Below are 72089 nucleotides of genomic sequence, written 5' to 3' on the forward strand. Positions count from 1 at the left end.
CTTCTACCCCCCAACCTCCACCCAATATAACTACACACAGAATCAAATGCATTCATACACACTCGGAGGATAGATTTATAAATACACACACTCACAAGCCCCCAGATACACACAGGCATACAAAACCTCTTCCATTAGATACCCTTCCATTAGCTTCTTCTGTACTTGGTAATTTTCAGTCCCTCCCTCCCTGGGGGCTCTCTTTCTTCCTAGCCAGCTTTAACCACCAAGCCTCCCTGCCTCCTGGTGGTCCCTGTGTCTGACAGACATTTTGATTAAATATTTCATGTGGTTTCCAACCCTAGCTGAGGTGAGGTAGTTATCAGAGCCAAAAGCACAGGATCAGAGGAGGCTTTCTCCTCCTGCCCATGGACCCAATACAGGGAGGAAAGGCTGTGAAAAGGAAAAGTGCTGAGGAAGTTGTGAAGTGACAACTCCCATTCATTCTTTGGGCAATACTTTCAATCAACCCCTACTGTCCTCTTCACCATATTCATTGCTCTCTCCATCCTAGTTGCTCGGTTGGGGTTGCCCCCAATGCAGCCCCATCTTTTGGGGATAAGGCTCCTCTATTCATAATAACAACAGTAACAATATTTTAAAAACATATTTCCATATGAATCCTATTGAAAGAGAAAAATCAGAACAAAAGGGAAATACCATGAGAGAAAAAAATAGAAGGAAAAAAAAGATGAAAATAGTATTTGCTGATCTACATTCAGCCTCCATAGTTCTCTCTCTGGCTCTGGATGCATTTTCCATCCAAATTTTATTGGGAATGCTTTGGATCACTGAACCGCTGAGAAGAACCAAGACTATCATAGTAGATCATCACACAACCCTGCTGTTGCTATGTACAATGATCTCCTGGTTCTGCTCCCTTCACTCAGCATCAGTTAATGAATGTCTCTTTAGACTTTTCTGAAAAGTTTCTTATAGAACAATAATATTCTATAACATTCATATGCCATAACTTGTTCAACCATTCTCCAGTTGATGGGCATCCACTCAGTTTCTAGTTCCTTGCCACTATATAAAGGACTGCTACAAACATTTTTGCACATGTAGCTCCTTTCCCCTTTTTTATGATCTATTTGGGATACAAACCCAGTAGACAGTGCTAAATCAAGAGTTTTATAGCAGTGATAAAATTGATGATAATATGATATTTTATGTCATAATTAATATATAATATTATAATATGTAATTAATCAAATAACAATATTATTCTAATACCTAGCTTTTATATAGCACTATAAGATTTGTGAAGGACTTTACATATGTTAACTCATAGGTAGCGAGGTCTTGCAATATATAGAGGCAAGGCTTGAAGCCAAGAAGACCTCCAGGTCTTCTTTATTGATTTCAATCAATTCTTTCCTCAGACATTTACAAACTGCATAATCCTGGGCAAGTCATTTGACCTCTGACTGCCTCAGATTTCTCATCTAGAAAATGGGGATATTAACAGCATTTACCTCCCAAGGGTGCTGTGAGAATAAAAGGAGTTAATATTTTAAAAGTGTTTGCTTTAGGAATCTCCAATCTGAAGGAGACCTTAGAGGTCTTATTTTAGAGGGTCTGAGAATTTAAATGACTTGCTCAGGGTCACACAGGTAGTAAGCAATACCAGGACTCAAACTAAAGACTCCAAAACCAACATTCTTTCTATTACACTACTGATCTTATCAATTAACTTACTGCCAATGTGTTAAGGGCTAATAATGGCTTCTTTAGCCTCCCAGGTCACAGCATCATAGATTTATATTCTTTCCAACCTGAAAGGATGCTCAGAGACTATCTAGTCTAAGCTATCTTATTTTACAGATAAGGAAAGTGAGTCCCAGAAGCTTAAATGATTCGTACAGGTAGTAAGAATCAAAGACAAGACTTGAAACCATTGGACTGCTAGGTGACATCACAGTGCATAGAGTGCCAGGCCTGGAATCTGAGTTCAAATCTGACCTCAGACACATGCTAACTGTGTGATACTGGTCAGAGCAATTAACCCCATTTGCTTCAGTTCCTCATCTATAAAAATGGATTGGAGAAGAAATGGCAAAATTACACTAGTATCTTTGCCAAGAAAACCCCAAACGGGGTCACAGAGTCGGACACAATTGAAAAAGGACTGAATAACATCTGACTCCAGAGCTCGCGATCTTTCCACTGTATTATAGAGATGATGCTAATTTAACAGTCCTTTTGTGCCTGGATATTTCAGGGCAATGAATGCATCAGTAATTGGTACCTAGAAATGCAAAAAAAACTTACCGGAAGGCCTCCAGGGAGTAGAGTAGGCCCTCTATGGAAGGTTTATGAAAAAATATATATAGCATTAGAGGAAAAAGATGGGTGTATGGATTGTGGCTAGAGAGAGTACCCACATGAGTGAGACCACAGACCCCTTGAAGTTGTATGCAGTGTTCAATGCCTTAATCCAATGAATGGCCTCTAACGGTACGATATCATCTTCTCTAGCCAGAGTTCAGGGAGGGACAGAAGTTGGGGCTTCCAGATAAAACTGGCATTTTAACAGAGGGCTGGGGGCAAGTCTTTCCATCCCTACCACTTGGGTGATCACTTTCTTAGCCTCTGATATAGCCTGTTGTGAAGTCTGCTTTTTCTTTCTTTGATCAAAGACTGATTCTGGAGGTCCAAAAGGCTCAGTTCTTTCCCTCTGGGCTCAACAATAATAAGTAATATTTGTATAATGCCATAAGACTTGCAAAGTACTTTATAAATATTATTTCACTTTATTCTCACAACAATCCTAGAGGTAGATACTATTATTATCTCCTCTTTTTACAGATGAGGGAATTAAATGATTTGCTCATAATCACATAACTAGTAAGTGTCTGAGTTTAGTTTTGAATTCAGGACTTTCTGACTTATTTCTATCTAGCTGTCTCTAATTGATTTCTGCACTGATTATTTGCTATTTGTTCAAGTTTGTGCTAGGGGGTGTGGGCTAATACAAAGAAAGATAATGGCCCTAACTTTAAGGAGCTGAAAGTTTTGTTTGTGGGCAGTGAGGGTAGTTTGGAAAGGCCTTCTTGAAGAGTTAGCCTTTGAAAAACAACACCTATATCGGTAAGCTAGGGGAATGTCATGAGCAAAGGCACAAAATCATATCTGGGGAACAAATGAAGAGGCTGTCCTGGATGCTAAATCACATTTCTTTCCTCTTTGCAATGTTTTCTACATAATAACCCTGTGAAGAAAACAGTAAAATTATTGTCCCCATTTTATGGATGAGGAGACTGTGGTTCAGAAAGGCTAATTAATTTGCCAGAAGCCACACAGTTGGAAGAGGCAACAACCAAACCACATCTCTATGGACCCTGGCTGGGTCCAGCCGTCTTTGCATTATGCTGTGATATATGGACAGAATAGGACCAGATTATGGAGGATATTGAGCGCCAAGCAGTGCACAGTGATGAGACAATCCAATGCCATAGGACAATTTAATGCTATTGTTTCAGTTTCTCCCACTAAGCCCATGCCCAAGCTTCTCCATATCCCTACTGTGAGTCCTTCCTCATCCCCACCACCAAAGAGAGGCTGTCCACAGTGGGGCCGTTTCTAGCTCTTTCTGGATTCTCACCCTGACATTTGTCCCTTGCCCGCAGGTTTGGAAGTAGGACCATTTCTATTGTCAGGACTTCACCTGGCCACTGGAAGCACAGATCCTCCCTTTCCCCGACTCACTCAGGAAAAACTATCTTTTTCTTTATATCAACATGAAATAAAGTATTTTGGGGGGTGGGAAGAAATTTTTACTAGGAATGAATGGACAACATGGACCACACATACACAAAATCAAAGAAAATCAGGAAGTAAATGTTCCAAAAGTCCTAATTCTCACTTCAATATTCAATGAATGGTTGGCTCAAAATCTACCACCCAGGTTCTTTTGCTCTCTTCAACCTCACCAAGGTTGGATACTAAAGAAGGTTTCTCAAATTTTTAGTCAAATTCATATTTAGATTGGTAATGCTTCCAACACTTCCAAGCTTGGGGTAACTTTGGGTCCCTCCCAAAACCTGTTTCCTACCCAGATCTCCAAGATATTGTTGGTCTTAGATTGCACTGGATATTCACTGAAACTCTAGCCCTTCTGAGGCTCTCTCCTAGTTCCAGTATAAGAAAAGTACTTCCCTATGAAGGCCCTAAAAATCTTCTCCTGGACTTCTGGCTGTCCATCACAGGTTTGGCTCTCTGCTCTCAGTACCATCTTGCATCTTGGTCTAATCTATCCAGGGGCTGCAGGGTCTCACTGTCTGGTGCCATCTTTCTGGGATCCAAGCTCTACCTCCTCAGTTCTTTCAAGAACAAGACCCCAACTCCCTATCTGCTCTCATCTCACAACCACTCTTTTTGGGTCATTTGCTAAGATCTTTCTTCATCTATGAAAGATGCCTCCGGTTCTTGATTTGCTCTGCAGAGATGTCTGATGGGTCCTGATTTCAAGGAAAGGACTCCAACACTCCAAAACTGCAAGGAGTTATGTACCTGGATGTGGAGGTCATGGAATGATGATTTATTATCAGTAAATGTTTGATTTGTATACTTATTTCACATACCTATATATGCAGGGTCATATAACAATTTAATGGGTCACAAGTGGAAATGTTTAAGAAGCCCTGCTCTAGGCTCAGGTTGCTTTACTAGTTCTACTCATTTGTCCAGCTTTTCTTTGCTGAATCATCATTCCCCCATACTCTGCTGCTCTCTCCCACCCAAGCAAACTGTCTTCTAGAATGACACTCAAAATAAATGGTTTTAACATAAAATAGTGAAATTTCCAGCAAAATATATGGAGGGGAGATCATCTTTCCTCTACTCGCATTGAGTTAAGGGCTCTGATAGCTCCATTAGATATCAACAAAACCAGAGGGTACGCTGAGACAGAGTGGGTGGTTCTCTACTAATATGATTTTAGGCATGTTGCGTTTGTACTGCCTGCCCCCAAACTTCCTTCCCCAACATCCTGTGACAGTACCAGGAATTTCCCCATTAATCACTTCTTTGGTTTAAGGCATTGAAGGCCACTGTTAAAATATTAATTTATCACCTAGGACAGATAACAAATTAATCTGTCATCCACTAGTAATCAACTCCACGGCACGAATGAGCAGATGGTTTGCTGGAGGAAACTCTGCAAAGGGGTGGGGAAGGTATGCTGTGGAAAGCTGAATTTGAAGTCAGATGACGTGGGTCCAAATCCCAGCTCTATGAGTTTAGGTAAATCACTAGAATTTCCCGGGCTTCCATTTCTTCAGCTATAAAATGAAGGGCCCTTCTGGCCTTTAACCTAGGATTTCATGAACCTAGGAATTAAAATACCTGGGATTTAAGCCCTAGGTTTGCCATTGACTAATTCTATTACAGTGGGGAAGCGACTTCAGCCCCAACATTCTCTCAATCTCTGATCAGATTAACTGCATAGGAGAGGAGGGACTGGGGAGCTAAGGGAAGCGGGAAAGGGGCTGGCTGGGACTCAGCACCAAGTCAGGAGAGGCCCCGAAAGGTGCAGAATATGGGGACCTGAGAGGACCAGATATCGTGTCAGGAGATTTTAGAGTCCAATTTGCCTTTGCAATTTTATCAATTCAAGGAGCATTGTGGGGCATGCGTTTGGAGTGCGAGGCTAGGCCACTGGAAAGCCTGAAATTGAAGCTTGAGGGGTCTGGGGCAGTTTGGGTGGGAAGTGTGAACCTGAAGCCTGAGGGACAGACAAGTCGGACGCAGATTCAGAAACTGGGTCCCTTCAGTTCCGAGCTCCGGCCTCCCAGCTTTGCCTTCCCCTGCCCAAGAGGCCGCTCGGCCCAGAACCTCTGGAAAGCCCCCGTGAGGTTTCAGCCCTCCCTCCCTCCCTCCCTCCCTGTTTTTCTTGGCTCTGGAAGGCCAGGAAGCCCATCCCCTCAGCTGGCGAGGCGGCCCCGGGCTCTGAGGGCTGCTCCCGGGGCCTCTGCTCTTTGCAGGAAGAGGAAAGGGGCGGCCGGGGCCTCGTGTGCGAGTTCCTGTGGTGAGTGGGGCCTCAGCTGATGCTCCCCGCGCCTGCTATCTGTCAGCTGCAGTCCTTGTAACACACTCATTTCCCCTTCCCCCTCAGCAGCAGGAGGGCCTGGGGGTGGGCCGGAGGGGGCTGGGGCAGGACAGGGTCACAGTTTCATCATGACATTGTAGTTATCCTTATAAGGGAACATTCCCTCCTGCGCCTTGCAGCTCTGAGCTGCCCTAAACTGCAGAGCTGGCTGGGGTGAGGGGAGACTCTGGGTCCTCAGAGGAAAGGAGGGGGTGGGGTGGAGAGGAACAGGCCGGCTCTGGCTCCTCCCAGCCCAGCGACTGAGAGAGCTTCAGCCATGCGAGGTGCTCCTCCGCGGTATGGTTTCAGGGAGTAGGAGGGGAGCATCCCTGCCTTCACCCTCGCCCCCTTGCTCCTGGTACCTCCTGGAGCTCAGGAGAAGGGGGACCCCAAGCCCATCCTGAAGAACCCATCCCTCCCCCCCAACTCACTACGCTGCTCCCCAGCCCGTGGAGCTTTCTCCCTCAGTTTCCCCTTGGTACCGTCAAAAACCTCACCCTCTGCAAACATCCGGGACTTAAAACCGCTGAGAAATAATCTTTTAGTGTTTTTTAATGGAAAATTATTTATTTCCTCTGAATGTAGTAGGCTTCTATTGGCCTAAAAATACCTGCCACTGGCTCCCCTATCCCAACCCTAACTGCTATGAGGTTCAAAAGAATCGAGAGTTCCCTTCCTGCCCTATAATACACCCACTGACTCGGGGGAGCTGAGCCACCCATTTCCCAGCTCCTCAGGGCCCTTGCAAGGTCTCTCCTCCTCCAGCCACCAGGCTTCATAGACTGGGGCCCTGAACGACACACATGGGCCACGGGCTCCGGAAGGCAGTGCCCAGTGCGAGAGCCGGCTTCCACAAGCCTGAGCTTTCTGGTTCAGTGAAGGGAGGTCGTCCTGACTAGTGGATGTTGCCTCACTCCTGCAGGTCACGTTCCCACCACGGTCCTGCCTGACCTGGGGCCTGGAGTCTCAGGGAAGATGTAAATGGGGGGTGGGCGACCATAAAGCCCATGAGCCATTCCTCGCTGCTGTACTGATGGCTGGGAGGAGGGGAGATCCCCAGGGCTGTCACTTGCTGCGGTCACCAGCTCCGGTACAGGAATGAATTCCCCTTCATGGGTTCAGAACGATAACAGCAGCACAAACTCAGGGGGAAATTGGAAGGAGGAGCCTGGCTTTAGTCCAGAAGGAAGACTCGAGAAAAGGCAAAGCACTTGCAGGCGAGCTGAGAAAGAAGGGCTAATGAATCTCTCCAAGCACGGGCTCTCAGGACCCGAACTGGCAAAGGAGGAGAAGGACCCTTCTGTTCCAGAGACATTACCAAGCAAAGGTCAGCACTCAAGCCCTGGTGTCCCCTAGGGCTCTGACTTTGGTCCTAAGTCCTCTGGTCACCCCTTCTCCCCAGCTGACAGTCTTGTCCCCAACAAACAGTTTCAGGGCAGAGACATACTTAAAAAGGGGTTTTATTGCCAACTCTCAAAAATTAAGTTGTGCTCTAGAAGCAAAAGTCGTTGGATGCTAGTTCTCCTCCTCCTCCCCATCATTCACATTTGTTATCGCCTCACCCCTTTCCAGGACCTCTTTCATTAAGAAAGGAGAGCACTATATGTGGAGCTGATACCCAACAGATCAATGGAGACCAATGATTCTGTTTTTAGAAGCATAGCCCCCCTAGAGAGGCAGAGGTCGGGAAGGACGTCTCCATGGGGAAAAAGAAGACGGTGGGAATCCTTTGTATAATGTACACATTGGCTCTTAATTACAAAAAACATAGGCCTGTGCCTCCCCCAGGAACCCACCTCCTGGAGACCCCCATCCTTTTCTCTCTGAGCCCCACTTACTGTCACTTCCCAGTGACTGGAGGCCCTACAGTGACTTCCAGGAATAGGAGATCCATCCCCTCTCCCATTCCCACTCAGCCCTGAGTGTTACAAAGACCTGAGGTCTGCACCTCAAATTTAGAGGGAACTAACAACTGTCGGCAAACAGGTTCCCACATTCCTCTCGGAAGCAGAATTCTATGAATGAGTCCAATTAAACCCCATAACTCCAGCACCACTTTGGAGAAAAGCCAACTTACTCATGGCCATATCTTGCATTACAAGATAAAATTTCAGTAAATAAGGCATCAACTTGCATTGCTAATTTCTGCTGTAGCCAATGCCAGTGCTCGACAAAGGCCAGCCCATTTCAATGTTAAATGACCACTCTGTGCAAGGCACTGCGCCAGGTGCTGCATTATTAGGAAGGTCTGTGGCTGCGTTCTTTTTTTAATCCTTCACTAAACAAAAAGTGCTCATGCAAAAAAAAATTTTTTTTTCTGGAAAATTTATGAACCCAGCACAGACTTTGGAGGGCCTTTTGTGAAATTTCCAGAACGGGATAAGCCCCCAAGCAGGCAGTCTGTGGCTATAACAGGTAACTACTGGTTGCATACACCTGGGGATGTTGAGACCCAGGCTGTTCCGGGGCAGCAGCTGATTGATACCAAGAACCGCTTCTGAACATGCAGAGTCTGGTCTCAGTTGGTGAAGGGAGAGAGACAGTGAATAATCCGTAGTGACACACACGGCAAGCTGACTGGGACATCTCCCCTCCACCTCCTCACCCCTCCCGGTGCCTCCAAACCCTGGAAGAATAGACAGTTTTGAGGCTGGGGAGAGAAAGGTGAGGGAGATGGAATTCCTATCACTTCACCGGTTCTTCTTTTTCCCACTGAATTATCCAAGTTTCCATCCCAGTGGGAAAGTAGGTGAGGGATTAGGAGGGAGAAAGATGGATGGGACACAAATCACAAGGCCCAACTCTATCCCAGATCTTACACAATGACCTTGGTGGAAATCACTAAAGATCCCTTTCCTGGCAGGGCCTGGCCCGGTTATCCACTGGTGGGACCGAGAGGAATTACTCATTCCCAGGACAAATTCCATCCATTCAATTGCTAGAACTAACACTACTCAAAGGAATGTTTGTGGTCATTTACAAGAAATGGCCTGACTGACATCCTGATGTCTACTGAACCAATCCAGGTGAAGGGAGGAGACTAAGTGTATAAATGGCATAAATGTAAATGTCACTCAAGGAGGACAAAAATTATGATCCTCCTGGAAGTGAGTTTATTTTGCAGTCTTAAAAAAATAAAAATAAAAAAAGGTTCTTTTGTTGGAGTGTCCAGAATTGAAACTAACACAAGAATTTAAGAAGTTGGACAACCTGGATCACCATCCTGCACCAAAGTAGGGGGATGAACCAGATAAACCCTTGAGAGCCCTTCCAAAGAGAACCATGGAAACCTGTGATGGCTCAGCACTCCATGGTTAATTGGTCCCCGAAGGGCAACCCACACTCTTCCTCCTCATCTCTTATTCTGCAGCAGCAATTCCCAGCCTGTGAAAGGGTCTCAGCTCAACTGTTCGAGTTTTAGGAATCAAAAAGTAGAAAGACTCAAACTCTTTTTTGCTAAGCATAAGTAGATGGTCCACCTAGGAAATCCTTGAGCATTTGGAAGTGAAGTTGCACCCAATCTCCCTTTTCCCAAAGGACACAACAAAGTGATGATGATGTGTCCTGAAGCTCAGAATGTAAACTCTTGCACGCTTCCCAACCCCTTCAGGACCTATGACTAATAATGGACCCAAAGCTAAATCAAAGTGGCTAAGACAAATATTGAGACATTAAGAACAGTCAAAGGCAGCCATGACTTTTCTCCCTGAGTGGGTAGCAGACATTATTGTCATTCATATCTCTCTACACTGCCCATGTAGGATATCAGGACAAGGGCAGAGGGAATCACATCCCAAGAAATACACCTGTGTAGTCTACAGGGACCATTAATCCCTGATGAATTCTGGCTAAATTGTTCCAGACTTAACAGCTCTCTTAGGCTAGTGATCAATAATCCTAGCCTAGACCGTGTTGGGAAAGCCCCAGCCCTAGACCCCAGCCATGGATGTAAGGTCGGGCCCCATCAGACAACTCCCCACTGAGAGGAGGGGGAGCAGAATTTCCAGACCAGCTAGAGGGGGCTACTGTTCTTTTTTGCTTTCCTCTCCTGACTGATCCTCCACCCAGCCTGATTTTATCTTCAGATGACCATGCAGACGGCCAGAAGGTGAGGGGACACAGCAGAGATGAGCCTGGATGTTCACGGCCCCCCCCCAGAAGGATCCCCTTCCCTGTGTCTGAGCAGAGCACCCTGAGGCATTCTGGCCGTGTCCAGCTGTTTGGGGTTAGATGGAGACCCTGCAGGGCTGCAAGATGGAGACACGTGATTGACAGGTTGTCATCCTTCTGCAGTGGTAACTTTCTGTGCCACGTCAACGAAGAGAAGACTTCACTAGAAAGAGAGCATTCAGGAGAAGAGGAAAGGGGACATTGCTAAGAAAGTGACTGGACGAGGGGTAGGGCCAAGCCCAGACTTAGGACTATCTGCTGGCCCAGCAACAGCATTGGTGAATAAAAATTTTGAGGGAGACCATAAAAGGGAAAAAAAAAAAAGGGAAAAAAGTGCTTAAGCATGCCCTAGGGAGCACTTCTTCTATACAGAGTCACCAAGTCCTTCTGCTTTTCTTTCTGCTTCTCTGTCAGAGTGGTTGATGGTTCCTTGTTCAGTTCCAAAACCTTAATCTCTTGCAAGACTTGAGTCGCTTGCCTCAGCTGCTCTACTGCCTGGTTGAGCAACGTCTCGGCATTGACAGGGGGTCCATTTCCCTCCTGAGCATGCTCCAGCTCTCTGCCTAGAACCTGGCTCAAGAGCTGCTCAGTCTTTTCCTTTTCAAAGGTCACCTTCTTCTCTATCTTGACCAGCTGGCACCTGTCCAGGGGCAGGCCCTGACCCTTGTCACTCTCGGTCAGCAGGTTCCCAAGGGAGGCACATCGGGGCTGGAGCGATGGCAGTGTGGGGGATCCATCCTGGAGGGTCGCTCCCGAGCCCTCCTGGGCCCCCTTGCTCTCCAAGGAAGTCGGGCTGGGCTCTGCAGAGGTCAGCCGCCCCTGGTCCTCCTTCGGGGGACTTTTCGGGTCAGCTCTCTCCTCCCCGGCTCTCTGCAGACTTGCCTCCAGACTGGGCTCAGCTCCATTGGGACTGTCAGCCACGCCATTCACTGAAACTTGGGAATGACCTGGATCGGGATCCGGAGCCTTGGCAGCCTGTGAGCCCTGACACTGGTCTTGACTGGGAGTCTCAAGGCCCTTCAGAGATGCTTTCAATTTCTCAGACAGGATCTTTGGTGGAGGGGTTGGGGGTTTCCCCCCCTCCTTGGAAGCGGCAGTCTCTGAACCGGTGGGTTGCTCTGAATCTTTGCCAGCAGGGGTAGGGGGCTCTGGGCTGGGATTTTCCCAGCTTACTTTCAGTTTGTCAAGCTGGACCTTCGGAGGTGGCTCAGGAGGCTTTTCTGAGCCCCTGTTTCCTTCCATCAGATTCTCTTTACTGCCCCCCTCCTGGAGGGCTGAAGTTCCCAGGCCCTCCTCGGGGGCTTCGGCCGCGCCCTGGTGCTCAGGGTGGTCCTGGGCGGTTTCAGCCGTGGGAGCTGGGGGGCTCTCCTCTGCCCCTGACTTTTCAGCACTCCCATCCACATTTGGCTTCTCTGGGTCCTGGGCGGGTTTGGTTGGAGGCATGGGCGGTCGAGGTATCTCGGTAGGGGACGGGTCGTTGATATTGTTGCTGGGAGTGAAGGAGGGGGGCTCGCTGTCTGGCACATCAAGGTCCAGCCTCGACAGTCCATCGGACGCAGCACTGGCCACCTGATTGGGGAGAAGCAGAATACAGACTGTCACCTTCCCCAGTTCACATCATTCAAGGCAAGGCAGGGAGTGACAAGGACAGCTTACAAATGGCATTAACCCTCTTCCCAAAGGTCACCCGAGTCAGGGGGATCAAGCAATCACTCTAGGTAAGTTTGGGGTTAGCAGACACTGACATTATCCTGTTCTACTGCCCCCCCACTCCCCCCACAACAAGATTCTATAATATTCTAGAGGCCCTGGAATAGAAAGGAAGGATGGAGTTTATTATTTATAATAATTATAAACCGAAAAAGAGCATTGAGCTGAGAAGCAGGGGAACTGGGTTCTAGAGCCAGATCTCTTAGCAACTGTCTGACTCGAGGGCTTTTTTCTTTGGTGTTTGGGGGGCTTTTGTGGAGGCTGAGTCTCCTTATCTTGCCAGGCTGGAAGTGGAACAGCCACCCACTGACCCAATCCCACTGCTGACTGGCACAAAAGCTTTATTTAGCAAGCTCCATTTCTGACCCAGGCCAGTTTGCCCTTCTTTGGGCAACCCGGTGGACCCCTATTCCCAAGGGACCGATGTTCCCCAGCTAGAACTCCCAAGCTCAGGGGATGCACCAAGCTCAGGCCCCCAAGCAGTAGGCTCACAGGCATGGGTCACATAATTGACTGAGCTTGGTGACCTCATTTTCCACTAGGGAACTGCTAAGGTTTCTGTGACTCTGGGACTATCTCCTCTGGAGCTTTGGCTTAATTTCTTCTGAGTCAGGCTCACAAGCAGGCAGTTTAGCCTACAATTCAGTGGATTTAGTTTGTATTTGGGGGGTAAAATGGAGAGAATGAGACTGAGCAGGATCCATGGAGTCATGGCTTCTCCCTGACAATCTGGGGGGACGTTGCTCACATCAGCTTCACAGCACCGCAGTCTTGGGGGAGTGGGTGAAAGGAACATTTCCAAGGCATCATGGACAGTAACATTACTCTAGTGAGGAAGAGTTTTGAATAAGAACAATAAGCCCACTGAGTCACATGCAAATCAAGGAAGACACCATGGCAACAGTCGGAAAGTTATCAAGAAGATGGCCAGGAAAAGACTTTGTAAATATTGACAAAAAAGACTACTCGGGACACCTGGGTCCTAATCCCAGATCCCAGTCACATATTATGTGACTGAGACAAGTCACCTCTCTGTGAGCCTCAGTTTCCCCATATGGAAAATGAATCTTTTAGACAAGAGGGTCAATAAGGTTCCTCTGAGCTCTAAAATTCCTTGAGATTTTTCATGGTCTTGTGAGCTTCATAAATATCATTAGTAAGAAAAGTGGGAAATATCCAAGTTATTCAATAAAGGCCTATTTTCTAAGACCTGACCCAACTAAATGTCAATCCTGCTCCCCATTCCCCCTCTCCATTCTTATACTCTTGCCTGGTGCCTCTTTCTTCCTCGTGTAAGGTTTGTTTGGGGTTTTTTCCTACCCAACCCCTACTTTTCTTCCCCTACTTCAGATGTGAGGGAGGGGCTCCTGGATCAGTAGATGCCCTCTGCGATTCCATCCAAGCTCTGTCTAGGCCTCCTGCTCCAACCACCCTATGTCTAGTTATATTGCTACATATGGGAAGAAACTGAGGCACAAGAGAAAGGATATATTCTACAAACGATCAGCTGCAAAATTCATTCTCTTCAAAAAATACATAAATAAAAAATTCATTCCCTTCCCAAGCCTTTTTCTTAACAGACTTCATCTTTCTCCTTCTAAACTCAGGTATGTCAGACCTTCTAGGGCAAGTGCATTGTGCCTGATGGGATGTGTCAGTGGGAAGGGAAGACATGCTCCCCTTTCCTCTCCCAGATTTCACAAGGGTCTGGGTAGAAACCAGGCACTGCATGTCATAGACAGGAAGTTGTTATGAATTAGGGTCCTATTTAGAAGAAAAAAAACAGCAGCTCAGTAGTTTCCCCAGAGACCCTGCTCTGAGGTGCCCTGTCTTGGCTCTGTGAACTGGCACCGCTATTCCCAAGCAATTCCTAATCCTGAGTCCTCAGGCCTTTTTTCCAGGGGATCATTCTCCCTAAGGGAAGAATGAACAGTCACAAATATAAGAGAAATCCAAAGGTTAAGTAAGGGCCAACCCCCAAACCACAGTTTATTTTCAGGAGGAAAGAAAACAGTTGCATAATAAACCTACCCAAAAGTCCCTCTTCTTCCCACCTCCCTGCCTGTCTTGAGGGTTCTGTAGACCTGGAACACGATGATTTGTCTGGGCCCTCCCTGACTTTTGGGGAGTCTGGGAATGTTCTGCAAAGCAGGGACCCCTTCTCTGTACCCAGGATGCTACTGTCTCCTGAGAAGTTCTTTCAGGTTCTTGTGATCTGAACAGGGACACTCTTACTACACAACTGAAAAAACTCTTAAGACTCAGAGATTCTCTCCAACTGCACATCCACAAAGACACTTAAATATCCTTCCTTTCTTCTTGCCTCTTGCCCTGATCTCCAAGGCTGTTCTATCCTCAATGAGACTTAGTACCTTTTGTTCTCTCCAATAACTTTACCAGCTCCTCTCCTGCCCATAAATATGATCAGCTTTTCTCAATTTTGGAAAAAATCTTCACTTCCTCCTCTGGCCAGGATCCTATTTCTTTATTTCCTTCCACACCCAAACTACCTGCTACAATGAGTGATCTATTCCCATTGCCCTCTCTTCCTTCTCTCTCTCTCTCTCTCTCTCTCTCTCTCTCTCTCTCTCTCTCTCTCTCTCTCTCTCTTTCTCTGTGTCTGTCTGTCTGTCTGTCTCTCTCTCAAATCAGTTAGGGTTAAATTACTTGCCCAGCATCACACAGTAAATGTCTGAGGTCAGATCTGAATTCAAGTGCTTTAGCCACTAAACCACCTAATTACCCCACCAACTGCTCCTCTCAAAGGTCACTCACGATATCCACATTGCCAAATCTCATAGCTTCTCCCCCCATCTTCTGACCTGTTCAACACTGCTTATCAGACCCTCCCAGTTAGAATTCTCTCTTCTTAGACTTTGGGACACTGAGATACTGTCCCAATATTGCTAATGGCCTCCTCATTTCTCTCTTTCCTCAAGTCTCTTCTTTTCTCCAAATCATCCTTCAGAAAGCATTTTGTTTTGTTGCTGAGGCAATTGGGGGTAAGTGACTTGGGGGTAAGTCACACAGCTGGAAGTGTTAAGTGTCTCAGGTCCTCCTGCCTTCAGGGCCAATGCTCTACCCACTGTGCCATTTAACTCCCCCTCCCCCAAAGCACTTACTGAATAAATGTTTAGACAATAAATGCAGCCTCTTGGACAGGCTCACAGATACACACACACATCTCAGAATAGTTCTTCTCTCTGGACTTCTGGACTTTCTTGGAACTCTCCATCATGCCCCCCTGCTCCAGGACCTCCTCTCATTCTCTCTCCCTCCCCATTTTCATCTACCTTTTGTGTTTTATCTTCCTCCTCTATTAGACTGTAAACTCTTTGAGGGCAGGAATTGCCTTTGTTTTAACTTGTCTTCTCAGCACATAGTAGGTGCTTAATAAATGTCCTGTTATTGTTTCTAAAACAATAACTAAAAGGCTAAAAGTGCTAAAAGGCACACAAAGTTACAATATGCAAGCACACCCTCTCAGGCACACAAACACACACTGGAGATTCACAAATGAATGCACACACATTCTCACAGCCATCCCTCCCACGACCCTGGTTCATCTCACAGAGGTATATGGCCTTTGATCCCGGCCCCAGGCCTCAAGGACACTACTGTCCAAGGGCCCAGGACAAAGCCACAGTGTGGTCCTGTACCAGGCACTATCCTGTGCCTGATACTGATACTGACCCTTCCCCCTTCCCCAGGATGAGGGGATTCTAATGGACAAAGCCCTAATCTCTGGGGATGCTGGCCCCCCAGACCTCACCAGCTGTTGTCTGGTGACAAAGGAGCCATACAACCCCCACTCTCCTTCCTGGCTGAATGTATTGTAGTCACCCTTGGTGTGTGGGGGGAGGGGGAAGAGGGGGTTGGGGGAAAGGAGTACTAATAGAGAAGGAGAAGACAGGGGGGGGTGCCCAGCCCTCAGTTACAGCTGAAGGGCCCACCCACATCCTGAACAGGTCCTTACCTCTTTCAGGTGGATTCTTGTGGGTGGCCGGCGGCGCTGTCCCCCTCTCACCCGATCCCGGGTCACGTGTTCCAGGGCACAGCTCTTGTCCACCTTAACCTGAAAATGGGAATGGTAGAGTTGGTTATCTGCTCAAAGCCTTAGAAAGAAGAAAAAAAAACAGATCTGGAATTAAATCCAATCTAAATTACTCCAATCAATTAACACATACTTACTGATATATAGATGATATCTATAGATTAATTTATAGATTGGGTCCTATTTTAGGTACTAAGAATATAAAAATAAAAATGAAACCAAGCCTCAAGAGACTATTGGAGGAGATGGCATGTATGTATGTGTGAATGTGTGTGTGTGTGTGTGTGTGTGTGTGTGTGTGTGTGTGTAGATATATAGATAGAAAGAGAGAGAAGGTAGTACTTAAGATAAGCTATATAGAGATATAGAGATATGTGTATGTAGGTGTGTGTGTGTATATAAGGTAGTGCTTAAGACAAGCTGTGAGGGAAGCACAGGGTGTCCCTACTTGCTGCCCTGGCCACCTCTCCTCATCACCTCAAGCCCTTCTGGGGGCACGAGGAGCAGCACTGCAGCAGGTCCCGACATCTATATGACAGAGACAGCATCTCTATGGCCCCAAAGTTGCATTGGAGTGACACTTTCTGTCACATTCACTAAAAAGCTGTACTGCAGGCCCTGACTTGGAGCCCTGGCCTTGCCCGGCACTTCCCAAGCACTCGCAGGAAGCTGTCCACCACGGGATGCAGCCCGGACGCCAGGCTCCTGCTTCAGATACAGTAGGCAGTGTCTCCATCTAAAATAGCACAGAAACCAAGGAAAGCGGATGGAAGGAAGGAAGAAGGGAGACAGAGAGGAAGGGAAAGGAAGGGAAGGAGAAAAAGAGGAAAGGAAAAGAAAGAGGGAAAGGAGATGAGAGGAAAAGAGAGAAGATAGGAGAGGAAAAGAGAATGAGTGGGAGAAAGAAGAGAGAGAAAAAGGAGAGAAAAGGAGAAAAGAGGAGAGGAGAAGAGAGGGAGGAAAGGAGAGGAGAAAGAAGGGAAGGGGAGAAAAGGAGAAGGGAAAGAAGAAGAGAGGAGAGGAAAAGGGAAGGAAGGGAGAAGAGAGGAGAGGAGAAGAAAAAAGGGGGCAAGAGAAGGGAGAGGAGGAGAGAAGAGAAGAACAGAGGGGAAGGGAGGGAAGGAGAGGGGAGGGGAGGGGAAAGAAAAGGTCTACCCTGGTCTGAATGTGAACCTCACTCCTGCTATAGTGGGAATCCCTCCCCTTCCCTGTCTAAGCGTAGCTTTCATGAGTTTTGCAGCACTCTCAGGAACAGCAGCAAAGAGATCAAAACCCACCTATCACCTCCCCAACACCCTCAGCAGGTGGGTCACAATCATCTATCTTCCTCAAAGGGGAAGAGGGCCAAAGGCACGAGGCCCTCAGTCAGTGGGGATCTTCCTGGGGAAATGATACAGTGGGGAAAAAGGCTGGATTGGTAGTCTTACACACGCTACCTATGCAATGTGAGGAAAATTGTTAATGTTTCTTCAGTTTCCTCATCTATAAAATGGGAAGAAAGGGTTTCAATAAATGACTTCTAAGTTTTCTTCCAATGCAAAATTTATGATCCTCTAGGGAAAAGCTGACATTCTCAGTAAAAACCCACATCTGCCCACAGTGTTGCTCCTCTTTCAAAGTCTCAGCACCAACATGAGAGGGAAAAGGAAGGAAATAAGGCATGCAGCTATGGCTACAATCATATCAGAAGACCCACCATAGTATATGAAAATTATGGAATATTACTGTTCTGTAAGAAATGACCAACAGGATGATTTCAGAAAGGCCTGGAGAGACTTACACGAACTGATGCTGAGTGAAATGAGCAGGACCAGGAGATCATTATATACTTCAACAACAATACTAGAAGATGACCAGTTCTGATGGATCAGGCCATCCTCAGCAACGAGATCAACCAAATCATTTCTAATGGAGCATTAATGAACTGAACTAGCTATGCCCAGAAAAATAACTCTGGGAGATGACTAAAAACCATTACATTAAATTCCCAATCCCTATATTTATGCCCACCTGCATTTTTGATTTCCTTCACAAGCTAACTGTACAATAATTCAGAGTCTGATTCTTTTTGTACAGCAAAATAATGTTTTGGTCATGTATACTTATTGTGTATCTAAGTTATATTTTAATATATTTAACATCTTCTGGTCATCCTGCCATCTAGGGGAGGGGGTGGGGGGGGTAAGAGGTGAAAAATTGGAACAAGAGGTTTGGCAATTGTTAATGCTGTAAAGTTACCCATGTATATATCCTGTAAATAAAAGGCTATTTAAAAAAAAAAAAAAAAAGAAGACCCACCATAAATTCTAAGGGTCCCAAAGGCAAGGCTGGCTTTTGGCTAATGCCCCAGAGCCCCTTCGTCCTCAGGACTGGATTTTCCCTTGGCCACAGTCTATGGCCTCTATTTTTTGGTTTTTATTTTTTTCCCAGCCTACGATTTTTATTATGGAATGTCTAGCATGGAAATTCTCTCCACCAACTCAAGCTAACAACTTCATTGTAACTTGCAGTTCTGGAGAACATCCAAGGTAAAATGACACCCAGGACCACAAAGGCAAAAGTGGGAACTGAATTTAAACACTGCTAACTCCAAGGTCAGGTCTCTATCCACTGAACCAGAATATCTGCCTTTCCATACTGGGATTTCTTGATCCTGCATCCTCACTTTCTGCAGCCAACAATGGGAAGGGATCTGACTAACCTGAGCTAAGCTGCACCTCACCCATAACAGGTTTAGTGAACTGCTACTTCCCTGGTATTTAAGCCTTTGGCAGGGGGCAAGGCCTCGTCCCAAGGAATCCACAGCAAGACTTACTTTCAATATTTCAGGGATTTGTGATTTCCCAGCGTGGGCCCCCCATTACCCTATCAGAGCAAGACCTTTCGGGGAAGGAACAACAACTTACCTTTTGATGGTGTTTTAAGGTTTAGGAGAGGCAAAGTGGGGGAATGGATAAAAATCAGGGTTTGGGTCCTGTCTTTGCTCCCCCTGCCACTGTGACCCTGGGCAAATCCCGTAACTGTTCAGTGAACCGGGCTACATTCTAAGAGCATGAGTCCCGGGAAGATGCTGATCCGCATTAGGAGAGGGAGCCTCCTTGTGCCAGGATACACTATACCAATGAAACCAAAGGTTTGGCTTGTACCATTTTCCCCCTTCATATTTTTTCCTTTCCTTTTCTTTCTTTTTGGAAGGCAATAGGGTTTAACTGACATAGGGTCACACAGCTAATAAATGTCTGAACTCAGGTCCTCCTGACTCCAGAGCTGGTTCTCTATCCATTGTACCACCTAGTGTCCCAGTTTGGGGTGGATTTCAAAGCTAATGGAGCTGTCTCTGGCCTCTCCTCAAAAATCACACTCATCCTCTGGGCAGCCCTGCCCACTGAGCCCAGCAGAGATAGACTCACTGTTTTCTATTGTTAACCAGTCATAAAGACAAAAGATGGAACTAAGGAAGAAGAGAGAAAAGGAGGAAGGGAAAGGAAGGGAAGGGGGCAAAGAGGAAAGGAAAGGAGAGGGAAAGGAGAGTAGAGTCAAAGAGGAAGATAGGAGGGAAAAAGAGAGAAAAGGAGAGAGAGAAAGAGCAAGACACTTCCCTTTTCTGGGACTCAGTTTCCTTCTCTGGAAAATGAGAGGAGCAGACCAGATGACCGCCAAACCTTTTCCAGTCCCAGCCTAGGATTCTCACCTCATCAAAGGCTTTATTCTTGCCTTTGTTGATGCCTTCATTGAGGGCTTTGATCCAGGATTCCTTCTCCTCCCCATTCTGAGCCTGGAATTTGATGTCATGAACCTAGGAGAAAATAAATACAGTTTAACAGACTTCAGATGTGTCTACCACCACAATTTATAAGGTGACAGAGAACACTATCTTTGAAAGTAAGACTCCACCCTTCTCCCCCCACATGTACACACACAGGCCACATACCCACATAACACACCCCACACACATGCACACCCCCTACACACACACACACACACACACACACACACACACACACCCATTATAATCTTTCAGATACACACATGTTCCTCAGCCAGGGTTGAGGAATCTGTATGTTCAGGAAGTGGAGTATTAATGGAATTACAATATTTTTTAACCTCCCAGCCAGAGTCAAGCACAACACCTTATACTTTCATGTGGGAAAAGAGCAGTGGGCAGGAAAACAGGAGAAGAAGAGGGGGAGGGAAATAAGAGCACAGAATTGGGGAGAGGCAGGAAGGGCACTCTAAGGGAGCTTGTGACTGTACCCAATTGGAAAAGCAGAATAAAGATGATGGAGTGGAAAGACCTGCAGGGCTAAATAAAAATAATAGCAGCTGACATCTACATAGCACTTTGAAGTTTGCAAAGAGCTCTTGGCTCACAACCACTCCATTAGATAGGATGTGTTATTCCTGTTTATCAAACTGAGGAAACTGAGGCACAGAGAGGGGGTACAATTGGCCCAAAAAAACAACTAGTAAACATCAGAGACAGAATTTACACCCAGGTCTTCCAACACCAAATCCAGTACTCTCTATTAGAGGCCACACTTACCTCCATTCAATAGTGGCAGAATGGAAGCTAGCTCCCCTAAGCACATACTCCTTAATCTCAGCTTAATGTTTGGAAACCTGGGTTCAAGACCTACCCTGGTGACTGCTTAGAAAAGACATCAAATAACAACTACAGTCTGTCCTAGCCATTCATCATCACTCCAAAGTCCCGACTCCCATCCTCTCTCAAATATTTACTCTGGGGTCTTCCCTCTTTCCATCCTGTGCTTTTGCTTTAAGAGCTTGGTGGTCTGTAGCAGAGTTCCCCCTTCACTCCCCACACACCCTCCAGCACATAGACTCCCTTTCCACCAAAGAGAAATGATAAGGAGAGAAGAATATTCAGTTTATTTAATGACCAAATAACCTCGGAGCAGCTAGAGGGTAAAGTAGATCTGAGTTCAAGTCCTGCCTCAGACATTTGACACTTATTGGTTGTGTGACCCTGTTTAAGTCACTTAACCCCAACTGCCCCTCAAAAAATTAATAAATATCCAATTAATCTAAGGATAGTGGCTGAAATTTATAGAATATTTTGTGAAGGCATCAACAGAAGCTTTACTATTCCCATTTTACAGATGGAGAAAGTGAAACTCAGGTACTCATCACCTGTGATTACTAGCAGGAATATTGAACATCATGTGGACAGAGAGTTCTTAAATCTTTTTTATGCTGTGAACCCTTCTGGCAGTCCAGTCAAACCTATGAACCCCTTTTAAGAAGAATGTTTTTAAATGTATGAAACACAATACATAATATTACAAAGAAGACCAATTATATTGAAATTAAGATGCAAATGTTTTTCCCATCTAAGTTCAGGGTCAGTCTAGGGGACCAATGGAGACCCAGTTAAGGGACTGATCTCCTCTCAGTGGCAGGATTGAGTCCCAGTGAGGAAAAAGGTGGTATTCAACTCAGGTCTACTGGCCCCAAGTTTCAAGTCTCCAAAAAATCCACTTATTTGTTGGATTTGTAGAAGGCATTTTCTCTTGTCTCTAGTTTGTTATTATATAACAGCTTCCCACTTCCCATGTCATAGAATACCTTCTCCTTACAATTCATTATTATATAATACCTTCTTTAGCATATATGTCATATAGAAACATTCCCAGCCCCTCTCCTCACCGCCCAAGAAGCAACATAGTGTAGCAGCATATATGGTATTGGATTTAGAATCCATAAGACCTGTATATAAATCTCACCTCAGAAACTCACTAACTCACTAACTGGAAAAATGACTTAACCTCTCTGGCCCTCAGCCTCCTAATTTATAAAATGAGAGGATAAGACTGGAGGGCTTCTAAGGTCAGCGCCAGTTCTAAATCTATGATTTAAATCTATGCCAAGTGGCGTAGTGAATAGGGTTCTGGGCCTGGAGTCAGGGAGATGAGTTTAAATCCAGCCTTGGACACTTCTTTACTGTTTAATCACAGACAAGTCATTTAATCTTATCTGTTTCAGTTTCCTCATCTAGAAAATGAGGATAAAAATAGTCCCTACCTCTCAGGGTTGCTATGAGAATAAAGTGAGGTAGTATTGTCAACCTGAAAGGCCTATAAATACTTGATATAAGCTAGTATTATTATCATCCTATCACTTAACCATGTACTCAATTGCATGCAAGTCATCAAGTAAGAACTGATTTCTCCACATTGAAGAAAAAGAATGGCAGCTCTGGGATGGAAGTAGATGGGACAGTTGTCCCTAGAGAGACAGACAGCAGGAAAATAGTGCCCTCTAATCACATACTCCTAAGATATTTAGGGAAATTCAGGGGTAATACATAGAATTGGAAGAAAAACCAAGTTCAATGCCAATGGAAATTGGTAACGTATGATATAATCAGTGGATCACGCCCTCTTCATCTAATTTCCCCAGGTTCCTTTAAATTCTCATCTTCTGTACAAAGTCTTTCCTAGCCCTTTAAATAAAATTCCTTCACTTGGAGTTTATTTCCAGTTTGTCCTGTATATATCTTGTTTGTACATAATATTTGCACGCTGTCTCCCCCATTAGATTGTAAGTTCCTTGAAGGTGGGGACTATTTTTGCCCTCTCTTTGCCTAAATAGTTCCATCACTTCACACAGCACCTAATACCCAGAAGACACTTAATAAATGTTTGTAGACTTGATCAAGAGACAAGAGGACCCGGATTTTTGTCCCATTTGGTTGTGATTTGGTCACATCTTTTCATCTTTGAGTTCCACATGTATCAAAATGAAAAAGTAGGACTGAGCTGTTTTGATTCAGTGAGGGGTATCCTGTTTTCAGATACACTGGCGAGAACTGGGAATGCAGGAGAAATGCACACGTATTATGGATATGCAAAAATCTGGAGTCATCATTTCCATTGTCACAACTACCTCTTTCTCAAACTAGACACTGAATTCCCTTTCTTCATCATTAATGATAAAGTCCTTTCTGCCCATCATCCCTGAAGGAAGTACTAGTTCCGGAAGGCAGCATTTCATTTCTCAGGAAAAGTACATTCTAGGAACCTCAGGCTACAGAAGAAGAATGTAACTCTAGTTAATAACATTTTATCATACCTTATCCATTCCAAACTACTTTCATATCCATTATCTCACCTGATCCCTATAATATTATGAAGTTATCTTGTTGGGAAACAATTTTCTCACTTTAGCAATGCAAAAACAGAGGTCCAGAAATCTCAGTTCTTTCCCAAAATCACAAAGTGCCACAAAAGGCCTCAAACTTTCTCAAGTTTTCCACTGAACCAAGCTGTCCAGCACCCCCAACCCTTTAGTAATAGAAACATTTTTTAAAAATTTGACTGGTCAATACAATGACCATTAGATCAGGCTGGTAATCCCTCTACTAGATTTTCAGGACTTCTTCTTCCTAAAAACATGGACTCAGCTTCATGCTAAGACTTTTTTTTTAAGGGCTTTTAAAAGGCTTACTCTGGCGCCATATTTTAGAATTCTCCATTCAGCTGTTTCAATTTCCCTGACATATTTCAGGCCTCTCTCTTTACCCCAAATGAATAAAGGACTGGAATGAGCTGGACACAGGCCAAAGAGGCCGCTGTCCCAGTAAAAGAAAAGAGCAAGAAAGAAGGAAGAAGAAAAGGAAAGGGAGAAAAAGAAAAGAGAGGAGAGAAATAAGAAAAAGGAAGGAGAAAGAAGCAAAAGGAAAAGAGAGAAAAAGCTTAAGTGGGAGCCAGCCGAGACAGCGAGGGCCAGAACGGAGCACCATATTATCCCAGTAGCCCTACAGCCTGACTGACAATGTCTGAGCATGACCTCATGGGTCAGAGGCGTGGGGACCCAGGGAGGCACAAAGAGAGGGTATACAAGACACTAGGGCTTTTGTTTATTTAATTAAAGGGGGGAAAAGGTCCCTGGACTAGACAGCATTGCCCACGTGACCTCTGTAGCCAGTCCTGTGGAGTATGAAGGGGAACACACAGGGAGATAGAAAACATCCTTCACGTGGGCAATGCTGTCTAGTCCAGGGACCTTGGTGATGACCCAGTACAGGCAGAGAGTACAAGAAGGCCCTTCTCTCACACAGCAGCCCCTCTTCTCCAGGGAGTGCACCCGCCTCTTTGCCTGCAGGCACAGAGAGCTCCAAGAAGAATGCCTTCCTTAGCTAGCAGACTCTGGGGGGAGAGGGGGAAAGCCTGCCCTAGGAAATCAGATATAAACAAGGGAAATGTAGTAGCTCCCAGGATCCTGCCCCAAGCAGTGGCTGTGGCTGTGAGCCTCTCCTCCCTCCCCTTCTTACCACTGGGCAGAGCTACGGGAAGACAACAGGCCTGAAGGGGACTTCCCAAAAGAAGGGGACCCATCAGCTCCCAAAGCTCTGGCTGGAGCAGCTTGCCCCCCTTCCTTCCCCCTTCCCCATTCATTCACTCAATCAAGCAGGTTATTCCTGTTTTTACCCTGGGGAAGAGATAGGGGTTAGACTACATGACTTCTAAAGCCAAAGTTTCTATGGGTGCCCAGAAACTCAACCAGGAGGGCAGATGGAGAGAGAGGGGCTGGAGGATGCCCATCATCCCTATGCTACCCTAGTAAAGGCTCTTATTACCACCCACCTGGACTATTTCAATGGCTTCTCTATAAGATTTATTACTTCTGTTCTCTCCAAACAATCCTTCACACCTTATCTTTCTCACATCATTCACCTGTTCAAAACCTTCTCTGACAGCTCCCAGTTAACTATCAAAGGATGATCTTTGACCATACTAGACTCTAGAGCCACTCCACCTTTTTTAGCTCTCTCTGCAATTATTTCCCCTTTAAGTGGACTAAGCTCTAGTCAATCAGATTCTGTCCCTGCATACGTTTAATTCTTTCCTGTCTTTAGTCACACTGTTGCCCACTCCAGGAAAGGCTCTTGCTGCCCTCAGCCCTATGGGATTGCACCACACATCCTTTACCACCTAACTCAAATGAAACTTCTTCCAAAAAGCCTTCTCTTGTTGCCTTCTTCAATTAATAATAACCTTTTTGCCCTCAGACCTCACAAAATATACTTATCTTATACGTTTTATTATTGTGCATTAATTATGTATTAATGTAATAATCATGTATTAAATATGTATTACTTTGTTGCATTATGTCTCTTATTCGTAGCTATGCCATATTCCCTGATAGACTATGAACTCTGTGAGAGCATGAAATATGTCTAATCTAAACTCTGTTTTCTCCTGATCAACTAAAACATCACCCTGTTCAAAGGAATTACCTGTGAAATACCTGTTACATTGAATTTGTGGAAACCCAGGCTCTGGCGACATGCTAAGGGTTCTCCGGACTTCTCCTCACTTAGCTCCTCATGCCCTGCCCTATTCTCTGGAGGGCAACTACATGAGGGAAGCCTCAAATGTCACAGGACCTTCCGCAGATACTAGTTAAGTCAAGGTGTCACACCAAAAATGAAGCTTCTAGAGACTGACCAGTTCAGACCCCTGTTCCCATAGTCACCTGACACCTTGAATTTGAGGTTTCCAGATACTTTAGCTTTGAGCTTATAGACACTCACAGTCTTAGGGTCAATCAATCTCTTCAGCCTTGGAGGTCATTAACCTTTTAATTGTTGGATTGTTTTTAAAAATTAAAAAAAAAAACAGGACTATGATCACATTTCTCTGATCTCGTCAACCCCACTGAGCAAAATGATCTCTTTTTTCCCTATTCTTCTCCTCTTCAGCCCATAAAATGGCAAGGGGAGCTCTGGTAGTTATCATAGGGGGGAAAGAAGTGAAGAAGGGAAAGTAGGTAGTGATATTGAGAAAGGGAGGAAAAGCAAGAAAAAAAGTTCGGAGAGAGAGATAGCAAAAAAAAAAAAAAGTGGGAGAAGACAAGACAAGAAGGAGTAAGGAATGGGGGAAGAAAGAGCAAGAAAGGAGGCAGAGAAGAAAAGAAAAAGGAGGATAGAGAGAACAAGAAAGGGAGGAGAGAGAAAGCAAAAAAAGGAGGAAGAAAAGGAATAAGAAAGGGAGAGAAGGAAAAAAGTTAAGCATGAAGAGAGAGAATAAGCATAAGCAAAAGGACTCCCAGCTAAGGATCCCACAGCTTCTCCATTTCTGCCCTCCCTAACTCCATTTTGGGTGTTTCTCAGAAACTGAGTCACCCAGAATTTCAACATAGTGCCCAGCTCATTTCTACATCCCACAGAGTCCTCCAAAAGCGCCACTCTAACATCCGACCTCCAGTTGTCCCTACAAGTAGCTCAGATGCCCATTCCTTCCTTCCTTCACATATCCCTTCCCAGGGCCACCTAGGCTTTGAGGAGGGAGGAGAGAGGGAAGCAGCTGGAGGCAGAGAACAACTGAACCATTGGTTACCTCAACAGGTGATGCAAGAAAGCATCATCCAGAAAAGTATTCTTTCTTTTTGTTCCCTTTATTATCAAAGATTGAGGGAGAAAGAGAACCTGAGGCAGGAAACCTTTTGGCCAAGGTACCCCAAAGCCTATCTACACAGGGGAATTTGCACAGGGTTAACAAAGGCAGAGAGACACTCCACATACATGCACACACATTAAGATCTGGGAGTAAGACTGCCGATCCCAAATCTTCAACTGGGCTTAGCCTTGTGTCCATTCTCCTAGAGGAAACTCATCTGCCAGACAGCCAGAAAGAAGGTCTGACTCCCTTTCCATCTGAGAGCAAAGATTAAGTAACTATTGTCAAATGGCACAAACCTGGCCTGAGCAGTAACCTCTGCCCCAGCCCCATTAACTTCTCTTCCTCCAAAAAGCCAATACTTATAACAATAATAATATCAATATTAATAATAGCAAGCATTTATAATATTTTAAGGGTTGCAAAAGGCTTTGAAAATATTATCTTAGTTTTCCTTACAACAACCCTATTATTATTAAATGTCCTCATTTTACAGATGAAGAGACTGAGGCAGGCAGGCAAAGTTAAGTGACCTGTCCTGCCACCAACTTTATAGCTGGTAAGTATGTGAGTCCAGATTTGAACTCAAGGTCTTCCAGATTCCAGTTCTATTGTTCCATACACTAGGGCACCTAGATTTTGGCTGCTCCCCAGCAGGGATCGTCTTTTCCCTTTTTTTGTATCCTTGGGAGCTTAGTGGAGTTCCTACCCTATTATTGTAGGGGCTTAATAAATGTTTGCTAAGTATGTGATCTAGCCACTCTGGTCCTGCTCTGGTTTGTCCCTCTTGTGCCTCTCTGAGGTCGTCAGATCTCTTTGCTGTCTCCTAGGCTTCCCATTCCAACCTCATACCTTGAATCAGAATCCATCCCTCCCTGGGAGGACAAGAGTTAATGAACTAATACTCGGAAACACAAAGCTTCCAGTGCAGGAGGCACAACAAGTATGATCAGGTACCGGGAAAGAAAGGAGTGGTGGAGAAGGAGTATCTTGGACTGAGGTGGAAAAATGCTCCATGAAGACTGGGGGAGGGACAAGATGACCTCTTCAGGGAGTGGGGAAGGGGGGGGGTTAGAAAAATGAGTTGGCAAAGGGAATCTATGATTCAGTCTCACACAATTGTTCCTGCTGCACATCGCAAATGGAAAATGCTGGGTGGGTAAGTAACACAGCACACCACACAGCTGCACATGGAACTGGGGGGGGGGGGTGGCATAGGGGAAGGGGGGGGGGGGGGGGGGGGGGGGGGAACGCAATCTGAACTCTGTCTCAACATCTGTGAAAGTATGCTGTGTGTCAACACCCACTACAGACTCCCAGCCAAAGAAAAAATGGCATAAACAGCAAACTTTTCATCTGCAACCCACTCCCCCCAACCTTTTTTTTTTTTTTTTTTTTTTTTGGCCACAGAGGAATTTTGCCAGCAAGAAATCATACCCAGGCTCAGATAGAAATGAAATCAGGGAAATGGGGAGGGTGGAGCTCTTTAAAGTCATGGGATCTCCCAACAGAGAATGATAGGGGTAGAGCCCAGAAATTCGGAGAGGTCAATGCTGAGCTCATGCCCAGGGACTAGGGGAGATAGACCCCTCCAACTCTCTTGCTATGGTGTTTTCAAAACAATCTTATTAGGACATCACTTAAGATAGGAGCAGGGAAGTCAGGGGATGGGGTGGGGGAGATGGACTAGGAAGACCATCATGGGCACCTAAACAACTAGGGGCCACCTGAATCCAGGGGTAGCCAGCCTCTCCTTGGGCTAAGTTCCAAAGTCCCCAATCCCCCCAACCCTCTAGAGCTTGAAGTAATTCAGCTCTACATCTCCCATTTCCAAACTCCAGCCTCAATCTTAAAGAAATATACACATACAAATTGCCTCTGTCAAAGGCACTTCCCCTATGAAAAACTAGGGAGTAGGACCCACTGGGGTTCAGTCAGGGACAGGTTCCACTGATCAGGAATCCACTAAAGGAAAACTTACAGATAGCCTGGGTACAGGCTGTCTCCTGGCAGAAAAGGCCGGGAGGCTGTGCTAAAGATACATTGCTCAATACAGAAAGAGGTTTAAATGCATCTCCTGTCAATAATCAACTGGGGAGATGTCCAAGAGAAAATTATTAAAAGGACCCACTTGTAGCAGGCCCCTCAGTCAGACCATTTCAGATTCCAATTAATGTAGACTCTCCATGTGGCAGTGGGAGGGAGAGATGTCTGCTCAAACCCAGCAGCCTTTTAGCCAAGGCCAAAGTAGGGGACAGAAGCATGCACCCCTGTGCACCCAAGAATTCACCCAGGCACATTTAGCTCAACGGAAGAGCTACAGAACTGAGCTAGGCACAGCATCCGTGCAGGAGGCACTTCCCAGAACCCCCTATTGTAGGAAAAGAAGGAACACATCAAATGATGGAAGGGGCTCAGAGTCAGGGAAGACCTAAGTTCAAATTTCACCCTTCATGTTACGCAGTTCCTTGCTAGAACTCAGACATTCCCCAAAGCTTTCCCTGGCTCTTTCCAAACCTCCTTCAATCATTTGAAAAATGAAGCAAGGAATGCCTATAATAGATATCTGAAAGGGTCCTCAGGAGGGTCGCCTGAGATGACACACACTTTAAAGTACTAAGTATTGTGAAAGTACTAAGTATTGTGGTGGTGTCATAAATACTGAACTGCTAATAATAATGTAATAATTAAAAATAATATAGTTTTTCAAAAGGAATCTCCTGAGGGCAGCTAGGTGGTACAGTGGATAGAGCCCCAGCCCTGAAGTCAGGGGGACCTGAATTCAAATTTGACCTCAGACACTTAACACTTCCTGGCTGTGTGATCCTGGGCAAGTCACTTGACCCCAACTGCTTCAGCAAAAAAACAAAAACAAAAACAAAAACAAAACCCAGTAACTCTCAGTCCCCTGTGACCCCAGGCGAGCACACAATCTTTCCTCAGTCAAACTCTCTGAGCTGGAGAGGAGGTGCCAATTTGGACTGACGAAGGGGATTCCTCCCTCAGAGTGTGCAATAGTGATGGATGATTGAGTGCTGGCCAACAAAAACCAAAATTATAAGGACTTGGAGGAGAAGGTGCAGAGAGAAGGAAGGGGGCAAAGGAGATATTCCCTTACCTTGTTCCCAGGAGATCGAAGCAAAATAAACCTATGCTTCTTCTTTAAGAAAGCTCGATAGTCTTGACACTTCTCATAGCTGCCCAGTTCTACAGTCTCTATGCAGCTCTGCTCATCCTGGGGAGAAGAAAGAAAGGTGATCACTAGATTAATTAGAGGATGAAATTCCATCTTAGTTCCAACCCTGCTAGAGCGCTTACACACACACACAACACACACACTCAGGGCTGGAATTTAGGAAGACCAGCAGTTTCCCCTGTGGTGTTACCTGTAAGAAGAAAGACTAAGGAAATTTTAAAATATTGCTTTTTAATAATTGCACAAGTTTTACATCAAGTATTTATTGTTGAAAATCTCTTGGATAACTACAAAAACACAGGGGGTCCAGTTTTCAAACCTGGCTGAGTACATCCCTATATCAAAAAATACTTGTATCAAAATACCAGCATCAAAAAATACCTGATATCGATGAGATATATGGAGCAGCTACAACTACAAATGGAAACTTCTTAGGGATGTTCACCATCGATGGTGAACACAGCTTTCCCTGAGTTGCAGATTCTTGATTTGTGAAAGAGCTCTGAGCAGGGAGACTGGCTACAGAAGGTCCAATGAGAAAACAAACATTTACTGTGGGAGTTCTAAATAACAAGGTACATCACTGAGGCACAATTCAGCATAAATTGCCTTCAAAAGCCTTACTGCATAGGTGGAAGAGAGGATCTATCTATATACATATAAAAAGGAAGAATGGTAACAATAGGTAGATTCCTATAATAAAAAAGGAAGGGAGGAAGGAAGGAAGGAAAGAAGGGAAGGAGAGAGGGAAAGAGGGAGGGAGGGAGGGAAGGAGGGAAGGAGGAGAGAATAAAATGAAAATAAACAAGAAGGACAGCTTTGAAAGTTATGTGGACAAAAAAGACTGCTCACCTCCAGATACAGAAATGATAGTCTCAGATGACAGATTTACAATTTTGGGGAGGAAGGAAGATATGGTCAAATTAGTTTTGTTTGATTATACATGTTTGTAAGAGGGGATTTTGTTTTTCTTGCTTTCTCAAATGGGAGAATAACAGAAGGTGAGAGAGAAAAGGAAGAGCTTCATATAAAAACATTTTTTAAATATATATATATATGTCAAACTTATTATATGCTTTAAAAGCATGATGTAAACAAGAGATTTATAGTTTTATATCCAGTCCTTAAAATGTCAGTCCTAGTCTGCAATTTAACCAATGGATCCTCTTTTACTTACTTTACAGATGAGGAAATTGAGACAGGGAAAGTTGTAAAGGGCTTTGCTCAGGGTCACTAATGCAATTAGTGGCAGAATTGGAATTCAAACTCAGCTCTTCTGCTTCTACATCCAATGAGCTTTCTCATCTACCATATGACCTTTAAGTTAGGCATTGAAGACTTGGTAAGAGGTTCTAGTTCCTACAAGAGAGCTGCATGAGCCCAAAAAAGGGGGGGGGGGAGGGGAACATGGACTAGCTAGTGGTTAGTAAGCCTTTCTATTAACCTACTTGGTGGTTCTGGGGCAAGATTGGATACCATGAAATGGCACGGAGAGCTTGGTCTCTGACCCTGTTCTTAGACTCCAGAAGCTGCTGTGAAGGTGGAATAATTACCTAAGAATAAATCCAGGACTTTTGGACATCATGAAGTCCATGGGTTCTTGAACAGATTTCTGGGTGTCTGTGGACTTGGATGGGGAAAAAATTGTGACTTTATTCAACATAATTGGTTTGCTTTGTAATTTTCTTTACGTATTAAAAACTGTTTTGAGAACAGGTCCGTAGACTTCACCCGTTGGCCAAAGGGGTCAATGACACAAAGAAAGATAAGAAGCCCTTATATGGTTCTACTACCTCACTTTACAGTAATCTAAGGCCCATACAAACCATAACTAATTGGTCTGTGGCTCTACTGACCAGTCAGCTCATAACAAGCATTTATCAAGTGCCAAGCACGTCACGGGCACTGTTCTAGGCACAAAGAGATACAAAGACAATAAGTTCTGAAATATTTTCTTCTACTCTCAAGAAACTTATATTCAATCAATTAATCAAAAGAAATCCCCCTTGGGCTATGCTATCCTTGGGTCTCTTGGTCATGAAGGGTAAAGGCAAAGCCTACCAGTTCTGGGATGAAGCCTGTGGGAATCCAGGGACAGTCCCCTGGAAAGCGTCACCCGGGAAGCTCTGCCTTTAGTGGCCACACATTTTCCAGCATTCCCTGTGATTAAACGAACCTCTGACAGCCACAGAGCCCACCCACCCCCACCCCCCCTTCACCTGCAGCCCTGTCAAGCTCTTCAGAGGATTATCGCTGTGCACCCCCCCACCCCAAACCCCCACAAGACTCCGAGGGGGCTGGGGAGAGGCACCAAATTCAACCTCCTTTCTCCCCCACTCCCCACCCCTGGTTAATTGGCTTATCCCCTGGGTGTGACTAAGTTAAAGCGTTCTTCCTGGGTGTGGTTTTCTCTTCCCGGAGGGAGTTCTGAAGTAGCAGAAGCGGATCTGGTCTGGCCTGGAACACACTGAGCCTGGGGCTGAATCCTGCAGTAACCCCGGCACCCTAAAAGAGGCAGTAGCCCAGCCCGGGGACCACGGAGAGCCTGCAGCAAACAGCAGAGGCTCTGGCTGGTTCTGGGTCCCACTGACCCGAGCTAAGGATTTCACAGGCACTTGTCACCTGGGAGACACAGCTGAGCAGATGCACTGATAGCTCTTGATAATTTCTATGTACAGGTGTTTATCTGAGCTGTTTTATTGACACAAAAAGCTGCCGTGACAAGGTGCTGAAGGCCTGGGGACCTGCACCGCCCCTGTCCTGCATCTCTGTCCCCTCCAAATGCAGGCTCTGTAAGGGCAGCCCCCTGCCTGGCTCCCTCTAACCCATCCTAATCTCCAAGACCTAGCTCACGTTCCCCGCCCCAACTCTGGAAAGCCTTGCTGGCCCCACCAATGACCCCTCCCCCCTGCACAAGGACGCCTTCCTTATTTGACATTTATAGAAAACCACCACATTACTGATTACAAAGCCCTTTTTCACAGCCTTGCCATCAAGCAGATAGTTCAAATGTAAAGGGGTGGTTTCTGTCTGCACAGGTATTATTATTCCCATTTTCCAGATGAAGAAGCTGAGGCTCAAAGTTAATGGGATTTGCCCAGGAGATGTCACAACCAGCAGTCCAACCTGAGGAGCCCCACTTCTAGCCCTATCCTTTCCTTTTCAACAGTGTCATATGTGACGGTGGACTGACTGAATCAGCGTCCGAGGGGCTTCCTCGTGCACTGATGAAGCTGATCCTGGTTGAGAAAAGAGCCAGCTACACAGCAGTTTCTAAGGGAAGCTTTGGACGGCAGAGGCAACCTCCTGGCTGGACAAACACCGAAACCCCCTCCCATCCTGCCCTTCCCCAAGACACATCCTGGAGAATGATAACCGTGGCTGGGGACTGGAGAGAGTGAGGCCGGCCCTCTGCCACTGCCATTGCCAGGAGATGTTATTCCTGAATGGCCAGCTAGCTACCAGCTGCCCGCTCCTACCCACCCCGGCTGGGGGAGAATTTCTGGGCATTCTGAGCTTCATCTCAGCTCAAAGTGCTGAATCATTCCTGACCTTCTACAGCTCAAAAAACTACCCCCTCAAACAACAAATCCAAAGCCTTGGGAGAAGCATCTTTGGAATATCAACTTCCCTGTCAGCAAGAGAGAGCCAGAAGCATTCTTAAGGATCCCTGTTCCTTGTCTCAAAAAAAAAGGGAGGGGTTAGAAGTGAGCTAAGAGATATTTCATAATTCCTGCTCCACAGTCAAACCCTTCACTACCCCCCTTCCTCAGGAGGTTAAATTCTTGAAATTGTGTTTGGGATTTCAAATAGTGATCCTTTTTGTCTAACTGAATTTTTCTCTCTTCTCCGTAAATCAGCCCAGGATGAAGCAATAGGTAAGTGAAATGGCCTCCATTCTCCAGGCTCCCACCAGATGTGGCCAATACATGCCTGACAAAGTCTGACAGCCCCACAGCTGCTGGGCTGTCACTCATCCTCACGGCAATGGAGAGCTGAGCTGTGACAAGAGCATGTCTTATAAAAATACCAGCACACGTCCACGTTTCCAGCTCAGGCACATCCAAATTTGGCAATGGCGGCGGCGGCTGCCTCTTACATCTGGAGGGTGTCTGCATTCTCACCCGCTCCTGTTCCCCAGTACTACAATCCCTGGCTTGGACTCAGGTGGGCAAGGACCAGATGTCCTGCAGAAGGCAGCACCTTTTGAGAAGAATCTAAGTTCGTGCTTCTCGATTTTTTTTCTGTGACACATTTGTGAACTTGCACTTTAGAAGTGGGAGGTCCCCTGCTTCCTTTGCTCCCCAAGCCAACTATTCTCTGATAATATTCATTTAATTTCACCCCTCAACCATGTACAGTAACATCTTCTGTATTCAGAGGTCAAACAAGATCCTCTCAGTCCTTTAGTCCTTGAAAGAGGGCTGGGCTGCTTAGAACCTCCCAGAGAGTTTTATTGACTCTTACTTAACCAACAAGTCTAAGAAACTCAAGGAAAGAAACTCAAGCTAAGAAACTCTAAGAAACTCAAGGAAAGGGGGCAAGGGCTGGTGCTATTAGAGGCAGATGCATTAACAGTAGAGGTGACAGCTGACAGCCTGACACATTGAAGAGAGAAACAGAAAAACTAAAAAAGCACAGAAGTGTATTACTATTCACTACAATAATGGATGTTTGTAAAGATGACCCTGAGTCATCAAGAAAAGGTTAAATTCTGTTTCTCGATTTAATAAAGTAGACTATAACATATTTTATAAAGCCTTCATTCAAAATTATTAGAACAAAATATTTTTCAATTTTCAGTTTAAAAAAAAAAAACCCTACCTTCAGGCTTCTCTGATTTTCCCAGCAGTAAATCCCTTCCTCCTGAGATTCCTCAAAATACTGTCTCTCTCCCTCCTAGGCCCTTTTCACATTCTACCTTAAATTATAGTTACTAGTGACCTTCTCATCTAAGTAGATTCCAAGCTCTTTATCTTCAGGGACTATATCTTATTCACTTTTATATTAATTAATAATGCTCACTGAATTTAATTTAATGAGAAGTTCAATTATATGAAACCATTCATTCCCAGAGAATGCTTGATCAATGATAATGAGATAGATATGCTATTCCTCCACATTTGCCCACTTTACACGTATCAGTAATGCCCATTCCTCTCTTCACTATGGTTCCAGCCACTTCCACCCTGATATCAGTGTCCTGCCAATTCACAGTCTGATGATCTGAATCAACAGAAAAATGTCCACACTTCTCTAACCTCCTCTCTAAGCATCAGGGAAGGATACACTGTCCAGCCTTAGGAAACTGATCCGGTCCAAGCATCCTCCTGCAGGCTCATCATGCCCACATGGCAGCATGTTGCTAAGCCAACAGCAGAATAGATAAAGTGTCCGAGATTATACAGGAAACAGAAGGCTGAGACATAACGAGAGCTCTTTAGGAAGTGGTGGGAATGAAAACAATATGACTGAATGGCTGCTCCAGGGTGGGGTTTAGAAACAGCTCCAGCCATGTATGTTCCTTTGGCTGAACTCCACCTCGGTTTATCACTAAGACCACTGTGATGATGAACATGATAATTATTTTTATCAATAATAAAAAGAACGAGGATGCTAATGATAATGATACTATCCTGTACTTATAAAGTACATTTTCTATCTGTTCTCTCATTTGTTACTCAAAATAACTCTGGAATGGAGGTAGAGCAGGTATCATTACCCTGACTTTGAAGATTAAAAAAACACAAAATCCAAAGGAAGTAAGTGATCTATCTAAGATCACCCTGTATGTTAAAGGCAGAGCTAGACCTAGAACTAACAATAGGATTTCTATAAACACTTTAAGACTTATAAAGTATTTTGTACATATGACCTCTTTTGTTCCTTAGAACAGACCTGTGAGGTAGGCACTGTTATTATCCCCATATTAAAGATGAGGAAGTTGAGGTTAAGCAAAGTAGAGTGCCTTGTCTCAGGACCACACAGCTAATAAGTATGAGGAGGCATTTGAACTCACTCAGGTCTTTCTGACTCCAATTTCAGCTATCTATCCACTGTGCCATATGATTCTGATTCCTACTCTGCACCCCACTACATTAGAATCTGCCTTCCTATTTTTTCCATGTTTTTAGGATGGATTACTCTCCCAACTTTTGTCTATCACATCCTCCAACCTGCCCCTCCACCCAATCCTCCCCAATCTGCTCTCTCAATCCCCAAGTCTTACAGTTACAACTTGATTGAACTGGCTGGGTTCCTTACCTCGTTCTCGTAGACTAGAAGCTGTGTCTTGCAGAGCAGGAGATATCGATCTTTCCAAAGTCCCAGGAGGCCCCCACTACTCTTCTTGATCCATCCGGCCTTATCTGCCATCTGGGCACCCCGAAGTTTCTCACCACCCTCCTTCGTGCCCTGAAATGATAGCAATGGACACACCCACATGAGGAAGAGATTCCAGAGCCAAGTTGGGAAGGAACTTCCCTTAACCCCCAACCTCTGGCTCTCAGTGATGATGGAGGACAGTCATTATAAGACATTGTTAAAGATATAACATGTTATCCGCTAAAATTGGGGTGACAACCATTTTTACATTGGAAACTTTCTCTCAGTGGTTCCTACTCGGCATTTCAGGATTTTAAATTTTACACCCATCTTAGCTGACAACTTAGATTCTCTCAAGTTTGCATGACTGTGTATACCCAGTGTGAGTTTATGTGGGGAAGAGGGGAGGTGTCAAAATCCGGAGGATGCTAGATGAAAATTAGCATTTACTAATTTGGGACATTTTATTATTTACATAAAACTAAAAAAAAAAAGGCCCAATCAAAAGTAAAAGTGGCTGTACCACTCCTCCTCCTCCTCCTCTTCATGGGTGAGTTCATCTCTTCTGGCCCTATGGAAACAGCCAGAAAAGCTGCCTTTGGAAGAACACACATATGCAAATTTATTTTGTCTCCCGAAATGTTCACAGAGGCACCCTGTTTATAGCAAAGCAGAGCTTTGCCATCCGTCAGGAAGAATCTTCCCTTTACACTGCAGAGAGACTCTTCACATACCCCACACCTCCTGGACTTTCATTTCTGGCATTCGTGAATCCCCAAATAATCTCAGACTATAGGGCTCTCTCAGGATTTTCTGCCAAGGTCACTTCTTTCACTTGGAGCCTGTCGTCTTATTGAGCTGAACCTTATAAACAAAGCTTCTGAAGTTCCTCCACCCTCACTCCTTCTTGACCTCTTCCAGGAAAGCAAGAGATCCTTTTAGGGTTCTCAGTTTCACCAATCCAAGCTCTAACTGGCACCATGCCCCTTGGGCAGAACATACAACATGAAGGACGGTAGTAGAGGCTAGTTATTACCCCACTCCAAGCACAGCTACCTGATTTCTGGGATAGAACAATCCCAATGCTCCGAATAAAAGAAACAAATTACTTGAATAATGCCCAACTAAGCACTTTTACTCACATAATCCTATGAGATAGGTCATATTTTTAGTTTGTTTGGGATTGTTGTTGTTGTTGTTGTTTTTAGTATTTTTAGTATTTAGTATTTTCACATTTTATATAGGAAAAAATTGAGATTAAGTAACTTGCCCATAGTCACATGGTTGGGAAGTCATAAGGACTCAGAGAGGGATGTGCCCTTCTGACTCTGTATTCAATATTCTTTTCTCTACATTATACTCTCTTTGCACTTGAAGGAATGAAGAAATCAGAATCCACTTAAAAGCACAGACCCCTTAAGCAAGTTCTCTTGCATTCAAGCCCTTCTGGAAAGAAATGGGAAAGCATCCTAGTCTAGTCTATTTCCCCATCTCCATCCTATGTCCCACTAATTCAAATACTAGATAGTCGCTATTTCAGTACACAGAATCTAGTCCCACCCTGGAAGTCTAGAAAAACTGGGACCTAATCCCAGTTCTTTATCAAATAAACAGTGTGACACTCAGATTTCCCTCTAGAAATTTCGGAATATAGGTAACCAAGACACCACTCAGACTACTGGGATATGAGCTGATTTCCGCCAGAAGAAATTTGATTGGGAAAAGGAAATGGGCCAATTATGCAAAATATTGCACTGGTACCCACATGGAACATAAGTTTTTTGAGGACAGGGACTGATTCCTTTGTGTGTGTGTGTGTGTGTGTGTTCTGTACTTAACACAATTATGTAACACTTAGTAAACACTGAATAAATGCTTGATTGATGATTGTTGACTGAAAAGATGGACTCCAACTCATTAACTGAACCCCCAATGGACCAAGAATAACACAAAGTGAGAAAGCACGGGATGCGTGCACTCTGGACCATAGGCAATAACCCCCACATTAAGATCACGGTTCCACTGAAGGTTTGACAGAACATCAGGACAATGAGTTCAGACTACGTCTCCAGGAACTTATCTGGCAGTGTAACTACCAGATAGATGCCATTTTTATAGGGATAAAATATAGTCCCAGTGTACAAACCCAAGAACCAGAAGAAATCCAGGCCCTCCCCCACTGCCCACACCTAGAAAAGAGGCGAGCAAAAATTTAAAATTGCATTTTTGTACTTCCTTGTTCTTCTCTGAGTGTCTGATGCTCTGTCTTCAGGTCCAATCTTCCTGAAATACTAGTGGAATCAGAATACTTAGGGATAGGGTGGCAGCAACTGTGATGTGAGCAAGCTCAACTTCTAACAGCTACTGAATGTCTAGCTGTAGGTGATGCAAATGTCTTACAATGCACTGCCCCTTCTCAAGAAGCTTACAATCTAGAAAGCACAGAAATGAGATAGCATAGACAGCTCACACAATGTAACATAGGAAGCAATCCTGGAGATGTGATTCATATTTGGGATACAATTACCTTGCCACACAAGACAGGATAAATATGGTGCTAGACTGGGTGGTACAGACTAGATGCTAAAAGAATTAACAGCAAGAATTCAAATAGGGTCAGGGAAGACTTCATGGACAGTGTCTCTTTTCTCCCTAAGCTTTGGTCCTACATTTTCCATTAAACCTTGGAAAGAGCACTGGATCTGGAGTTAGTGCACATGGGTTCAAATGGAGCTCCAAAAGTTACTATCTACAATCTGGCCAGAATATTTACTTCTTCTTCAGGTCTCAAATTCCCTCATTTGTAAATGAAGAATAGTCTAAATGATCTCTTAAAATCTTTTTCAGCTCCAAATTCAGGATTCTACCTTAACCACTCCAGCCCAAAAGGATTTCTCTTTCCTAGACATTTTACTGAATTTACTTTTTCATACTGTTCATTTTATATTTTAGTATATGAAGCTTCAGAAAGATATTTGGCTCCTGACTTGTCTTCTAAGTAGATTATAAACACCTTGAAGGCAGGGAACCACTCTACATATATCCCTATATTGTCTTTCCCTTTCCCCCTCAAATGCTAGGCAAATCAGATGAACAAATAATACATAAGTATCAGATAGGATGTGTGCTGATAAAATGTTTATCAACCAGCTTTTTTTGGAGGGGGATATGTACAAGACATTCTTTTAATTTAATTTTCAGTATTAAAATTTTTCCATCCCTTTCTAAACAATCAACAGAATAAAGCAATCCCTGATTTGCAATCTTGACTAATTTCTGAGGAACTCACAGCAAAAATTTCTCAATCCTCAGAACCTGTATGAGAAGATTCCAACATACCACTTGTACTAGATAAATTAGAGATGATCAAGACTGGGGTGAGGGGCTACCGGAATGCCTATAGTAAGGTGGTTAGTATACAACATTAATCTTGAAAAGTGCATAAATGTGGATCAAATCATTCTATTGTGCCATGGAAAGAAGCTGCAGGATTTGAAGTAAGGAAGTCTGAATTTTAATTGTGCCTCTGCTACATCCTTGAATGGAAGCCTTTGCTGAGTAACTTCAGCTTTCTGAACCTCGGTTTCTTCATGTGTAAAATATGGCATTCAGACTAGAAGAATACGGAGGTGGCCACCAGCTCCTTAAGCTAGGCCTGGAAGGACATGTAAGACTGTAGAATTTAGAAGTTGAAGGGATCTTAGAGAACATCTCATCCAGCCCTCTCATTCTGAAGAAATTGGGAAACTGAGGCCCAGGATGTGATTTATCCAAGAGCCATGCTCTTAAACTTAGACTTGAACTCAAGCCTCTGAGGCCAAATCCCACAACTCTTCATGTTCTGCCACAGATTTAGAGGGGTAGAATGAGTAAAAGATAGGCATAGTTAACAGCATGACATGTCTTTTATTATTGCACCTCATCATCATCCCCACACATCACACATGGTCCCCCCCCTTTGCAGATGGCTAAGTTTAGATATACTCTGTTCCTGCTGTCACTCCATTCCACCTGCCTCCTTCCTTTTCCTCCTCCTCCTCAGACTCTGAGCCACCCTCCCCCCTACTTCATGAGGTCAGGGGATTGGCAATGCACCCGGAAGTTTTAATAAGCCATCCCCTTTCCTTGGCGAAGCAAACCACTGCCACAGTGGAGGCTTTGTCCTTCTCAGCCTAGTTTCACGGCTGCCTCTCCTCTCACTCACTGACCGGCTGACCATGGCCTTTTCTGTTTTTCCCTTCCCCGTCCCTTCTCCCAATCATCAGGTCTCCATGGGTACATTTTGGGTACCTTCTGCTATATCCCAAGACCACTCAGCATCGGGACGCATCCCAGAGCCAAGGACAAGATGCCACCATAACCACTACAGGGGAGGTTTTTCAATCGGGGAGAGAGTGACCAAACTGCATAATCTGATAAACAAAAAAGTGCTAGGTAGCCATGGACAAGACTCAAAAGTGTCCAGAATGATAGCCTTAAATTGGTTACAGAGCACCCTATTCACAGAGATTCCTATAGTTAAATACAACAAATTTTTAACCTGATGAATAAGTAATACAAAGATACTAAGTAAATTAGAGATGGCAAAGCTAAGCCTAGATGCAACTAGAATGCCTGAAATCAAAGCTGGGGGTTAAGGGGAGGAGAGAAAGTATTTCCTATAGGAAGTAACTTCTAAGCAGTTCTGAAACTAGAAAGGGACACACTTTGGCAATCATAAGGATGAGGACATATAAAGGGCAGAGAAGGTTCCCAAGTAAACAGCACACAGAACATTAAAGCTGGGAAAAATCTAAAAGATCATATAATTTAAGATATTCCAAACTCCTCGTTTTTATACAAGGAAATGGAAATCACAGAAATGAAGTGACGGGCCCAAAATTCTACTTGGTAGACACTCTAATCTGTTCCCTGTCTTTTCCACTACCCAACGCTGCTTCTGCAAAAAGGGAAGAGGTCTGCAGGAAACAGTCAGACGAGATAGACTGGAGCAAAGAATACATGACAGATAACACCAATGAGTTAGAGAAAACTATGGACAGGAATTGAAATCTGATTTAGAAGAAACTGAGAGGAGACAAGAGTTTCTGGGAAAGGGAGTGGCAGTATCAAAATGATGCTAAGAGGAGGTTTTCTTCACTTCCCTATACAGGATGAAGAGGAAGCTATATTGTCCAGGTGTGAGGAAATGGAAGCCCAAATTAGGCTTGTAGTTGCAAGCCTGGGGAGGAAAAAGTCAGAGCTAAGAAATAATTTAGCATAAAAATGATTAGGATCTAGTACCAAGATAGATGTAAGGTAATATAAGGTAAAGATATAAGGAGATAAAAGGTAAGAAGAAAAAGAGGTATTGAAGATTGAATATGACTTTCAAATTGTGGGGAGAGGATGTGATGAGGGATGAAAATTCCAGTGGCAATGAACAAAATGGTAGATGGGAGGATGAGGAAAAGATGAACATTACATTTTCACTTTTTAGTTTTAGTTGTCTTTAATAGAGAATATGTTGGGTCTGGAGTCTCTGGTTGAGATGAGGGCTGGCTCCCAAAACTATCTCTAAAGAGTCTCTGACCTAAAAAATTATATTGACAGGAAACCAGATTATCCTGTTCCAATAACGGCCATGCTACCCCAACTTTATCAAGAAGTGTTTGGGAATCCAAGCAGAAGATAAGACTATTAAATCTGGAAAGATCTAAAAGAGTATGGGGAAGTCACTTAATCTTTTTGGCCTCAGTGTTATTATCTGTAAAAAGAGGGAGTTGAACTAGATGACCATTAAGATTAGCTCTAAAGCTATGATCCCATAAACCATCTTTCTTTACAGATGAAGACACTTAAGTCTAAAGGGGAAAAAAAAAGTATTATTATGCACACACATGAGACTTTCCTAGATGCTCCAGCTGTTGAGATCTCCCAAGAAATTATCATACATGTATTTTTAATATTTTTTTATTTATTAAAATTCCCCCCCGCATGGAACCTGAGCTCTGTAAGGGCAAAGAATGTTTAGTTTTTGTCTTTGTAAACTAAATCACCTAACAGAATGCCAAGCACATAGCAGATACTTAAGAAGTCTACTATGTTACCCAAAGTTACAGAATGAACAGCAGAGATGAGACTAAAACCTCCCCTGTATCAGTCTAGTGTCTGATCGTGTTGCTACCCATAAAAACATAACACTGAGACAGCAGGAAGGAAAGACAGTAGATATTCTTTGATCAAATGGTCATTACCAGTTGACCGTATGTGAAAAGGTTCTGGCTCAAGTCAGTCAGGATCTTGGTACACTCGGCTATCATTTCAGCCAAGGGTTAGGAACTTGGGTTCAGGGAATGCTAAGGACCATAATGGCACCATTATGGCCACATTTTCCTTTGACCACAAGGGCTCAGGTCATCCTGGCCAAGAGAAAGGAGTCAAGTTCTTAGACCTCCTACTTCTAGTCTCCTATCTCTAAACTCTTGATTCAGTTTTCCTTGGAATTTGAGACTCCAGAATTTCCTCTTGATGGAAGATTAAGGAAGTACCACTTCCAATTACCTAAATAATAGGAATTCTTTCCTCCACATACCCAAGCCATTATGACTCTTCTAGGTAAGAGAAATTCTAGAGCCCTTTGCACATTATATCTGTCTCTCTCTGATCAAAAGGCTCAAGAAAATCCTGGACTAAGATGAGGAAAGGCTGTGGCCTGCCATCAGGGCTGACGCTGCTCTCCCACTGTCACCCTCCCCCTCTCTACTTTCCTTTCAGCTCTCTTCCCTACAGGGAAACTGTTCCTCATACCCTACCCAGGATAGGAGAGGGGGAAAAGGGGGATAGCAAAAGTCAGACATCAGTTGCAGCCGTAAAGGTCAGTCTTCTGCTCAGCCTAGGGAAACAGCAATTCGGGCTACCCAACACAGTCTTATTAACAGCCTCTGTCCTCCTTCCCCAAAACCCCTCCCCCTCACGGTGTCCCTTGGACAGATGTGGTCCGGTGGGTGGGACTACATAAAGGACCTTTTCTGGGTAGAAAAACGAAATTTCTGAGTTCGAGGAGGGGCATGTGTGTGTCAGTAAGCTTCCCTTCCCCAAACCTCTCTATACCAGGCAGGTTTCCTTCATCTACTGAGATACATAGTTACATTGGCTCAGATCTCTGTTATATCTGGCGGTTTAGGTTTGCCCAACAACGTATTAGAACTTGAAAGAAAGGCTCCCCTTCTCTGCCAGACACAGAAACACACTGAAAGAGTGTTTCTCCTACCACAAAAGTAGAGTTGCATTTCGGGGCCCCAGGAAGCTTTCCCCCTTTCCTGAATTAGGACGCGGTCACACCTTCAGAACCCCGGTCTGGGGAAAGAGGCAGAAAAGGAGGGGCAGTTAGACCGGGGTTGGAGGTAGGGTCTGGGCACAGAAGAAGCCCCCAGCCAGCCCGCACTCCCTCTACTCCGAGGATGAGCAGCGCGGCCAGCCCTTCACGCCCTCGCAGGCATCGTCTCTCGGGATCCCCGAACCACTAGCCTCCCGCCCGCCTGCCTGCGCCCCCGCCCTTCCTCCCGGTCTGTTCCCTGGACTCTCCCTCAGTCTCGCCCCAGTCAGCGGATCCGGCGCCCCTGCTCAGTGCCCGCAGCCCGGAGCTCAGCCGGGCACGGGGCGCCCGTAGCCGCCGCCGCCACCCCTCGCGGCCACGGGAGAGAGACGCGGCTGAGACCGAGGAACCCCGAATGGGGCCGAGGGAGGGGTCCAGGAGACCCCGGCCCAGGCCACCCAGACGCCTGGGGTTGGAGCCCGACGCCCGGGAGCCGGCAGAGGCGCGCCCGTCCCCCCGAGGCCGAGCCCGACGGCCCCTTCTCCTCCCTCCCTGCCTCCCTGCGGGGGGGCCCCTGCCGCCAGCCTCACCTCCTCCTCCATGGCCGGGCCGAGCGGGAGGCTGGGGGAGGAGGGGAACGGGCGGGCGGCTCCCGCTCCTGCCGCTCCGCCCTGGGTGTCACTAGCCGGTCCGCCGCGGGGCCCCTGCGGTTCTGCTCGCCCCCATCCCGGCCGGGCGGCGACTACTCCCCTCTGTCTGTCCCGCCCGCAGCTCCGCCAGAAGAAGAAACTTCGGCGGGGGGCGGGGCCGGAGGCGGGGAGAGATTTCTGGGGTCGGGGCGGGATTCGGGGCGGGACGAGGGGACCGGGAGGGGTTGGTAGGGCCAGAGTCGGGGTGGGGCCGGCCCCTGGAAGGGGGGGACAAGGACGAGAGGAACCGAGAGGAGTTGTTGTGTTAGTGGGGCCAGAACCTGGGCGGGGCAAGGGGCCGGACAGGGGCGGAACGAGATGGGGGTCGGAATGGGTTGGTGTATTGGTGGAACCAGAGCCTGGGCGGGGCCCGGAGGCGGACCGAAGGGGCCGGGAGGGGTGGTGGGGCCGGGGCCGGGGCCGGGGCCGGACCAGCGGTGGGGCGGGCCCTTTCTTTCCTCTGGGCACGTCCCCGAGGCGGCTCTGGCTGGAGTGTAGGCTGGGAGACCGTGGTGCACGGCCTCAGTCTGAAGCCACCTGTCTGGAGAAGAACCTCTGACCTAGGTTAGGGAGGCGGAAAGGGCTCCGGTACCGACGCAAAATTCCAGCTGTGGTAGGGGCGAGGGCTGGAGACTGATGGCGAGGGACTAAAGATGGGGATAAGCGAGATAAGTCTAGGACGGGGCCCGCCTTGACTGGGCTGAACCAGGCGGAGCTAGGATTGGAAGGAGGCGGAGTCGAAGCTGTCGGAGTTTAAACCTCCAGCCGATCACCTCCTGAGACGTGACTCTAGCCCGGCCCTTTATCCCCCTCCTCCTTCTTCAAGCTTGTCTCCTCCTGGTTGGCTGGTCTTAGGACCCGCCTGTAGCGCCTCTTTGGTTGTGGGTACCACTCTCGCCTTCCTCCATCTGATCAGAGTAGTGGTCCGGGAGAAGGAAAGCAAAGAAGAGAGCGTTGGAGGCAGAAGAAGGCTATAGGAATTAAAGCAGGGCCTGGACGACTTCTTTTTGCAATGGGTTGCATCAATCTGGTCACCTCCCTCTCAGGTCTGTCAGAGATCTGGGAATTAGCACACCTAATTCTTTTGGCAGGTCAGGCTCTGATTCATGTCTTCCAGAGCTCGACTCTTGCTCTCGTGGGCTTCAATTTACCTTGGTACACATGAAATGCTATGCAGTAGAGAGTTGAACTTCGAATTAGGAGAAACCTAATCTAGTTTTTAGCATTTGCTAGTAGCTTTTTAGCATTTAGCTGTTTTGGAACTTTGAACACAAGTCATTTAACCAATCCTCAGTTTTCTTATCTGTAAAATGGTAATAATAATACCTATAGCACTTGTCTCCCAGGGCTATTATAAGGATTAGATGAGATAACGTGCTTTTGCAAACTGTAAAGTGCTATATAAATGGCAGCTATTATTACAGAGAAGGGACTCTGGAAATGGGAGCAATTGGACTTCCCAAACGTCAGAGAATTCAATCTAAGATTTGCCAGGTGTAACTGTATGTGATTTTCTTTTTTTTTTTTTCTTTTTTTCTTATAGCTTTTTTTTATATAACCTTTTATTTACAGTTTATATGCATGGGTAACTTTACAGCATTAACAATTGCCAAACCTCTTGTTCCAATTTTTCACCTCTTACCCCCCACCCCCTCCCCCAGATGGCAGGACAACCAGTAGATGTTAAATATATTAAAATATAAATTAGATACACAATAAGTATACATGACCAAAACATTATTTTGCTATACAAAAAGAATCAGACTCTGAAATATTGTACAATTAGCCTGTGAAGGAAATCCAAAATGCAGGTGGGCAAAAATATAGGGATTGGGAATTCAATGTAATGGTTTTTAGTCATCACCCAGAATTCTTTCACTGGGCGTAGCTGGTTCAGTTCATTACTGCTCCATTGCAACTGATTTGGTTCATCTCATTGCTGAGGATGGCCAGATCCATCAGAATTGGTCGTCATATAATATTGTTGTTGAAGTATATAATGATCTCCTGGTCCTGCTCATTTCACTCAGCATCAGTTCGTGTAAGTCTCTCCAGGCTTTTCTGAAATCATCCTGTTGGTCATTTCTTACTGCTGCCACAAACATTCTCGCACAACTATATGTGATTTTCAATGAGGCTGCAGCCAATTATAGTCCTCTTCTCTCTCCTCTTATCAGAAGCTGGTACATGCTCTCCCTTCCAAATTAGTCCCCAGATAAGATTACCACTATTTTCCAAATGAAATTCCTCTCTTTCCAGCCATGAAACATCTTGTTTTTTCTTTTCTTCTTCCCCTGTGGACATGTTTTCCCTCTCACCTCTCAAGCTGTTTGGACATGAGCTGGTTTCTCTTTGGGGGGTTAGTGTTGTCCCATCCCCATTGCCAAAATTCCCTCATTACACAGTTTCACTGTGTGAACAGTGCCAGCTGACATTTAGAATCTCTTGGAGTCACCACAGAAAGGGTTAAATCACATTTGCAGGATCAGTTATGACCTCCTTAGCTTCTTATTTCTATTGCAGCAACTTTATACAGTAGTTGGGTCTCGACTTCCAGATCTGCCCTTTCCCAGACAACTGTCTTTTCCCAGCCTGCGCACCTTGACCTGCTTTCAATCTTGTGTCCTCAAAGAGCAGTTTTGAGGACCTGGTGCCCAGAGGTAACAGTGCCCCTGGACTGGTTTGTCACATGACGAATAAAGACAAGAAAATCGGGCCATTCTCAGCTCTCAGGATAGATTTGGGCCATCAAAAAAAGATATTGGACTCACTGAGAAATCACTGAACTTGTCAATCCATGGAATGTGAAGAAGTAGGGAGCTGTAGTGACCTGGGCTCCTGGACAGAGGAAGGTATCCTGTCCTGCTTAGTGTCTCCATTTCTTTGTTCTTTTCCCCTTCAGCCCCACATAAACCCCAATCTGACATCATAACATCATAGATTTAAAGCTCAAGGGACCTGGAAGGTTATTTATTCCCTTTCTTCATTTGCAAATAAGGAAATAGAAGTTCAGAGAGATTATTTTTTCTTGTCTTCCTCTCAAAGTGCTTAGAATCCTACTACCCCTTCAGAATACATCTTAGATATCACCTTTTCCTCTTGCTTGACCACAATGATCCCTTCTTTCTGTGAACTGGAGCACCTATACCACTCACTTGGCACCCCCCTCTTTATTGTCTTCCATCTTGTGGTTAGACATCACTTGTCTCCCCAACTAAGAGGCAAATATGAGGATCATGAGAACATGAATCATGGTTAGGTTTCTGCATCTCCAGCACATAGACATTCAGTAAATGTTTTGTTTGTTTTGTTTTGTTTTGTTTTGTTTTTGACTGACAGGATGCTTCTGACAGTGCTAGGAGGAAGCCTGCTGGGTATTTACTATGAATAAACCCAACACAAATTTTCCAATACCAATGCTTTTTTGTTGCTGTTTTTCCTCAAGTACTTGACAGGTTTGAATTATTCTGGTGCCTCTTGTGTTTGTTGTAGTGTCTGTTGAAGAAAATCCATTCTGGGATATCAGAGGAAGCCAGGCCTGTCGCAAGCCAATGCAGGCACCATGTGGTTTTATTTTTCTCAATCTCCAGCCTTTTGCAATCATTGCTCTGCCCTCTTATCCTGTCTTGGGTTTGAGATATGCTGGGTTGTGCTGGTTAGAGCTTCAGCTTCAATTGTTGAGTGTGGGGCTAACAGTCTAAAGAGTTCATGTCCATGTCCTGCTCTGTTCCCACCATAATACAATGCATCTCCCAAACCCCTCATTTTGTCATTAAAGAATCAGGGCTCAGTTCTGATTTACATTCTGTGCATGGAATCTGAAAGGTAAGGGTTCCGATCCTGCCCTATAATTATTTGCTACGTGACCCAACTAATAATTCTAGTACTTAGTACAGTGCCCAGCACATAGAAAATTATTTAACAAGTGCTAGTTGATTTGATTTGGCTTGACTTGATCCTCTGCACATCATTTAACTTCAGTGGATCTAATTTTTTTTCATGCAAAAATGGGGAGGTTAGATTTGTAATATCTAAAGTCCCTTCTAGCTCTAAATCAGTTGTTCTTAACCTTTTTTATATCCTGGACTCCTCTGACAGTCTGGCAAAGCCTATGGATTTCCTCTCAGAATAATGTATTATTAAATTTGCACACAATAAAATAAAAAAAATTACATAAGAAACCAATTATATTTAAATATAATTATTTTGAAAAAAATTTTTAAAGCTAAGTTCATAGACCCCAGATGAAGAGCCCAGCTCTAAATAAATGATTCTATGACAGTCCCTTAGCTATTATGTTTCATGAGCCTATATCTTTTAGAATGCAAAGGAACCCTGAAAATACTGAGACCAAGGCACCAAAGGAGGCATCCTCATTCTCTGCAGTGGGCTCACAATATATAGAGAGCACCTCTATAAACTGACTTGTCAGATCACATCTAGAATATTGTGTTCAGCTCTAGGAGGCCTATTTTAATTGGAGCATTGATCTATTGGAGATTATCTGAAGGAGATTGATAAAGATAAAGAGCCGCATGCAGTTCATGCCATTTGAAGGCTAGCCAAAGGAACTAGAGATGTTGAACCTGGAAAATAAAAGGCTTAGAGGAGATATGATACCCATTTTCAAGTATTCAAGTATGTTAAAGGGTGTCACATGGAAGAAAGATTCAACTTCAATTTATCAAACATTTCCTAAGTGAAGACTATGAATATAAAGACAAAACTAAAGATCTTGCCTTCTACCATGAATGGTAATGTGGTACAGTGAGAAGATTGCAGGCTTTGGATCACAAAGTCTGGATTTCAATCTCAGATCTTCTGCTTACTACCCCTGTTGAACTTTTGGACTAAATAGCCTCTAATGTCCATTTGCATCTCAGTGATCCCATACAAATACATCATATACACAAGTAAGTAAACTTCTCTCTCAAGAGGGGAAATGCTACCATCTGAGTCATTTAGAAAGGACCTTGTATAAGAAATAACACCTCTGTTCTTCACTTGAAAGTAGCAAGAGCTACAACAAGAGTGATGAGAGGGGAAGGAAAATCTAGATAGACTTGGGTAGGAGAAAAAGGACAAAGACTTGAAGTCAGGAAATGGAAGGAAGGAAGAGAGGGAGGGAGCAAAAAGAAAGGAAGGGAGGAAGGGAGAAAGAGAGGAAGGAAGGAAGGAAGGAAGGAAGGAAGGAAGGAAGGAAGGAAGGAAGGAAGGAAGGAAGGAAGGAAAGAAGGGAGGAAGGGAGAAAGGGAGGAAGGAAGGAAGGAAGGAAGGAAGGAAGGAAGGAAGGAAGGAAAAAAGGAAGGAAGGAACAGATGAAAGAAGGGAGTAGGAAGTGAAGGAAATTTTTAAGTATCCACTATGTTCTAGGTACTGTGCTAAGTGCTTTATAAATGTTATCTCATTTGATCCTTCCAACAACTCTATTGGTGCTATTGTTATTCTCATTTTATAGAAGAAGAGCAGAACTAGTATTCATTGCAAGTTTCATGGAGGCAAACTAAGGTTTGATATAAGGAAAAACTCCCTGATGATGGTATCTCTCCAAAAGTGTAGTGGGCTGCTGTCAGAGGTGTTAGGTTCTACTCTCCTTTGAAGTCTTTCCAGCAAAGGTTGAATGCCTACTTGCTAGGTATAATATAGAGGGGATTTTTTTTTAAAGAATGGGGTCACTGGATCTAGATGGTCACTGAGATATCTTGCAGTTCTGAAAGTCTGTAACTCTGACTTGTTGAATGTTTTTTAATTCCATACAAGCTAAATTCTCATCAGTTGTTTTCATCCCGTGCTATACAATTTTGTCACTGACGATCTATTACATAAGCAATACAGAAGTATAATCTGGGGATCTTACCATGGTAAAGCTAATCATAAGTTCTGGGAGACAAGAATCATGAATGGATAAGTACCACAATATGAAACATTCTCCCCTGTTCAGTGACTCCTCTCCCCACAGAGCTGACCCTGGGCATAATTATAACATAGGTGGAGTTAGTCTTGGATCCATGCCAATCTACAAAATAGACCTGCCTGCCTCTAAAAATGTCCTAAAACTCAACCTTTCCTACCAAACCTTCCTTGATGAAGTAAAACTTAGATGATTTTTCTTCCTATATAATCAGACTTGTTTGTTCATTCAACTCCTCGGTACTAAAAAGGCAAACTAAGCTTTTTTAGCAATTACACTCTAAGTACACTGGTAGTCAGTGCTAAAGCATTAAGTAATGCTACCTATACTTTTTATTTACAGTAGTCCTTATTCTGTAAGACTTTCTCTCTGGAGTTATATTGGCAGAGAGCCCCAGGGCTTGCAATCAGGAGGGTACTGGGGATAGAGAACAAGGAAAAAATGAACTAGTGTACAGAACAGGATAAAAAGTAAGATAGGATGGCTATGGCAGTCTGGACTGGGAATTCAAGGACAAGAAAGAGGAATCAGAAATATGGGAGGAGTCCTTTCCATGTCTGGGCCTGCCCTTGACTCCCCAATCCACCATTCTATTAAGGATGACTGGTCTTGTTCCTATACAGCCTAACCCATTTGCCAGCAACCCAAGGAAATAATGAGAAAGTAAGATCAGAAGAAAAGGAAGAGAATAGTCAACAAAGAAAAATGGCCAGAATAGAAGTAAGTACCCTAGAGAGTCCTCTCCTGAGGGAAAGCACCTGAGAAATGCCTCCTAGCTCCCAGTGGGAAGAACTGGCATTAAGGTATTGGTTACTACTTTATGCCCAAAGGATTATCAAACTTGCATACCCTTTGATCCAGCAGTGTTTCTACTGGGCTTATATCCCAGAAAGATCTTAAAGAAGGGAAAGGGACCCACATGTGCAAAAATGTTTGTGGCAGCCCTGTTTGTAGTGACAAGAAACGGGAACTAAGTGGATGCCCATCAGTTGGAGAATGGCTGAATAAATTGTGGTATATGAATGTTATGGAATATTATTGTTCTGTAAGAAATGACCAGCAGGATGATTTCAGAAAGGCCTGGAGAGACTTACAGGAACTGATGCTGAGTGAAGTGAGTAGAACCAAGAGAGCATTGGTTACAGCAACAACAAGATTATACAATAATCAATTATGATGGATGTGGCTCTTTCAGCAATGAGGTAATTCAAGCAATTCCAATAGACTTGTCATGGAGAGAGCCATCTGCATCCACAAAGAGGATTATGGGGACTGAATGTGGATCACAACATATCATTTTTTGTTATTTGTTTGCTTTTTTCTTTCTCATGTTTTTTCCCTTTTTGATATGATTTTTCTTATACAGAGTGGTAATTGTGGAAATATATTGCATGTAGAATGCAATTCCACAATTCTTTCAGTGGAAGAATTGCATATGTTTAACATATATTGAATTACTTGCTGTCTAAGAGAAAAAATCTGGAATATAAGATTTTGCAAGGATGAATGTTAAAAACTATCTTTGCATATATTTTGAAAATAAAAAGCTATTATTAAAAATAAGTTCTTGAATTTGGGAGAATTCATATAAACTAGTCATTTTCTCCTTTTTTTCCCCTTTTTTATTGTTTTCTTGTTTCTCTAGATATACACGTACATTAATTTTTTAATACACATTTCTTTTTGAATCATGTCGGGAGAGAAAAATCAAAACAAAAGGAAAAAATATGAAAAAAAAAAGAAAAAGAAAAAAAATGAACATAGCATGTGTTGATTTACATTTAGTCTCCATAGTTCTCTCTCTAGGTGCAGATGGCATTTTCTGTCCAACGTTTATTGAAATTGCTTTGAATCACTGAAAATCTGAGAACCAAGGCTTTCATAGTTAATCATCTTACAATCTTGTTATTACTGTATATAATGTATTCCTAGTTCTACTTGTTTCACTCAGCATCACTTCATATAAATCTTTCTAGGCCTTTCTAAAATCAACATGTTGATCATTTTCTATAGAACAATAATATTCCATTACTTTCATATACCACAATTTATTCAGCCATTTCCCAATTGATGGGTAACTACTCCTTTTCCAAATGTTTGCCAACACAAAAAAAGCTGCTGCAAACATTTTTGCACATGTGAATCCTTTTCCCTCCTTTAAGATTTCCTTGGGATACAGGCCCAGTAGTAGCACTTCTATATCAAAAGGTATGCACAGTTTGATAGCTCTTTGGAAATAGTTCCAAACTGCTCTCCAGCAGTTGGATAATTTAACAGCTCCACCAACAATGCATCAGAGTGTGAAGTGGTACTTCAGAGTTGTTTTAAGTTGTGTTGCTCAACAGTGATTTACAGCATTTTTCATATGACTATAAGGGCTTTAATTTCATCATCTGAAAATTGTCTCTTCATATTCTTTGAATGGACTTCTTAAATATGGGAGAAACCATAAGCATATATACATGTTTTAGTTTACTGGCTTCTATCCCCTTTGCTTTTATGATCATGAGCAAAAATAGTATAGTTAAACCATGCTTATATAATCAACTTCTTTATGCTGTTCTAATCAGACTTTCTGTTCTGGCCAGAAACTCAAGGATCTTCCCCTCTCAAAGTGATTTTTGCATGAAGGCACATAAGGCCATCTTTTGCCTCAATTCTTACCTACACTTTAATTATTGAATGGATGTTGTCTCAGACAAAATGAGATCTGTTAAAGGCCTTAATTTAAGAGGGCCAAGGATTCCCACTGCGTCCAAGGCATCATCAATTGTCTTGACCTTTGTATGTCTTGCCACTGGATTCTGATGATTCTGGAGGAGAGAGCTGATAACTGCAATTTATTCCCAATTAACTTCCAGGTCAATACATCATCCTTGTGATATTTTGATCCTCTTCCAGTACCAAGAACAAAAAACAGATAACAATATGACTTCATGAAAAGGCAACAAGAAGGGAAGAAGAGACTTGTCCCACTGAATAAGAACCACACTAAGAGATTAATTAGAAAATACACCAGGACCACAGCCCTAGATTAATGAAGAGGGACAGTGTCCCCTCACAAAAGGGAAAAAGTTACCAGGTGAGGATACAGCTCTTTGAGAACCATAGTGAGCTTAGTATTTGCCTAAGGTACCCTCAGGTGTTGAGGGGAGATCTGACCAGTGGGCTGTGTGTGGGATTGACATTGGAATCCTTATTGTTGAATAGGATCAGGCAAGTGTACATCTGTGCCTCTGATGATTAAACATGTATAATATAATTTCTGCACTTAAAAACTTAATTCTTGTTCTTATGTGTCTTTTTTTAAGGGGATAGGATGGAATGTTTTTTAAAGGCTCCCAACTGACTTGTTCTAATTGCACATATATAATCTATATCAAATTGTTTTGAGAGCTAGGAGGAAAGGAAGGAAAGGAGGAAAAACTTGGAACTGAACATCTTATGAAAAATGAATGTTGAAACTCTGAGGTACCACCTCATACCTCTCAGATTGACTAAGATGACAGGAAAAGATAACAATAAATGTTGGAAGAGATACAGGAAAACCGGAACATGGTTGGTGAAGTTGTGAACTAATCCAGCCATTCTGGAGAGCAATTTGGAATTATGCCTAAAGGTTATAAAACTGTGCACACCCAGCAGTGTCTCTACTGAATCACTATCCCAAAAAAGATCATTAAAGAGGGAAAAGGACTTACATGTGCAAAAATATTTGTAGCAGCTCTTTTTGTGATAGCACAGAATTGGAAATTGTCAGATGCTCATCAGTTAGGGAATGGCTGAATAAGTTATGATATATGAATGTAATGGATATTATTATTCTATAAGAAATGATAAACAGGGTGATTTCAGGAAAGCCTGGTAAGACTTATACAAACTGATGCTGAGTGAAGTGAGCAGAACCAAGAGAACTCTGGACACAGTAACAGCAAGATTATGTAATGATCAACTGTGATGGACTTGGCTCTTTTTAGCAATTCAGTCATCCAAAACAACTCTATTAGACTTGGAGTGAAATATGTCATCTGCATCTGGAGAGAGAATTATGGAGATTGAATGCAGAGCAAAGCATTCTATTTTAGCCTTTTTGGATTTTTTCCACTTTTTTTTTATAGTTTTTCCCTTTTGTTCTGGTTATTTCTTACAACATGACTAATATGGAAATATGTTTAAAATTATTGTATATTTATAACCTATATCAGATTGCTTCCTGTTTTGGGGGAGGGGAGGGAAGAAAAAAAATTGGAACTCAAAATCTTACAAAAATGAATGTTGAAGAGTGGCTAGTTGGTGCTGTGAATAGAGCACCAACCCTGAAGTCAGGAGGACCTGAGTTCAAATCTGGTCTCAGACATTTAATATGTCCTAGCAGTGTGACCCTGGGCAAGTCACTTAACCTCAATTGTTTCAGAAAAAAAAAAGAGAGAATATTGAAACATTACATTTACATGTAATTGGAAAAAATTAAATTCTATTTCTATTTTTTTAATTCCTTTGTTTTCCCTACCTGAATTATCTTCTCACTCTTCTTTTAAAAAAAAAAAAAAAAAAAGTTTTTTTGATTTTTTTTAAAGTGGAACAGCTCAGTAGCCCAGCAAATAGAGCATTGACCCTAGAGTCAGGAGGACCTGAGTTCAAATGTGGCCTCAGATACTTAGGAGCTGTGTAACTTTGGGCAAATCAAAACATTGCCTCAAGATTGGCGAGACTTACATAAACTAATGCTGAGTGAAATGAGCAGAACCAAGAGATCATTATATACCTCAACAACAATACTGTGTGAGGATGTATTCTGATGGAAGTGGATTTCTTCAACAAAAAGAAGATCTAACTTAGTTTCAATTGATCAATGATGGACAGAAGCAGCTACACCCAAAGAAAGAACACTAGCAAATGAATGTAAACTGCTTGTATTTTTGTTCTTCTTCCCGAGTTATTTATACCTTCTAAATCCAATTCTCCCTGAGCAACAAGAGAACTGTTCAGTTCTGCACACATATATTGTATCCAAGATCTACTGTAACCTCTTTAACATGTATAGGACTGCTTGCCATCTAGGGGAGAGGGTGGAAGGAGGGAGGGGAAAAATCGGAACAGAAGTGAGTGCAAGGAATAATGTTGTAAAAAATTACATTTATTTTATATACATTACATTATATTTTATATATAATATTATATATATAGTATATATACATTATATATAATACATATATATAATGTATATATACTATATATACTATATATACTATAATGTAAAATATAAAATTATAATATAAATTATAATTTATAAATAAAATAAAATTATTAAAAAATCATATAAACTAATGTTGTTTTGTAAGAGAAAAAAGAGGAAAAATTAGCATAACTGAGCAATACTTTGAAAAAGTCAAAAAATATATGTCATGATCAATGTTTATGGATCTCTCACCTCTGCAAAGTAATAGGGTGAGAGTATCATCCCATATCTCTTCTTTCAAGCCATGCTTATTTTAAATTTTTACAATATTTAATTTTACAATATTTAGTAAAAAATGTTTAACATTTTTAAAAGTTGAGTTATAAATTGTCTCCCTCCCTCCTTCCCTACCCCCTCCTTGAGAAACAAGCTTTTTGATATAAGGTATACATGTACAGTCATGCAAAATATTTCCATGTTAACTATATTGCAAAAGAAAATGGGACCAAAAACTCAAGAAAAATAAAGTTTAAGATGTGGAAAAACTGGGACACTGATACATTGTTGGTGGAATTGTGAATACATCCAGCCATTCTGGTGAATGATTCAGAATTATGCTCAAAAAGCTATCAAACTGTGCATACCCTTTGATCCAGCAGTGCTACTACTGGACTTATACCCCAAAGAAATTTTAAAGAAGGGAAAGGGACCTGTATGTGCAAGAATGTTTTTGGCAGCCCTCTTTGTAGTGGCCAGAAACTGGAAAGTGAGTGGATGCCCATTAGTGAGAGAATGGCTGAATAAACTGTGGTATATGAATGTTATGGAATATTATTGTTTGGTAAGAAATGACCAGCAGGAGGATTTCAGAAAGGCCTGGAGAGACTTACATGAACTGATGCTGAGTGAAATGAGTAGGACCAGGAGATCATTATATATTTCAACAACAATACTATAAATCTTTCCAAGTTTTTCTGCAAGCATCCTGCTTAACATTTATTTTTTTAAAAAATTTTTTTAGTTTTTCCTACTTACATACAAAAATTTTTTTTAATTTGTTTTTAAAAAATTTTAAATTTCAAATTCTCCCCCCCACTCCTTCTTTCTTGAGAAGGAAAGCCATTTGATGTTATACATATGCAGTCATACAAAACATATTTCCATATTAATCATGTTGTAAGAGAAAATGCAGACCAAACACCCTTCCAATAAAAATGTTTTAAAAAGTATACTTCAATCTGTATTCAGATTCCACAGTTATTTCATTAGAGATAGATAGTACTTTTCGTTTCAAGTCTTTGGTATTGTCTTAAATCATTGTGTTGATGGAAATAGTTAAGTCATTCAAAGTTTATCACTGTATAATATTGTTGTCACTATGTGCAATGCTCTCCTGGATCTGCTTATTTCACTTTGCATCAGTTCAGGCAGATCTTTTCAGATTTTTCTGACAGCATTCCTGCTCATCATTTCTTAAAACACAACAGTATTGCATTACAGTTATATGCCACAATTTATTCAGCCATTTCCCAATTGGACATCCCTTCAGTTTCCAAATTTTTGCCAACAACAAAAAAATTAGCTGCTCTAAATATTTTGTACATATAAGTCATTTTCCTTTTTTTTTCATCTCTTAGGGACACAAGACTTAGTAGTGGTATTGCTGGGTCAAAGGCTTTTATAGCCCTTTGGGCATAGTTCCCAAATGCCTCTACAGAACGGTTGGATAAATTCACAGCTTCACCAACAATGCATCCTAATGTCCCTTTTTTCCCATGTCCCCTCCAACATTTGTATTTTCTTTTTCTATCATGTTAACTAATCTGGCAAGTGTGAAGTGGTGCTTCAAAGTTGTTTTGATTTAGTTACTCTAATCAATAGTGATTTAGAACTTACATGAACTGATGCTGAGTGAAGAGAACAGAACCAGGAGAACATTGTAGAGTAACAGCAAGATTATGTGATTATATATTTCTTACAAAGGTTTTGCTTTTCTTTTAGAGGGATTAGGACTGATAGGGAGAACAAGAGAGGATGAAAAGAATATGCATTTTTGTTAAGTGAAACAATAAAATTTTAATTTTTAAAAATGTCACTTAGTTTTTCATCTTTACCCCATGGCTTAATTGGTTAATTATTACATGGTTAATTATTATTGCTGACTTTTAATAGCAATTTTTCTTAATATTATAGTTGTTAATAAAACTTTATAATTACCAAAAAAAGATTATATGATAATAAACTATGATAGACTTAGTTCTTCTCAATAATAGGGCAATCCAAGACAATTTCTACAGACTTGTGATAGAAAATGCTGTCTGCAACTAGAGAGAGAATTATGGAAACTGAATGCAGATTAAAGCATACTATTTTCGCCTTTTTTGTTTGATTTTTCTTTCTTATTGTTTTCCCTTTTGTTCTGATTTTTCTTTCACAACATGATTAAAATGGAAATATGTTTAAAATGATTGTACCTGTATAAACTATATCAGATTGCTTGCTGTCTTAAGGGAGAGGAAAGGTAAAGAGGGAGAAAAAAATTTGGAACTCAAAATCTTAGGGTTTTGGTTTTTTTTGGTTTGTTTGTTGGTGATGGTGGTGGTATTTTGCAAGGCAATTAGGGTTAAGTGACTTGCCCAGCTTCACAACTAATAAGTGTAAAGTGTGTAAGGTCACATTTGAACTCAAGTCCTCCTAACTCCAGGGCTCCTACTCTATCCACTGAGCCATCTAGCTGCTCCTGGAACTGAAAATCTTTGGGGGGGGGGGGTGTTCTTTTTTTTTAATTGAAGTTTTTTATTTTCAAAACATATGCAAGGATGATTTTTCAGCATTGACCCTTGAAAAACCTTGTGTTCCAATTTTCCCTCTCCCTTCTCCCCATCCCTTCCCCTAGATGGCAGGTAATTCAATATATGTTAAACATGGCAAAAATATATGTTAAATCCAATATAGGCATACATATTTATACAATTATCGTGCTGCACAAGAAAAATCAGACCAAAAAAGGAAAAAAATGAGAAAGAAAATAAAATTCAAGCAAACCACAACAAAAAGAGAGAAAATGAGCAACAGCCCTGAAGTCAGTAGGACCTGAATTCAAATTTGATCTCAGACACTTACTACTTCCTAGCTGTGTGACCTTGGGCAAGTCACTTAACCCCAATTGCCTCAGCAAAAAAAAAGAAAAAGAAAAGAAAAGAGAGAAAATGTTAGGTTGTGATCCATCCTCAGTTCCCATAGTCCTCTCTCTGGGTGTAAATGGCTCTCTTCATCACAAGATTGGAACTGATTTGAATCATCTCATGATTGAAAAGAGCAATGTCCATCAGAATTGATTATCATGTAATCTTGTTGTTGCCATATACAATGATTTCCTGATTCTGCTCATTTCATTTAGCATCATCAGGTAAGTCTCTCCAGGCCTCTCTGAAATCCTGATCATTTCTTACAGAATAATATTCCATAACACTCACATACCATAATTTATTCAATCATTCTCCAATTGATGGGCATCCACTCAGTTTCCAGTTTCTTGCCACTACAAACAGGGCTGCCACAAATATTTTGCACATATGGGTCGATTTCCCTCCTTTAAGCTCTCTTTGGGATATAAGCCCAGCTAGAAACACTGCTGGATCAAAAGGTAAGCATAATTTGATAACTCTTTGGGCATGGAACTTAAAATCTTACAAAAATAAATGTTAAAATATTATCTTTGCACATAATTGGAAAAATTACTATTGAAATTTTTAAAAATTATCCATTTTGTGTCTGATGTTCTTTCTCTTTCTATCTCCCTTGCTCATAAATTCTCCCCTTATTCATAAATCTGACAAGCAAAATTTTTCATGTTTCTCTAGTTTGTTTAGCATATCAACCTTTATGTCTAAATTATGAACCCACATTGACCTTTTCTCAATATATGGGATGAGGTATTGCTCCATAATTAGTTTCTGCCAAATTGCTTTCCAGTTTTCCCAGCAATTTTTGTCAAATACTAAATTTTCTTGGCTCTGCTTATTTCATTATATAAGTTCATGTAGGTTTTTCCATACTTTTATGTATTCATCACATTTGTAATTTCTTACAGCAAAGTAATATCATATTTGTGTAGTACAATCTATGCAACCCTTCCCCAACCAATGGGCAACTATTTTATTTCCATTTCTTTGCTATCACACCAAAAAAGTGCTAGTATAAGTATTTTTGGTGTTTATGGAGACTTTCTTTTCTTGTTTGTTTTTTTAATCACTGAGCTCATTAGAATGTGTCTTGTAATGATTGTTGTTTGTCATTCATTTTGGAAGAGGGTCTTGCCCTCCCAGGTTGATTTTTTTTTTCACTAGGTAAAAGAGGTTATTCTCTGTCTCATTTTTTTTTTTTTTTTTTTTTTTTTGTAATGGACTATTTGGGTCAAAGGGAATCCTTTCTAGCTTTGTCATCTCCAAATTTGATTTTTAATAACCTCTATCTATGCCCCTGACAGTATGAAGATCAAATCAGTCAGTACTTAAATTAATTCAGACTATTCACTGAAAAGTCAAATACTGAAGCTAAAGCTTAAATGCTTTCACCCCATAACAAGAAAGTGGGACTCATTGGAAAAGATCCTGATGTTGAAAAAGATTGAAGGAAAAAGCAAAATGGTAGAGGATGAAATGGACAGATAGTGTCATGGAAATAGTGAACATGAACTTGACAGAATTTGAAAGATAGTAGAGGATAGAAAGTCCTGGTGTGCTGAGATCTATAAAATCAAAAACAAATGAATAGCTTTTTTTGTTCAGTTCACTAATGAAAAATGTTAAATATGGAAGGATAAAAGAATAAGCATTTATATATTAAAATACCTATTTTATGACAGATGCTTTACAAATATTATATCATTTGATCCTCACAACAACTCTGAGAAGTAGATACTGTCATTATTCTCATTTTACAATTGAGGAAACTGAGGCAGACAAAAGTTACATTGCTAGTCAATGTCTGAGGCTGGATTCATCAAGCCTAGTACAGATCTTTGAGGTATTGCCCTAGACACATCCCTCTAACTCAGAAATGAACCTGACTATTTTTGGGGTCTGATCACAAGAGGGAAATTGAAAGATACAGAAGTTGCTCACTCATAAAGGGCAGAATATCATTTTCAAACTTAATGTAAAGAAAAACTTCCTAAAACTTACATGAATTATGCTAAGTGAAGTGAGCAGAACCAAAAGAGAATATTGTACACAGCAACCAGAAAATTATACTTGATATCAACTGTGATGGACTTGACTCTTCTCAGCAATTTGGTGATTCAAGGCAATTCTAATAGACTTGCCAATTTCAAAATGCCATCCACATCCAGAGAGAGAACTATGGAGACTGAATGTGGATAAAAATATAATCTGCACCTTTTTGTTGTTATTCACTTGTTTTTTTTCTTTATCATTTTTCCCTTTTGATCTGATTTTTTCTTGCCCAGCATCATGAATATGAAAATATGTTTAGAAGAATTGCACATGTTTAACCTATGTCAAACTGTTGTTGTCTTGGGGAGGGGAGAGGTAAGGAAAGGAGAGAGAAAAATCTGGAACATGAGGTTTTGCAAAGGTGAATGTCAAAACTAGCTTTGCATGTGTTTGGAAAAATAAAATACCATTTAAAAAAGAAAATAACTTACTAATCATTAAAATACATTCAAAAATAGAATTTTTTTTTCAGAGATAGTAGATTCTGCATCCCTGGAGATTTTTAAGTAGTGGCTAATTACTGCTTAGGGATGTAGTGGGGGTCTTGGTTGGACCAGAGGAGGTTAGCACATGCTTCCCATAGTGAGATTCAGTTTTTCTTTGATTTCTCCCCGAAGTTAGAAAGCCTTAAGGGTTCTTTGATGCACATCTCATGCAACACCTCCTCTGAGAAGCTTTTGCCAATATCTCTTAATTGGTAGTAGTTCGCTCTCGTCCCTCAAATTATACTGCATGAATGTTCTATCCCCACAGAGGAATGTGGACTCCCTGAGAAAAGGAATTATTTTGTCCTTGTGTAGCCAGAGCCTAGCATGATCCCTCCCACACAGCAAGAGCTGTCAAAGGTGCCCAGCAGCCAGATTGAAAGACCCAACATTAATGGCCCAGTGTCAGCCTGGACAATCTCCAGGGAAGTGATGGCCCAGAGTTTATTTGTACTTGGCCATTTTTATCAATGGCTTGGGTGAAGGCACAGGTGACACCATTATCAAGTTTGCAGATGGCACAAAGCTGAGAGGGATAGATAATGCACTGCGTGATAGAACTGGAATCCAAAACCACCTTGACAATCTAGAAAATCGGGCTGCATCTAATAAGGGGAAGTTGAATGGAGTTAAGTATAAATCTGACAGCTAAGTTAATTTCACATATGGGAGGTGAAGGAGATAGAGTTGGATAGCAATCGGTAGAGGAAAGATCTTAGGGTTTTAGTGAATTGCAAGTTCCATAACATTCAACAGTGCACTATGGCATGCAAGAAAGCTAATGTGATCTCTTAAGATGCATTAAGATATGCATACATTGGTGCAGTGGATAGAGCACCAGTCCTGAAGTCAGAAGGAATTGGGTTCAAATCTCACCTCAGACACTTAATCTTCCTAGCTGTGTGACCCTGGGCAAGTCACTTAACCCCAATTGCCTTAAGGGGGAAAAAAGAGGCATACTTCTCCTGCCTGCTAGGTGGCAAAGCAGACAGAGAGCTGTCCTGAGTTCAGATATAACTTTAGACGTTTACTGTGTGACCCTGAGAAGTTATTTAAATCCTGCTTTACTCCGTTTCCTTATCTGTAAAATGAGCTGGAAAAAGGAAATGGCAGATCAATTCAGCGCCTTTGCCAAGAAAACCCCAAATGGGGTCTCCAAGTCAGACACAAGAACAACACATTTTTGTTGACTTTTAGTGGGTTTTTTTTTTTTTTTTTCCCCACTTATGGGATTGATCTAAATAGTTCCTTCGGTCCCTTCCAACTCTGGAATTTTGATACTGTGAATAGATTATACTCAAAGGCACAGTCTGAAATGTCTCCTTTTACAGATGAAGAAAATGAGGTTGAGAGAGGGAAAATGATTTGCCCTAGATCTAACAAGGGGGAACAATATTCATTTATCCATGCAGAATAAATATTTATAGAGCGTCTACTCTGTGCTAGACTGCAGCGCGCATTAAAAAAAAAAAAAAAAAAATTTAAGGGTCTGGGGATAAATGAATGCCTTTCTTCTGGGTTGGGAGTGCAGCATGCTTCTAGTATACAATCCGGGTATTTAATAGGAGCTTAATAAGTGTTAGTTGATTGATTGAGTAGGCACTCAAAAAAATATATTTGTTGAGGGATTAACTGAATCATGCCTTTGTCCTGAAGCTGTAATTTTTTTTTTTAAGATTGTAGCAGCAGTAGCTGCTACCCCTCGCATCTTCTCCAGACTGGTGTGGGGGTGGATACATTCTGAAAATCTAGCCGCAAAGCTAGGTTAGATTTAGTGACGTAACACCCCCACTGCGCCCCCATTCACGATTAATCCCCCCCCCTCCCACGGTTTTGGTACAAGCCACCCAACACACAGAAACCCTTCTCTTTTCAGGTCCGTGGTAGATTCTGAGCCCTTCCCTCTGGGGCGGGAGGAGGAGGAGGACCGCAAAGTGGCCGCGCCTTCTCTTCCTGATTGGCTAACATATTTAAAGGTCCCGTCGAGGATTGGCTGTTCTTTTGGCAAGCATTTTTGAAAGTTCTTGGCTTTTTTGAAAGCTCCAGCTTTGGAGTGGGTACCGGCTTCGGCGTGTCTGCCACTGGGTCCGTGCCTCCATTCATCCATTCATCCTTTCTCGGAGAAAGACTACTAGAAACTGTACCCTGCAGGTGGAAACCACAGCGTGGGACGGGGTCGGGACGAGGGGGCTTGGACAGTTCTGGAACTTGGATCCACGCGGGAAGGTTTGTGTGGCTGCAGAGAGAGGTAGATGGAGGCTCGTGCTAACCCAGTAACCCGGGGCTTCTGGGGAGGGGGGCTTGCGTGTCCTTTCCGAAGCTTGGAGGTGTAACACGAAGCCCCCTCCCCAGAAGCTCCGGAACACTTAGGCATGCTTCCCGGCAGCCCCCCCCATTCCTACCTCCATACTATTTCCCAGTCCTCCTAACCCCCAGACTCCCCCCAGACTCCCACTTCTTTTCTCCGAACTCTTAACATTCTCCTCCCACGTGTCCCACCACCTCCACGAAGGGTCTCGTTGCTCCCTCTGGATTCTCTTTTCTCCATCCTTGTGACAATCCTGATGTCCCCATTGCTCCACCATAGATTCTGTACCTCTTGTGATAACTACTGTGCCCCTGTATTCTGTGACAAATCCTCTGCCTCCCATTCATTGGTGACCAATCCCTAAATGTGTGCCTCCAGTCAAATCCGAAGTCCCAATCCCGTCCCATGTGCTTCTCGGGCCACCTCATGTAAGCTGTTTGAGAGCAAAAATTGTTTTGGTTTTCTTTTTATATCCCCAGGGCCCATGCATCTTGCCCATAGTCGGTGCTTATGATAGCATAGATCTGGACTAGCTGTTAGAGATCTCACAGGCTGTCTAATCCAATATCCATATTTTTACAAATGAAGAAATAGCCATAAAGAGGGATGCTAAATGTTTATTGAATTTGAATTAATTAAACCATATCCATTTCTTGTTTCATCTCTTCCATTTCTGAGATCCCCAAAATGATGGAGATTCAGCTTCCCCCTGGTGTATATTCCAACTCTAGAACCTACCCTCAGTCAGTTCTTGTCTCCTATACTCAATTCTTCCTTCTATGGAGATGACAGATTCTCTATCTCTTCTGCTTGCTCCTCCTGTACTCAAATGACAGATCCTCCATCTCCAACTTTTTTTTTTTTTTTTAACTCTGATAAGTCCTTTTGGTTTAAATTCAACATCTGTCCATTTCCATGTGGAGATGTCCATCATCTAGAATACTACAACCCTTATGGATGGACGTTATCCTCCTCATGTCTCTCTGTGCCCATTTAACAGACTCTATCCCTGGACAGGGTCAGAGCTGTCCTGCCATGCTCTCGGAGTCTGAGCCAGGAGGCTCAGCGCTACATTGCCGTGTGGCCCTAGAGGAGTTGAGCCCGGGTGGACAACCCAGGAGACGGCAGGCCATCAAGGATGCTGAGCTCAGCTTGGGCAGAAATGAGCGAAGGGAATTGATGCTGCGCCTTCAGGGGACAGGTCCATCCCGCTGCTTCCCCCTACGCAGTGCCAGACTTTTCACCCGATTTGCAGCTGTTGGCCGAAGTGCCCTTCGGCTCAGCCCTGATTCTGACTCTGGCCTTAGCTCCGGTCCCATCCAGTTGCTGCTATCTGACTGCCCCCCCGACAGGCTGAGGCGCTTCCTACGGACTTTGCGTCTTAAACTGGCCACAGCTCCCGGTCCAGGGCCAGCCCCTTTTCGATCCCGGCTGCTTGGTCCCCGATCTCAGGCCTTTTATAACATCAGTCCTATCCAACCAGAGAACATGCAACCGTTGGTGGCCACTGGAACTCGGGACACAACTCCTGTGAAGCGGCAATGTCCCCCAAACCAAGAGCAGTCTGGCAAGGTGAGAACTGAGTCAGCAACTGCAGAATGGGAGTGGGGGATGTGGGGTGTGGAGAGGGCAACAAAGGAATCACGGGAACCCCAAGAGAAGAACAGTTCACATCTAATCCAGTTGCCACTTTACTAGCTTTGTGACCTTGGACTCCTGTTTTCTTACCTGTAACAAGGAGATAATCTTTCCCATCACAAGGTATTGTAAGGTAATATATATATATAAAGTGGTTTTAAAATACATATAATTTGGGGAAAATATTTTTAAAAGTAGGTTAAGTTTGTGTATTTTTTAAATGATACTAGAGGTCTGCCATTTTGTAGACAAATCACTTTTTCTGTTCCATTTTGGAAATAACCACTTAGTGTTTGTCAAGTTCTGATTTTTTTTAAAAAGAGGTATATATGTGTAAGATATTTACATTCTCATCATGACTGAGTGAAAGGCAACATAGCATAATGGAAAGCCAGGCCTTAGGGTTGGAAATACCTGGGTTTCAGTCCTGCTCTGACCCCTGATAGTTCTATAAATCACGTAATTTCCTGAGGACCTGGTTATAGAAGATTTGCAAATTTATATTAGTGGAAAGAATTTCTTCATTGCAAGTTCCCTATGTAGATAAAATTCCAGGTGTATATGATTTCTCTATCTCTCCCCCCCCCCAAAAAAAAAAATTATAGGATAAGAAAGATTAGAGGGAAAGGGGAAAATTAACAAGGAACAGAGATTTAGGGACCTGATCTGATTAATCAACAAATATTTATTGTGTGCAGGGCTTGTGCTATGTGCTAGGTATATGAAGAAAAAAATAAAAAGGTCCCTGGCTTCAAAGAGTCTCATTTTTCAGATGAGAAATTGGGCACATAGGAAAGGGAGGTGATTTCCTTATGGTCATACAGCATGTTCCACAACAGAGTCAGGTTCTGACTTTTCCTCTGGTCCTTTGCCTCTGAATCCAGCATGTTTCTCAAAGGCTCCTTGGCTCTCAGAAAGCTTTTCTGACCCTGGACTAGTCCTCCCCTTCTGCTTTCTAGGCATGTTCTACCAAGAGCACAGTACTCAGGCATCGGCTCCAGCTTCCCACCCCCAAACCCCAACTGTCCCAGGAGCAGGCACGGGTGCTCAGTGCTGTCCTGAGGGGCAAGAGCATCTTCTTCACTGGAAGCGCAGGTGGGGAGCACATGGACTTAAAGGAGATGGGGAGGTTAATGTGGGGATTTGTTTTGCTTGGCTCTACCTATTTCTAAGTTTTGCTCTTCTTGTTTTCTCAATGGATGGCAGAGGGAGAGGTGGAAAGAATTCTGAACTGAAAATAAAACAAAATTGGGTTTTTATAAAAAGGAAATGGGGACCAAGCATAAGGAGGGAAGTGATGGGGATCTTCAAGGGTTACCTGGGAAGTCATCCGATGTTTCCCTAACTCCTTTGGCCCCTGACCAGGGACAGGGAAATCCTATTTGCTGAAGAGGATCCTTGGCTCCCTCCCCCCAAAGGGCACAGTAGTCACAGCCAGCACCGGAGTGGCCGCCTGCCACATTGGGGGTACCACTCTTCATGCCTTTGCAGGTTTGTAGTAGGGAATTAGGGTATGGGAAGGGGCAGGGTTGGGGCACAGCTGAAAGACAAGGCTTCTAAATGGGTTAGGATATTAGAATTCAGGGAGAATCTTCAGATAAAAGTGAAAAAGACCTGGATTCAAATGCCACCCTTAACACTCTCTGTTTGACCTTAAGCACATTACTTATCTTTTCTGGGCCTCAGTTCCTCACTGTAAAAAAAAAAAAAAAAAAAGGGTTGGACTAGTCTCCCTGAAGCAGACTTCTGAAGCTGGGTTCTTGGAGCAAAGCTCTTTGTAGTCTAAAGGATGGGCTAAAGTTTAAAAAGGCTGGCTCCAAAGACAGGTGAGACTCTTCAGAGGGAAGTCAGTCCCTTCACAGGACTAAGCTGAGACTTTGCCTTTACCAGGAATTGGTTCAGGAAAGGCCCCTCTTGCCCAATGTGTGGCTCTGGCACAAAGAGCCAATGTACGGCAGAGTTGGGTGAGCTGTCAGCGCCTTGTCATCGATGAAGTCTCCATGGTAGAGGCAAGTCTGTTTGACAAGCTGGAAGCAGTGGCCAGGTTTGTATGCTGGAGAGGGAGGGATGGCAGAGTTTCAAGGGAAAGGGCAATATTGTGCCAGGTTAGGTAGAGAAGGATCTGACCATTCCCGAGGTTGTTTGTGAGTCTTGGAGGAACATCCAGATCTATCCATCTGGATAGACTGCCCCTTCCCATCTCTTCCTTTTCCTTTCCAGAGCTGTTAGACAGCAGGACAAGCCCTTTGGGGGGATTCAGCTCATCATTTGTGGAGATTTCCTGCAGCTGCCACCAGTGACCAAGAACAACCAGCCCCCTCAGTTCTGCTTCCAGGTGTCTGTCCCCAACCATGCTCTTTTTTCCTCCAGTAAAATCGAATTGTCCACATTTTCCTCTCTTCTCACCAAACTAGAGTCTCCCCTTTCTTACTTGAGTATCTGCTAGACAATGAGATTGCTCCCCTCTACTCAGAAAAATAATTTGCCCTATTCCTTTTTTAATTTATATTTTTTATTTCCAGATATCACCTTTCTCTATTCTCTGCCTCTCAATCCATCAGTACAAAAAATAAAAAAGAGAAAAAGTACTTTAGAAATAAACAATGCAAAATGTAAAATCCAGTTTTACAGTATGCACAATGTTCTACACCCATAGTCCCCCACTTATGCAAAGGAGTTCTTACCCCCTTTTTTTATTCTCTCTCTCTAACTCCTTCCCTCTTTCCCATCTACTCTCCTTTCCTCCTCCCTCCCCCTCTCTCTGTTTCTGTCTCTCCCCCTACCAGGCAAAAAGCTGGAGGAAATGTATCCAGTTGACTATGGAGCTGACTGAAGTGTGGAGACAGACAGACCAGACTTTTATTTCACTGCTACAGGCTGTTAGGCTAGGCAGGTGAGTTCAAGCTTTGGAAGTTTTTTGTTTGTTTGAAGCTATACATGTAGAAAGGATATGACACTATCGTGTGATTTAAATTTACTCAGCAGAAGGAAGGATCAGTAAAAGGGGTGACTGATTGGATTTGTAGGGAGACAAGATGGAGAAGGGAGAAAAACAAAGGGAAGTTACTCTATGCTCTTTGCTATGGTTTGTATGAGAAATTAGAAAATTGATTTAAGGGTCCATTTCCTATTGCTTGCCCCAGGTGCCAATACCAGTAATTTATGATCCTGGGATCAAAGTGGTACAGGAATAAAAGAATGACCCTAATTCCACAAGGGAGTTTAGATTTGATAGGGTAAGAAATAGGAGCCACTGAAGATTTCTTATCAGAAAGGCTACACAGCCTAAGTAGTGGTAAGGGAAGATTAATTATGCAGTGGTGTGGCAGAGGTCCAAAGAGAAAAAGCCTAGAGGGAGAGAGCCATAGTCCAAGCCTACTGACAATGATGAGGGCATGAACTATGTAGAGGAAGAAATTGTAGGATCATAGCTATAGAACTATAAGGAGCCTTAGAGGCTGTCTAGTCCAACTCTTTCTATAAATATGGAAACTGAGGCCCAGAGAAATTAAATGACTTGTTTAGGGTCACACAGCTATTAAGGATAGTAAGTGTGTGAAGTAGCTTTTGAATTCAGATCTTCCTATATGATCAATTCTGATGGACGTGGCTCTCTTCAACAATGAGATGATTCAAACCAGTTCCACTTATTCAGTGATGAAGAGAGCCATCTGTACCCAGAGAGAGACCTGTGGGAACTGAGGGTGGATCACTACTTGCATTTTATTTTTTTTCTTGATCCAATTTTTCTTGTGCAGCAAGATAACTGTATAACTATGTAGACATATATTGGATTTAACATACATTTTAACATATTTAACATGTATTGGACTACCTGCCATCTAGGGGAGGAGGTAGAGGGAAGGAAGGAAAAAGTTGGAACAGAAGGTTTTGCAAGGGTCAATGTTGAAAAATTACCCATGTATATGTTTTGTAAATAAAAAGCTTTAATTTTAAAAAAAAAAAAGTTAACAAAAGAAGGAAAAAAATCAATTCAGATCTTCCCAATTTTAAGATCAATATTCTATTTATTTCATAATGCCTCTGAAAATGAAAGAATGACTTTAAAAAAAATTAATCTTGCCCTCCTCCCTTCACCCCCTTCCTGTACCCATTAAGAAGTCAAGAAACGTCATACCCATTACATACATATTTCTGAATTATCCCCATTAGCCATATTTGGACTGAGGATGGAGAGAAGGCAAGAAAATTAAAGAAAACAATATGTTTTAGTCTTGCACTCTGAGTCCGTCATTTCTCTATATGGAGGTGGATAGCATGTTTTATCCTGAGGTCTTTAGAATTGTTCTGGATCATTGTATTGATCAGTTACTAAGTTTTTCACAGGTGGTTAATTTTACAATATTCTGTTACTTTGTACCATGTTCTCCTAGTTCTACTCACTTTACATTGGTTCATACAAGTCCTCTCAAGTTTTTCTGAAACCATCTATATATCATGATAAGAAACATTTTTAGTAAATTAAAATCATTCAACAATTGTTTATTGAGTTTTCTATATGCTCACATAGATCAAGACAACTAATGATAAGGATGAGGAGCAGGAAGATTAAGTGTCATGAAGAAAGAGGCAAAAAGAGTGGAGAGCCAGATCATGCCCCAGATTAGGGGTTCTCTTAATCTTTTCATATTATGAATTCTAGCAAACCTTATACATGCCATCTCAGAATCATGTTTTTTAAGTGTATAAAATAAAATTAAAAAGAATTATAAATTAATTATAATGAAATAGTTATCAAAATATTTAAAATTCACTGTACGCCAGTTAGGAACCCCTAACTGAAGTCTCATAACTATATGACCCCACAGCAGTTACATTGTAACTGGGGAAAAAGACAAGTGAAACATTTGGAACTATAAGAAAATAAATGCCAACCAATGAGAAATCCAATATGGAATTCTCTGGTTTAGTACAGATGAGTCAGATGAGGAAGAGTTAAATATGGCCAGGAGCAAGAGAGAGGCAACAGAGAGAAGTTGAAGATTATCAGTTAGGACAGCTAAGTGGCACAGTGAATAGAGTACTGATCCTGGAGTCAGGGAGACCTGAATTAAAATGTTGACACTTACTAGTTGTGTGATCCTGGATAAATCACTTAATCCCAACTACTCACCCAAAAAAAGGAGGAGTTTGGAAAAGTTTGCAGAGCATTTTACAGGTTCATTTTAGCCTTTCATCAGCCCTGTCAGGTAGTTAGTGTAGGTATTATTGTCCTCATTTTACAGATCGAGAAACCAGGGCTTAGAGGTGGTTAAGTGACTTGCCCAACGTCACAAAGGAACTATGTTTTGGAGCAAGGAAATGAAAAATCAGGTCTTCAGGCCTCCCTGATCCCAAGCTCCCCAGCCCTCTTCTCAATATGTCCTGAGGGTAAGTGATAATCAGAGAAGACTTCATGATGGAAACAGGCCTGGACCTAAGCCTTAAAGGATGGGGGAGAATAAGGGTGAATGAATAGGAGAGGGAAAGCATTTCTAGAAACAGAAAATAGCTTAAGAGAAGAGAGAGGATTTATCAACAAGCATTTAGTAACAAATATTTTAAAGAGGGGAAAAAAAAGGAGGAGGAAGAGAATACTGATCAATATATCAAAAAATTCTGAAAAACTGATATAATGTTTGACCCCCACAGACCTTCCACCTCTGCAAAACATCGGGATTGGGAGTACCTTCTCATATTACTTGGAGTCACGTGCCTTGTAACTTTGCAAAATCCACTTCATGCACACACTTCTACCAGGACAGATAGTATCATTATCTCCCTTAGCTTTCCTGTGAGCGGAGTGTGGTCTCCAGTAGGTTGGGGAGAAGTAAGACAGTGTCTAGCCTAATAATGATTCTCCCTACCTTAGGTGCTCAGATGAGGTGACCCAGCAGCTGAAGGCCACAGCCAAACACAAAGTGGAGCACGATGGGATCCTGGCCACAAGACTCTGTACCCATCAGGATGATGTGGCGTTGACCAATGAGCGAAGGCTGCAGCAGCTGCCCGGTAAGGAGGAAATAAATAGGCCTTGAAAAGGTAGTGCCTGGGGGGCAGAGAGAGGAAAACTATTCCAGAGAGTTGGAGCTGTAGCCTGCAAGCCTGCCTTAATAGGGGTTGTAATGGAAATGGAGTCAGAACTTATGTGTTTTAACACCGTCTCAGATGCTTACTGCTGTGTGGCTCTGGGCAAATCACTTAACCTACTCATTTTCCATTCCCTCATCTGTAAAATGGAGGTATTAATAAGGTTGATGGAGAAATAAATGAGGAAATATGGATGTATATGAGTTCACACAAACACACAGACATATCTGGGCCCATAGTTCTGCCACTTTGACAAAAGGAAATCCTCACTAGGATTTTTGATGGAGTGATCAAGAGCCCTTGACTGGAATCAGGAAAATCTGACTTCTAGTGTTGCCTCATACACAACTGTGTGGCTAGAACAAGTCAGTTAATCTCTTTCTCAGATGCTGGCTGTGTTTCAGCAAAGTGGGGGAAGCCATCCATCACCATCTCTCCTCCATCCACCAAGTGGGCAGCTCCTTCTTACTCAGCTGCCAATTTCTTTGACACATTCCTCTTCTTCAATTTCCTCTCCTCTCCTCCCGGGAGCAGGGGACCGACCAGGAGCCCCAGCCATATATTTAGCAAGGGGTCAGAGCACATATGCTGCTGGAAGGGACCAGGATGCCCATCCCTGTACCAGTTCCATGGGATGACTCCTGTTGTATTATAGGTCTAAGACTTAGGACTTGGGTAAGATTTGAGATAATCATAGGATCTGGATCACCAGAGCTATCTAACCTTGGAAAACTTTGTCATCTCTCATTGTCATCTTTGTCCCCCCTTCTCACTGTGCCTCATGCCTTTACAGATGTGTAGCATCCACTTACTCTGCCCTCCCCCTGTGAAAATGACTCGCAGGAAAATAAACAAAGTCCATGCTCCCAGGACTGAATCCTCACTGACCAATCCTCCCTGTGCCTCCCCTTAGCCTCAGGCATTCTTGACTATGAAGACCACATACGGTGACTCTCAGAATCTTTGCATTTTCATGAAATTTTAAGTTAAATGGATGAATATTTTATTGTAAAATCCACACCAAGAGAGATCAATAGACCAGGGAGGGAAATATTGCCAAATCCTACTAAGCCATTTTCCTCAGTGGCAAGTACCATCTTTCACGGTCTAGCTCTCAAACCGTTTCCTTCTTAGATTATCCAATCTACAAAATCCTCCAACTTCTCTGCTTTCCTAATAATCCCTCAAACCCATTGCTGAGTCTACCCCACACCTTCCCTGGCAGAAGGGGTGAAGGAGAACAATTTGTTCCGATGACCATGAAGGGACTTAAGAGAATAGTCAGACAC

General features: G+C 43.1%; 2 protein-coding genes across 4 annotated transcripts in view; one reads left to right on the forward strand and one right to left on the reverse strand.

Moving 5' to 3' along the window:
- Window positions 1–7533: 7533 nt before the first annotated feature.
- Window positions 7534–44043, reverse strand: PLEKHO2 (pleckstrin homology domain containing O2). 2 transcript variants are annotated; one of them, XM_031955385.1, is made up of 6 exons: window positions 43854–44043; window positions 35907–36056; window positions 29565–29681; window positions 19717–19821; window positions 15948–16046; window positions 7534–11830 (listed from the first exon to the last, which is right to left on the reverse strand). In XM_031955385.1, exons 1-6 carry the CDS (start codon window positions 43863–43865, stop codon window positions 10610–10612), a joined length of 1704 nt encoding a protein of 567 aa, XP_031811245.1. In that variant the 5' UTR covers window positions 43866–44043; the 3' UTR covers window positions 7534–10609. The 2 variants fall into 2 exon arrangements, with proteins under 2 accessions (XP_031811245.1, XP_031811246.1); XM_031955386.1 differs by lacking the exon at window positions 43854–44043 and adding an exon at window positions 43219–43446.
- Window positions 44044–62768: 18725 nt separating this feature from the next.
- PIF1 (PIF1 5'-to-3' DNA helicase) overlaps window positions 62769–72089 on the forward strand; it is a 13058-nt gene continuing 3737 nt past the window's right edge. The window contains exons 1-8 of one of the 2 annotated variants that reach the window (XM_012543223.3): window positions 62769–62990; window positions 64090–64644; window positions 65670–65805; window positions 66076–66201; window positions 66601–66754; window positions 66931–67045; window positions 67497–67603; window positions 70583–70722. In XM_012543223.3, coding sequence (XP_012398677.2) covers window positions 64108–64644; window positions 65670–65805; window positions 66076–66201; window positions 66601–66754; window positions 66931–67045; window positions 67497–67603; window positions 70583–70722 — 1315 coding nt within the window. In that variant the 5' untranslated portion in view covers window positions 62769–62990; window positions 64090–64107. The other variant, XM_031955388.1, reaches the window with a different exon arrangement.

The sequence above is a fragment of the Sarcophilus harrisii genome, chromosome 2 (assembly GCF_902635505.1).
Source record: "Sarcophilus harrisii chromosome 2, mSarHar1.11, whole genome shotgun sequence".
Lineage (NCBI taxonomy): Eukaryota > Metazoa > Chordata > Mammalia > Dasyuromorphia > Dasyuridae > Sarcophilus > Sarcophilus harrisii.

Bases quoted from the DNA above. Each gene is read 5' to 3' on its own strand.
- PLEKHO2 (XM_031955385.1), bottom strand. The intron at 16,047-19,716 runs GTGAGAATCCTA...TCCCATTTTCAG, and splicing joins AGAATAAAGCCTTTGATGAG to GTTAAGGTGGACAAGAGCTG. The intron at 11,831-15,947 runs GTAAGGACCTGT...CTCCCCAATCAG, and splicing joins CAAGAATCCACCTGAAAGAG to GTGGCCAGTGCTGCGTCCGA.